Source organism: Pleurodeles waltl, chromosome 2_2, assembly GCF_031143425.1.
Source record: "Pleurodeles waltl isolate 20211129_DDA chromosome 2_2, aPleWal1.hap1.20221129, whole genome shotgun sequence".
In the NCBI taxonomy this organism is placed as follows: domain Eukaryota; kingdom Metazoa; phylum Chordata; class Amphibia; order Caudata; family Salamandridae; genus Pleurodeles; species Pleurodeles waltl.
Genome location: NC_090439.1, coordinates 1,137,295,803 through 1,137,367,891, shown reverse-complemented (window position 1 = coordinate 1,137,367,891; position 72,089 = coordinate 1,137,295,803). Strand labels below are relative to the sequence as shown.

Below are 72,089 nucleotides of genomic sequence, written 5' to 3'. Positions count from 1 at the left end.
GTGCGGGTGGGGATGCAAAATATGGCAGCCAGCCTTGAGGGGGTGCGTTCGTGCATGTTGTCAACTGCTGATCAGGCAGCTGCAATGCAAGCCAGAAATTTTCTCTTGGAGGACATTTCAAAAACACTGAAGGAAATTGGCACAGCTGTCATCCAGTTGACACAACAACTCAAACTGCAAGCCACTCAACGTGTGCACGAATGCAACATAGAACCCCTCAGGGCCGACCTGGCTGCCTACCATCGGGATGTGGCTGCCATTCTGAAAAACCAGCAGGCCCTCCTTGCTGCAGTACTGCCCTTCCTTACTCAACAGGGATCAGCCCCCGGGATGTCTGCCTCCATGTCTTCTAACACTGAGGTGTGTGTTGCCCCTTCACAACCAACAACAACAAGGACACACCAGGCAACACACACATCAGAAGAAGAAGACATGGAACAGATAACATTCACACGCAAGAGTACCCGGAAGCCCTAGTCCCTGCACCATGCCCTACTCTGACCAAGGTCCTACGTTTTGACACATGCCAGTCTCACTACAACTAACCTCAATGACTGTTCGGCAATCCACTGTATGACTTGTCCACCTTGCCAGTGAATGTTTCTCTCCTACCATTTGGCATTTCATGTTCCTCTGCACTGTCTGTGACATCACCCCAGCATGTCAGGAGCATCATCCACACCCCTTCTGTAGGATCACCATGTAATAATGCACCAGAAAGGAGTCAGCAAACATGGTGAATGGACATTTTGCACAACACCACTTATAAATAAATATCACTTGCACACCTATTGTGTCTGTGTCATTTCAAAATTCAACTGTGCAGTAGATAACTCCAAAGTGGCTGTGTGGAAACCATGTCGATTCTCTATACTACTGTCCTGATTACATGTATACTGAATCATCTGTGCAGTGGCCAGGATTGCATCATAGCTTTACTATACTGAGGAAAATAACTGATGAAGGGACTAAGCACACACAATCATGCTGTGTTGGACAGAATGATGCACCATCTATAGCTATTCTACACAACTAATGGTGGCTGAGAAATGTAGGCACCATGCAATACTAAAATTTGAATTTATGCTGTAGAATGAAAGGAATGATAAACAAATTACACTGCATCAATCACCCTTACGGCGTATACTTCCATGAAGGAAAGTCATGCTGAATCAGTACACCCATGATGTAGGTCAGCAATGATAGCAACAAGACAAGAGTGTGAACAAATCATCATCTATAAAGCTCTCCCTGAACTTCACAATGCTGTCCGACCTATCTATTTACCTACAATAACAAGTCTGGAAGCACTCTTTGTGAAGTAGGATACATACCAACCCCAAACCTTGATGATCAATGCACACTACCAATGGTGGCTCTCCAACATGGTGGATACTTACCAAGTTAGCACACGGGTAGCTGGCATGTTAAACCTCATAAGCCTGGGGATAGGGAGCATGGAACACAAATGTCATACTTAACATTGCTGCTACACTGATGTCAAGGCCATGAAAAGGTAGCACCTAACGCATCAGGTAAAGGGTTAACAAATTTTTTATTTAAAAGTAGTAATAAAAGAGGCAACTAAGGGAAAGGTAAACCTACACTAATCTAACCTGACTACTACTAACCCACAACTGTCCCTAACTAACCTAAGCTAAACTTACTCTACACATGTAACGAAACGATCTAAACATCAACCCCCCACCCACCATTAAGAGACAAGACACATGCAGGACAACACTTACTAACCTACACACATACTATACTATCCTAAACAAACATATATTTTTATTTTTATTTTATTTTTTTATAATTTTTTTTTATTTTTTATTTTTATTTATTAAACAGGAATCCCAACATTGCCCCCCACCCACCCACCCACACAAAAATATTAGATAGAAAGTATAAGGACCCCCCACCCTCTTACCTAACACTAACTAAGCTAAATACCTATACTTATCCTATAACTAACCCCCCAAACCCAACTAACAGTATGAAAAGAGGAAAGAGGGGAGAGGGGAGGGGTAAAAGTTCAGGAGGGCAAAAGAACTAAAGATTTGCCCTCTGAAGTGTGCGCCGGATGGAGCGCACCTTCTTTTTCACCTCCGCCATGTCCTCCGTCAGGTTGTCCACCTTTTGAATTAACCTGTCCAGTTTCCTAGACAATGCCTGGAAGGCTGCAGGGTCAGTTGGAGGGTCACTGCTGGTCTGCGTGCCGGTGGAGGTGGAGATTGTCGCTGGAGTGGAGTGGCCACGGGACAGCCCTGCTCCCAACACACGGCTGGGTCCAGGTCTTGATGAAGATGGCTGGTCCGTCGCTGGGTCCCCTTGGGCAGACCTGGTGGTTGTAGGTGGCACCGTTGGTGGAGCCTGTGGTGTGGCATACCACGCCCCGGAGGCCCGATCGGAATTGTATCTGCGGGCCATCCTCCGATACCCACACTGCACCTGCAGGATGTGCCTGTACCTCATTGCCCTGTGCTCAAAATGGTTGCGCTCTGCGGCACTCAGGTTTGCAGCTGTGAAGAGAAAAGGGAAATATTGAGCATTGAATTTACAGTGGGTTGAATCCCACAATGGCTCATTTGTCCATTACTAGAAATATATTGTATGCAGCAATTGTTACAACATAGTTCACGGAAATGCTCAGAGGAAGTACATGTGAATCATGCATCCCTAAGGTCATATCATACCTAGCATATCCATGTCTCTACATGATGGATGACATCACCCTAAACTACTCATCCAAATCATACCTAAGGCATTTGACATTATGGCACCAGCTCTTCCGCATACTGACTTCAGTACATATGTCATTCTATGTGATTACACTCACACTCCTCACTCAATAGCATTTTTAATTAGTTGTGTGCTAAGATTGAACCCCTGGCCCAGAATCATGTGTCCACACTAGGTGTCAGATGTAGGAAATTAGGAAAATCAACTAGCAAATTGCAAAGCAGAACGGTGTCTCTGACACCGTCTGCGAGTCGCTATGGGGTCCATAAAACCCACCTCATGAACATCATGATGTGGGTTCCAAGGGCCGTATTTATACTTTTTGACGCAAAACTGCGCTAACGCAGTTTTGCGTAAAAAAAATTAGCGCCGGCTAACGCCATTCTGAAGCGCCATGCGGGCGCCGTATTTATTGAATGGCGTTAGCCGGCGCAAGCAGACCGGCGCTGCCTGGTGTGCGCGAGAAAAACCACGTACACCAGGCAGCGCCGGCGTAGGGGGAAAATGGCGCATGGGCGTCTTAAAATGGGGCAAGTCAGGTTGCGTCGAAAAAATCATCGTAACCCGACTTGCGCCATTTATTTTCGACGCCCATCCCCCATCAACATGACTCCTATCATTGTAAAGATAGGAGTCAAGCCCCCTTGCCCAATGGCCATGCCCAGGGGACTTCTGTCCCCTGGGCATGGTCATTGGGCATAGTGGCATGTAGGGGGGCACAAATCAGGCCCCCCTATGCCACAAAAAAAAAAAAAAAAAAATACTTACCTGAACTTACCTTAATGTCCATGGGATGGGTCCCTCCGTCCTTGGGTGTCCTCCTGGGGTGGGCAAGGGTGGCAGGGGGGGTCCCTGGGGGCAGGGGAGGGCACTCTGGGCTCATTTTGAGCCCACTTGTCCCTTAACGCCATCCCTGACCCAGGCGTTAAAAAGCGGCGCAAATGCGCCGTTTTTGGCCACGCCCACTCCCGGGCGTCATTTTTGCCCGGGAGTATAAATACCACGTAAAGGCCTGGGAGTCATTTTTTAAGACGGGAACGCCTCCCTTGCATATCATTAACGCAAGGAAGGGGTTCACGCTAAAAAATGACGCACATTCCGGGAACTTTGGCGCTAGACGCGTCTAGCGCCAAAGTATAAATATGGCGTTAGTTTTGCGTCGAATTTGCGTCGAAAAAAACGACGCAAATTCGGCGCAACCAGAGTATAAATATGCCCCCAAGTTGCCCCACCTTAGCAACATGGGCACTCACGGGGATGGTGGCCTGCTGGGACCAGCAGAACTCCATAGACGTGACTGTTTTTAAATTAAGCAAGTTATTTCTCCCCAAGTGTAGGCCGTTTACCGGAAAGAAAAATGAGCAGCAATTTTTTTCAAATCACAACAATTGTACTTGGAAATTTTCACAGTAATTATTGGTCCCTTAGACCACTGGCTTTTTTGCGCAGGATTCTTTTAGTCCACTCACAAAGGCTGAAGCTTTACAATGAGGACCCCTTCCAGTCAGCAAGGTGGTTACCATCCACTTCAAGTGGATGATAACAGCTACTCACTTTGCAACCACGTACTCGGTTGCAAATGGGATTGCCTACCACTGTGATTTGCAAGTAGGTCTGGTAAAACCCTTCATTATATCAATTTTGAAAAGCATTTTACTCATATGTACATGACCACCAAAGACATTTTGGATTAGGAAACAGATGTTTGCAAATCCCACACAGATATTTATGCCATTTGCAACGTGTAGACATTTTTCTCACTCTGGCCCAAGGTACGAACTCAAGTCACAAAAGGTGTTAAGTACGTGTAACATACTGGTTGCTACAGTCCTAGGTACCCTGTTTCACAGTAACATCCCAGTCTTTGTGGGTTGTGTGGGAAGAACAACCAACAATCCCATGTTCAATGCACACCCAGGAGTGTACAGAAAGTGCAACAATTATGTGCCTTCACACACAACACCTATGAAGGGCTAGCAACACGTTGTAGTCAGCCCAACCTTGTCACATCCCAGGTCCACACATGTCAAAATGTTATGACTTAGCCCAACATAACATACTATTAGTGAGGCATGTCTAACAACACACACAGGGGAGGTAGTACACCCATTCACATGATTCAACTGAACACCTAGGGCATTGCACTCAAGTCACACACACTTCGAGTTCACCTTGTGGAAGTACATGCCCATGGAAGATCCAACCTACAGTGTACACAGTCCATCCTCAACTAGGAAGAAGCACTTGTCATCAATGCCATGTGCCTAAGCTATCTGGGAGACTGTCAGTCTGATATGCAGACTCAGTTCATGGCAAGTCCCTGACCAAATCTAACATTGACCAGTCTATTCGAAATGAGTCATACCATTCCCAATTGCCGCCCTAATTGAATGGGCTACAGCCCCTCAATCTGAGAGATGACTACGTATTGCTTGGCAGAAACATAATTCTAATTTGATATCACACTAAAAGAACAAAGCAAATGAACGGCCAGCACATCAAATCATGAATTCTCTTGAACACACAGTAATCCATCATGCGTCATTACCAAACAATGTAAATAGCACTCAGGCGACACTCACTGTAGGTATCGGGGTCGTCAAAATGGGCCACCTCTCCCACGGTGTACGGGGCTGGTCCACCTGTAAAGCATGAAACAAAGATTATACTCAGACTGGGTGAACGGACAAAAGATTTCTGTTACAATGACACTGTGTGAAAATGACATGGTAATGATAGACTTTCACACATGCTCATCCTGCATGGATCACTTTGTATTCAACATTAACATTGGATGAGTCTCCTGCTCCAGTGTCACACCCTACTACACTCATGCAGTGGTCAGGACAGTCAGGTGTCGTCCAAGTTAATCCTCCATTAGTATGCCCCAACAATAATGTTATCCATACATCTCAGCATGTGCATCCCCGATAGACATTCCAAAACTGGTTCCATGAGGACTGCGTGACCACTCACAATAAAACAGGCTATTTGGACAAGGTCAACAGACAGCAACCAGACACACATGTGACATATGTGTGAACAACATGACTGACTTCATGTGACGTGACGGCAACACACATGTATAGCATCATCATGTGTTTCCAATTTTCTGTCTAGCTATGGCGTCTGCATCTGTAGGTATGTTGTTTCTACATGACGTACTCACTGGCCATTATGACCAGTGGAGTACAAATAGAGCCGTTAACGTGTTGCATTTCTGACACAAAGGCAACACTACATTACATGCAGCTACAGGCATCTGGTATGTGTTGCAAAAATGATCCATCGGACTGGTAGCATAGGTCTTCATACACATTCTGCAACAAATACACATTAGGACACATATGTATACCTTTGTAGCGCAGCATTTAAAACATTTTGGGACGCAGAGAGGGGGCGACTTAGCATAATACAAATAGATGTTGAATTTATAAAGCTGTCATTGCGTGTACATGTGTTGCAAGAATGGGGATTAATGTGTATAACCATGGGCCTAGGTTTCCCTGGCATTACACACACTCAGCTACTTATTTTGCAGATTCGCTAACAATCATCACATGTTCACACACCGATTTCTGTCATTCCCATGTAATTGTTTTTTACTCACCAACGTGGCCACCAATCTGGAGTCCCAGGTGGTCCAGCAGGTCCTGTTCCCTGGTGATCAGATCTGCCCAGCGGTGCTTGAGTTGGTGTACATTCCTGAGACTCCCATAGACCCGGACCAGGTGATGGCGCACCTTCTCCCACCGGATTTTCCTGGCCTCCGTGTGATACCCCTGTATCACACGGCCCCCAGCTTCCAGCATTAGTGGGAGGAAATGGCTTACGAGCCATATGAACCCCCCCAATTTGTCTTCCCCCATCCTGGACAGGCGAGGCCTACCTGACATATTGAGAGGGATAAGAATGTACCAACAAAATATAAAATATAAAGGGGGAAATGGGGAAAGGTAGAGGTGTGAAAGAAAAAGGAGAAGTGGAAAAATAGCCCAACTAACCCCCCAAACTATGCTACCCACAACAGACTCCCACAGACAATACAAACTATCACAGGTATAGACAAAATAACACTAAACAGACTGAGACAATGTGATACAACAATAATAGATTGACACTAAGACAAAATACAAGGCACACAGGACACTAGAGCAGTAAAACACAGGACAACACCTTTCACACAACCACACAGTCTAGAGAAATCTGAGACTGCAAAGTGAAAATGAAAGTTACCTCCCAGTACAGATTTTGTAAACAGGATATCCTATTACATCACTTCCTGCATAAAATGGCCGCCGTTTTTATTTTCCCGTTATGCGTCATATTTTCACGCATACACAGTTGTGCGTCCATTTTTTATGACGCATTACAGTGCACATGATGCGGAGTGAAAAAATATGAATATTAATAATTAATACTGTACATGAAATGACCAATATATTGTGCATGTAGCGTCAATTTCACCACGCATACATCATGAGCGTCGTTTTTTTTTCACGTACAGTGGTGCACATGATGCGGAGTGAAAAAATATGATATGAAGATTAATAATTAATACTGTACATGAAATGACCAATATATTGTGCATGTAGCGTCAATTTCACCACGCATACATCATGGGCGTCGTTTATTTTCACGTACAGTGGTGCACATGATGCGGAGTGAAAAAATATGATATGAAGATTAATAATTAATACTGTACATGAAATGACCAATATATTGTGCATGTAGCGTCAATTTCACCACGCATACATCATGGGCGTCGTTTTTTTTTCACGTACAGTGGTGCACATGATGCAGAGTCAAAAATATTGTGGATGTAAATAATAATTTGAAGGTGAAATATCAAGACACTTTTGGATACATTTGTATCTGACTCTGCATTGTGTGCACTCATGTACGTGAACAAATTATGACGGCCATGCTGTATGCGTAGAATATGGAGCAAATTTATCCAAATGTCTTCATGTGTTTAGCTTTGGAAAGGTGATTTGTCATGGTAAAACGGTGCGATGTGAGACACATTTGTGTTTGTATATGACAAATGTCCGTACTTTTATGTATAGACGGCCTTCACACTGTGATTTTTGGGATACGTTAACTAATGTATTGACCATATTTGACAACATATTTGGTGTAATTGCTGATGGCTATTTTGAAATGATGTTTTTGATACCATTATGTATTCCGTCTCCAAAATGTCCCCACCTTTATGATGGGGATGCTTTTATCTGTAGTCCTAACAGGGAGTGGGAGAGTCACTTTCAGTTTTTATGGGGCTGACCATGTCCCATAATGATTTTGTGTTTCATATTTGTGTAGGACTTGTGACATGGAGGCCACACATGTGCCTTATGCATGTGTTTATTTCACAAGTACATGATTCTTGTATGTTTTGGGGGTGGTAGAGGTGGAGTTAGGCCCCCAGCACCCTAGGATTTGACCATCCAGAATAGCTACTGTATCCATGGAGTATTTTTATCATATCCTGGCAAACCTGCAGCAGCGGGCGAATGTAAGGCCATATGGTATGAATGACTGTTGACCATTCATTCATCTCATTAGCCCATTTGACGTTTGCAGTAATGATGATTTGGAGCTAAGTTGCATACCATTTTCATATGACTAAGGGGGTCATTCTGACCGCGGCGGTCGGCGGTCGCCGCCCGCCAAGCGGTTCCCGCCGAAAGACCACGGCGGTCATTCTGGCTTTCCCACTGGGCTGGCGGGCGACAGCCAAAAGTCCGCCCGCCAGCCCAGCGGGAAACACCCTTCCCACGAGGACGCCGGCTCAGAATGGAGCCGGCGGAGTGGGAAGGTGCGACGGGTGCAGTTGCACCCGTCGCGAATTTCAGTGTCTGCAAAGCAGACACTGAAATTCTTTGTGGGGCCCTCTTACGGGGGCCCCTGCAGTGCCCATGCCATTGGCATGGGCACTGCAGGGGCCCCCAGGGGCCCCGCGGCACCCCCTACCGCCATCCTGTTCCTGGCGGGAGACCCGCCAGGAACAGGATGGCGGTAGGGGGTGTCAGAATCCCCATGGCGGCGGAGCGCGCTCCGCCGCCATGGCGGATTCTCAAGGGCAGCGGGAAGTCGGCGGTACACCGCCGACTTCCCGTTTCTGGCCGCGGCTGAACCGCCGCGGTCAGAATGCCCATCGGTGCACCGCCAGCCTGTTGGCGGTGCTACCGCCGACCTCCGCCATGGCGGTAATTACCGCCAGGGTCAGAATGACCCCCTATGTTTGCAAGACTCTCAGCGTTCACGATGTGATAATGCGAAGATTGTTTTGCTTGTCTGTGTCCCTTTCTGCATAAACTGGTTTAGTGTCATGTTACAATCTTCCTGCTAGGTTCAAACTGGGACACAACTGTGATGGTCTACTTTCAAATATTAGGTTGGTTGTATGACATATGTGTACATGTGTGTGGGAATGTGGATCCAGTATGACCTGTCTGTGTGTATGTTGTCACTGTAACTTCAAGGTCTCCTCCTGAGTTAGTGGCACCTGATGTTGTTGCAATTGTGTATTGCTCACATCATACACTTGAGAGAAGCCATTGATGACATGTTCACGTACACATGGATGGTCCCACCCTGTCTCTGAACACGTGTAATGTGACTTTCAAATGATCTCCAATTTTGGGCTGGATGAGAGACTGTTTCAGTTGTTTGGATCCAGCATGTGTAATTGTCACATTTGTACTCTTGTTGGGCTCTGTGTATGGTAATGTAACATGTCACATACTACCCTCTGTGCATACAGTTGCGATGTTTATTTTTGGTGTGATGAATTTTAATGGCATTCTTGATCAATGAGACGACATTCATCTTCAGCTATTTCAAACTAAAGGTGGTCAGAAATGAATAGGCCAAAGCATGATGTGGTGTTTGTGATCTGTGTTTATTTACAAGTGTGGAATACAAGTGATTATAATAACTTAAGTAAAAAAATTGTTCACAAGCTGTTGGCGCCTACGCACTCCTGCTGCGGTGTTAGGTTGTTCCCCCTCCTGTTGCAGGCCAGCATCCTCCTCATCATCATCCTCAGGCATGTCTGGGTCCGGTTCAAGGAGGGGAATGTTCCTTTGTACACAAATATTGTGTAATATGGCACAAGTGAGTATGATTTTGCAGACCATCTCTGGGGAATAGAGTAGGCTTCCGCCAGTGATGTCAAGGCAGCGGAACCTTGACTTTAGGATCCCAAAGGTCCTCTCCACAATGCTGCGTGTCCTCTTGTGGGCGTCATTGTATGCCCGCTCAGCAGCAGTATTTGGGTTCCCATATGGTGTCATTAGCCAAGGCTGGATGCCATACCCCTGATCAGCTGAAAGAGAAACACAGAATGGTATCAATTAGATGTAGGAGGCACTGTTGTACGTATCTTTGATGGCAGTAGTTGTGTTGTGTTGTCTGTGACTATTTTGTGTACTAATGTGACAACCTATGGTTGTTGGTGGAAACTTTGGCATTGTTTTTTTTCCTTGGCTGAGCAAGTGTTTGTTGGCTAACTGTTTGTCAGCAGGATGTATCGGTTTCTCAAGTACAGTGTGCCCTCCCTTGCATTGTGACTTGTGACACAGGTGTCCGTGTGTCCTCACTGGGGGTGTGATGATAGTTCCATGCAGAGTTGAAACATGAAAGTGTATTAGAAACGTTCATATGAACATAGCCAGGCCATCCCATCCCTTAAAAGTTATGCATTGTATTAGTGTACAGGTTATTGTGAGACTTCCAATTTGCAAGGTGACATTTAGGCAACCACAGTCATGAATGTCTTCACACTAAGCTGTGGAGTAAATTCCAATGTGTGAGAGGTTCAATGGTGACTTGTGACACATGGCTAGTGATGTGAGTACCTCAGTGTGTTCCTGTCTAGGTGTTGCTATTGTGGTGTATGTGTTGTTTATCCTAGAGGGTTTCTGTGCAGTGAGTATATAAGTAGATTTTTGTCCTTACCAACAAGTAGTCCATTGCCATACCGTCCATCCTGGAAGTGTTGGTTGATGGTGCAGTGACGGAAGATGAATGCGTCATGTACACTCCCAGGATATTTAGCCACAATGTTGCTGATCAGTCCTTGGTGATCGACTATGGCCTGCACGTTGATGGAATATGTGTGCTTCCTGTTGCGGTAGAGGTGTTCTGTTGCAGCAGGTGGCACAAGGCGTACGTGTGTGCAGTCGATTGCACCAAGGACATGCGGAAAGCCACTGATGGCGTAGAACCCCTGTTTTGTTTCCTGCTGCTTCTGCAGTGTGTTAGGGAAGCAGATGTGGCGGGGTGTCAGTCCAATGATGGCATCCAGTACTTTAGGCAGGAATGCGGAGAAAGATGGTTGTGAGATTCCACCAACCAGGGCACCAGTTGTCTGAAACGAGCCACTTGCCAGCAGGAGAAGTACGGCAAGCAGCTTTGTTTCGGTTGGGATAGTGCGTGGAGTCACTAAAGTGGGGGCCAATTGCTGTTCAATATTTGTCAGCAGCTGCTGAATGGCCTGACAGTTCAACCGGTACCTCTGGATGATGTCTCGTTCCCTGAGGCCATGCAGGGTTGTTCGTGGGCGGAATATCCTCTCCTGCCTTCTGCGCTGTCTTTGGGGTCCCTGCTGTTGTTGTTGTGGCTGCTGTTGTTGCTGCAGGGCTCTGCGTCTACGTGCACGTTGAAGAAAAAGCACCTCCATGTCTCCCTGTTGCTGCTCTGCTGCTCTGCTGCTCTGTTGTTTGTTCTGTGTGTTCTGATTAAGTACAGGTGTGTTTGCCCCATTTTAACGCCTGCCCTGACCCAGGCGTTAAAATTTCACGCTATTCGTGCTTTGTGCCATTTTTTTGCGCCGCCTGCCGCGCGGAAGTGATTTTTGCCCTGCAGCATAAATACCACGCACCGCTATGTGCGTCTGTTTTTGGACGGGAACGCCTACCCTGCATGTCATTAATGCAGGGCGGGGTGCCGCTTCCAAAAACTGGCGCACATAGCGCCATTTTCCTGGTGCGCCGGATCGGGCGTCAGGGTTTAAATATGGGGCAACGTTTGCGCTGAAAGTGCGTCAACATTTTTGACGCACATTCGGCGCAAACGGAGTATAAATATGCCCCTAAATCTTAGTACCAATCAATCACAACCCCAACCCTAAAAAACAGAAACCAATAGGAATCTTAACCCCAATACCAATCAATCACAACCCCAATTCTAAAAACTAGGAAACAACAGGAATCTCAACCCTAGTACCAATCACAACCCCAACCCTAAAAATCAGGAACCAGTAGGAATCTCAACCCTAGTACCAATCACAGCCCCAACCCTAAAAAGCAGGACTCAGTAGGAATCTCAACCCTACTACCCATCACAACCCTAAAACTCAGGAACCAGTAGGAATCTCAACCCTAGTACCAATCACAACCCCAACCCTAAAAAGAAGGACTCAATAGGAATCTCAACCCTACTACCCATCACATCTCCAACCCTAAAAATCAGGAACCAGTAGGATTCTCAACCCTAGTACCAATCACAACCCCAACCCTAAAAAGCAGGACTCAATTGGAATCTAGATCCTACTAACCATCACAACCCCAACCCAAAAAAGCAGGAACCAATAGGAATCTCAACCCTAGTATCAATCACAACCTCAACCCTAAAAACCAGGAACCAATAGGAATCTGAACCCTGGTACCAATCAATCACAACTCCAACCCTAAAAACCAGGAACCAATAGGAATCTCAACCCTACTACCAATCACAACCCCAACCCTAAAAGGCAGGAACCAATAGGAATCTCAACCCTACTACCAATCACAACCCCAACCCTAAAAACCAGGAACAAATAGGAATCTCAACCCTAGTACCAATCAATCACAACCCCAACCCTAAAATCCAGGAACCAATAGGAATCTCAACCCTAGTACCAATCACAACCCCAACCCTAAAAATCAGGAACCAGTAGGAATCTCAACCCTAGTACCAATCACAACCCCAACCCTAGAAAGCAGGACTCAAGAGGAATCTAGACCATACTACCCATCACAACCCCAACTCTAAAAAGCAGACGCCAATAGGAATCTCAACCCTGGTATCAATCACAACCTCAACCCAAAAAACCAGGAACCCATAGGAATCTGAACCCTGGTACCAATCAATCACAACTCCAACCCTAAAAAACAGGAACCAATAGGAATCTCAACCCCAATACCAATCAATCACAACCCCAACCCTAAAAACCAGGAACCAATAGGAATCTCAACCCCAATACCAATCAATCAAAACCCCAACCCTAAAAACCAGGAACAACAGGAATCTCAACCCTAGTACCAATCACAACCCCAACCCTAAAAATCAGGAACCAGTAGGAATCTCAACCCTAGTACCAATCACAACCCCAACCCTAAATAGCAGGACTCAATAGGAATCCCAACCCATCTACCCATCACATCTCCAACCCTAAAAATCAGGAAGCAGTAGGAATCTCAACCCTAGTACCAATCACAACCCCAACCCTAAAAAACAGGACTCAATAGGAATCTCAACCCATCTACCCATCACATCTCCAACCCTAAAAATCAGGAACCAGTAGGAATCTCAACCCTAGTACCAATCACAGCCCCAACCCTAAAAAGCAGGACTCAGTAGGAATCTCAATTCTACTACCCATCACAACCCTAAAACTCAGGAACCAGTAGGAATCTCAACCCTAGTACCAATCACAACCCCAACCCTAAAAAGCAGGACTCAATAGGAATCTCAACACTACTACCCATCACATCTCCAACCCTAAAAATCAGGAACCAGTAGGAATCTCAACCATAGTACCAATCACAACCCCAACCCTAAAAAGCAGGACTCAATAGGAATCTAGATCCTACTAACCATCACAACCCCAACCCTAAAAAGCAGGAACCAATAGGAATCTCAACCCTAGTATCAATCACAACCTCAACCCTAAAAACCTGGAACCAACAAGAATCTGAATCTTAGTACCAATCAATCACAACCCCAACCCTAAAAAACAGAAACCAATAGGAATCTCAACCCCAATACCAATCAATCACAACCCCAACTCTAAAAACCAGGAAACAACAGGAATCTCAACCCGAGTACCAATCACAACCCCAACCCTAAAAATCAGGAACCAGTAGGAATCTCAACCCTAGTACCAATCACAGCCCCAACCCTAAAAAGCAGGACTCAGTAGGAATCTCAACCCTACTACCCATCACAACCCCAACCCTAAAAATCAGGAACCAGTAGGAATCTCAACCCTAGTACCAATCACAACCCCAACCCTAAAAAGCAGGACTCAATAGGAATCTAGACCCTACTACCCATCACAACCCCAACCCTAAAAAGCAGGAGCCAATAGGAATCTCAACCCTGGTATCAATCACAACCTCAACCCTAAAAACCAGGAACCAATAGGAATCTGAACCCTGGTACCAATCAATCACAACTCCAACCCTAAAAACCAGGAACCAATAGGAATCTCAACCCTACTACCAATCACAACCCCAACCCTAAAAGGCAGGAACGAATAGGAATCTCAACCCTACTACCAATCACAACCCCAACCCTAAAAACCAGGAACAAATAGGAATCTCGACCCTAGTACCAATCAATCACAACCCCAAAATCCAGGAACCAATAGGAATCTCGTCCCTAGTACCAATCACAACCCCAACCCTAAAAATCAGGAACCAGTAGGAATCTCAACCCTAGTACCAATCACAACCACAACCCTAGAAAGCAGGACTCAATAGGAATCTAGACCATACTACCCATCACAACCCCAACCCTAAAAAACAGGAGCCAATAGGAATCTCAACCCTGGTATCAATCACAACCTCAACCCTAAAAACCAGGAACCAATAGGAATCTGAACCCTGGTACCAATCAATCACAACTCCAACCCTAAAAACCAGGAACCAATAGGAATCTCAACCCCAATACCAATCAATCACAACCCCAACCCTAAAAACCAGGAAACAACAGGAATCTCAACCCTAGTACCAATCACAACCCCAACCCTAAAAATCAGGAACCAGTAGGAATCTCAACCCTAGTACCAATCACAGCCCCAACCCTAAAAAGCAGGATTCAATCGGAATCTCAACCCTACTACCCATCACAACCCCAACCCTAAAAATCAGGAACCAGTAGAAATCTCAACCCTAGTACCAATCACAACCCCAACCCTAAAAAGCAGGACTCAATAGGAATCTAGACCATACTACCCATCATAACCTCAACCCTAAAAATCAGGAGCCAATAGGAATCTCAACGCTGGCATCAATCGCAACCTCAACCCTAAAAACCAGGAACCAATAGGAATCTGAACCCTGGTACCAATCAATCACAACTCCAACCCTAAAAACCAGGAACCAATAGGAATCTCAACCCCAATACCAATCAATCACAACCCCAACCCTAAAAACCAGGAACCAATAGGAATCTCAACCCCCAATACCAATCAATCACAACCCCAACCCTAAAAACCAGGAAACAACAGGAATCTCAACCCTAGTACCAATCACAACCCCAACACTAAAAATCAGGAACCAGTAGGAATCTCAATCCTAGTACCAATCACAACCCCAACCCTAAAAAACAGGACTCAATACGAATCTCAACCCTACTACCCATCACATTTCCAACCCTAAAAATCAGGAACCATTAGGAATCTCAACCCTAGTACCAATCCCAAACCCAAGCCTAAAAAACAGAAACCAATAGGAATCTCAACCCCAATACCAATCAATCACAACCCCAACTCTAAAAACTAGGAAACAACAGGAATCTCAACTCTAGTACCAATCGCAACCCCAACCCTAAAATTCAGGAACCAGTAGGAATCTCAACCCTAGTACCAATCACAACCCCAACCCTAAAAATCAGGACTCAATAGGAATCTAGACCCTTCTAGCCATCACAACCCCAACCCTAAAAAGCAGGAGCCAATAGGAATCTCAACCGTAGTATCAATCACAACTCCAACCCTAAAAAACAGGAACCAATAGGAATCTCAACCCCAATACCAATCAATCACAAGCCCACCCTAAAAAAAAAGGAACCAATAGGAATCTCAACCCCAATACCAATCAATCACAACCCCAAATTCTAAAAACCAGGAAAGAACAGGAATCTCAACCCTAGTACCAATCACAACCCCAACCCTAAAAATCAGGAACCAGTAGGAATCTCAACCCTAGTACCAATCACAGCCCCAACCCTAAAAAGCAGGACTCAATAGGAATCTCAACCCTACTACCCATCACAACCCCAACCCTAAAAATCAGGAACCAGTAGAAATCTCAACCCTAGTACCAATCACAACCCCAACCCTAAAAAGCAGGACTCAATAGGAATCTAGACCATACTACCTATCACAACCCCAAACCTAAAAAGCAGGAGCCAATAGGAATCTCAACCCTGGTATCAATCGCAACCTCAACCCTAAAAACCAGGAACCAATAGGAATCTGAACCCTGGTACCAATCAATCACAACTCCAACCCTAAAAACCAGGAACCAATAGGAATCTCAACCCCAATACCAATCAATCACAACCCCAACCCTAAAAACCAGGAACCAATAGGAATCTCAACCCCCAATACCAATCAATCACAACCCCAACCCTAAAAACCAGGAAACAACAGGAATCTCAACCCTAGTACCAATCACAACCCCAACCCTAAAAATCAGGAACCAGTAGGAACCTCAACCCTAGTACCAATCACAACCCCAACCCTAAAAAACAGGACTCAATAGGAATCTCAACCCTACTACTCATCACATATCCAACCCTAAAAATCAGGAACCATTAGGAATCTCAACCCTAGTACCAATCACAACCCCAACCCTAAAAAACAGAAACCAATAGGAATCTCAACCCCAATACCAATCAATCACAACCCCAACTCTAAAAACTAGGAAACAACAGGAATCTCAACCCTAGTACCAATCACAACCCCAACCCTAAAATTCAGGAACCAGTAGGAATCTCAACCCTAGTACCAATCACAGCCCCAACCATAAAAAGCAGGACTCAGTAGGAATCTCAAACCTACTACCCATCACATCTCCAACACTAAAAATCAGGAACCAGTAGGAATCTCAACCCTAGTACCAATCACAACCTCAACCCTAAAAAGCAGGACTCAATAGGAATCTAGATCCTACTAACCATCACAACCCCAATCCTAAAAAGCAGGAACCAATAGGAATCTCAACCCTAGTATCAATCACAACCTCAACCCTAAAAACCTGGAACCAACAAGAATCTGAGGGGCATATTTATTCTCCGTTTGCGCCGAATTTGCGTAGTTTTTTCCGACGCAAATTCGACACAAAACTAACTCCATATTTATACTTTGGCGTTAGACACGTCTAGCGCCAAAGTTCATGGAGTTAGCGTCATTTTTTTGCGTGAACACCTTCCTTGCGTTAATGATATGCAAGGTAGGTGTTCCCGTCTTAAAAAATGACTGCGATGCATATGCGTCGTATTTATACTCCCGGGCAAAAATGACGCCCGGGAGTGGGCGGGACTAAAAAACCCACATTTGCGCCGGATTTTATCGCCTGGGTCAGGGCAGGCGTTAAGGGACCTGTGGGCTCAGAATGAGCCCAGAGGTGCCCTCCCAAGCCCCCAGGGACACCCCCTGCCACCCTTGCCCACCCCAGGAGGACACCCAAGGATGGAGGGACCCATCCCAGGGAAGAAAAGGTAAGTTGTGGTAAGTATTATTATTTTATTTTTTTGTGGCATAGGGGGGCCTGATTTGTGCCCCCCTACATGCCACTATGCCCAATGACCATGCCCAGGGGACTAATGTCCCCTGGGCATGACCATTGGGCAAGGGGGCATGACTCCTGTCTTTGTCATGTTAATGGCGTCTGGGCGCCAAAAAAAAATGGCGCAAATCGGGTTAAGACGATATTTTTGCCTCAGCCTGACTTGCCCCATTTTTGGACGCCCAAACGCCATTTTGCCCTACGCCGGCGCTGCCTGGTGTACGTGGTTTTTTTTCACGCACACCAGGCAGCGCCGGTCGGCTAACGCCGGCTAACGCCATTCAATAAATACGGCGCCCGCATGGCGCTTCAGAATGGCGTTAGCCGGCGCTAATTTTTTTGGCGCTAAACTGCGTTAGCGCAGTTATGCGTCAAAAAGTATAAAAATGGCCCTGAATCTTAGTACCAATCAATCACAACCCCAACCCTAAAAAACAGAAACCAATAGGAATCTCAACCCCAATACCAATCAATCACAACCCCAACTCTAAAAACCAGGAAACAACAGGAATCTCAACCCTAGTACCAATCACAACCCCAACCCTAAAAATCAGGAACCAGTAGGAATCTCAACCCTAGTACCAATCACAGCCCCAACCCTAAAAAGCAGGACTCAGTAGGAATATCAACCCTACTACCCATCACAACCCCAACCCTAAAAATCAGGAACCAGTACGAATCTCAACCCTAGTACCAATCACAACCCCAACCCTAAAAATCAGGACTCAATAGGAATCTAGACCCTTCTAGCCATCACAACCCCAACCCTAAAAAGCAGGAGCCAATAGGAATCTCAACCGTAGTATCAATCACAACTCCAACCCTAAAAACCAGGAACCAATAGGAATCTCAACCCCAATACCAATCAATCACAAGCCCACCCTAAAAAAAAAGGAACCAATAGGAATCTCAACCCCAATACCAATCAATCGCAACCCCAACTCTAAAAACCAGGAAAGAACAGGAATCTCAACCCTAGTACCAATCACAACCCCAACCCTAAAAATCAGGAACCAGTAGGAATCTCAACCCTAGTACCAATCACAGCCCCAACCCTAAAAAGCAGGACTCAATAGGAATCTCAACCCTACTACCCATCACAACCCCAACCCTAAAAATCAGGAACCAGTAGAAATCTCAACCCTAGTACCAATCACAACCCCAACCCTAAAAAGCAGGACTCAATAGGAATCTAGACCATACTACCTATCACAACCCCAAACCTAAAAAGCAGGAGCCAATAGGAATCTCAACCCTGGTATCAATCGCAACCTCAACCCTAAAAACCAGGAACCAATAGGAATCTGAACCCTGGTACCAATCAATCACAACTCCAACCCTAAAAACCAGGAACCAATAGGAATCTCAACCCCAATACCAATCAATCACAACCCCAACCCTAAAAACCAGGAACCAATAGGAATCTCAACCCCCAATACCAATCAATCACAACCCCAACCCTAAAAACCAGGAAACAACAGGAATCTCAACCCTAGTACCAATCACAACCCCAACCCTAAAAATCAGGAACCAGTAGGAACCTCAACCCTAGTACCAATCACAACCCCAACCCTAAAAAACAGGACTCAATAGGAATCTCAACCCTACTACTCATCACATATCCAACCCTAAAAATCAGGAACCATTAGGAATCTCAACCCTAGTACCAATCACAACCCCAACCCTAAAAAACAGAAACCAATAGGAATCTCAACCCCAATACCAATCAATCACAACCCCAACTCTAAAAACTAGGAAACAACAGGAATCTCAACCCTAGTACCAATCACAACCCCAACCCTAAAATTCAGGAACCAGTAGGAATCTCAACCCTAGTACCAATCACAGCCCAAACCATAAAAAGCAGGACTCAGTAGGAATCTCAACCCTACTACCCATCACAACCCCAACCCCAAAACTCAGGAACCAGTAGGAATCTCAACCCTAGTACCAATCACAACCCCAACCCTAAAAAGCAGGACTCAATAGGAATCTCAACCCTACTAACCATCACATCTCCAACACTAAAAATCAGGAACCAGTAGGAATCTCAACCCTAGTACCAATCACAACCCCAACCCTAAAAAGCAGGACTCAATAGGAATCTAGATCCTACTAACCATCACAACCCCAACCCTAAAAAGCAGGAACCAATAGGAATCTCAACCCTAGTATCAATCACAACCTCAACCCTAAAAACCTGGAACCAACAAGAATCTGAGGGGCATATTTATTCTCCGTTTGCGCCGAATTTGCGTAGTTTTTTCCGACGCAAATTCGACACAAAACTAACTCCATATTTATACTTTAGCGTTAGACTCGTCTAGCGCCAAAGTTCATGGAGTTAGCGTCATTTTTTTGCGTGAACACCTTCCTTGCGTTAATGATATGCAAGGTAGGCGTTCCCGTCTTAAAAAACGACTGCGATGCATATGCGTCGTATTTATACTCCCGGGCAAAAATGACGCCCGGGAGTGGGCGGGACTAAAAAACCCACATTTGCGCCGGATTTTAGCGCCTGGGTCAGGGCAGGCGTTAAGGGACCTGTGGGCTCAGAATGAGCCCAGAGGTGCCCTCCCAAGCCCCCAGCCCCCTGCCACCCTTGCCCACCCCAGGAGGACACCCAAGGATGGAGGGACCCATCCCAGGGAAGAAAAGGTAAGTTGTGGTAAGTATTATTATTTTTTTTTTTTGTGGCATAGGGGGGCCTGATTTGTGCCCCCCTACATGCCACTATGCCCAATGACCATGCCCAGGGGACTAATGTCCCCTGGGCATGGCCATTGGGCAAGGGGGCATGACTCCTGTCTTTGTCATGTTAATGGCGTCTGGGCGCCAAAAAAAAATGGCGCAAATCGGGTTAAGACGATATTTTTGCCTCAGCCTGACTTGCCCCATTTTTGGACGCCCAAACGCCATTTTGCCCTACGCCGGCGCTGCCTGGTGTACGTGGTTTTTTTTCACGCACACCAGGCAGCGCCGGTCGGCTAACGCCGGCTAACGCCATTCAATAAATACGGCGCCCGCATGGTGCTTCAGAATGGCGTTAGCCGGCGCTAATTTTTTTGGCGCTAAACTGCGTTAGCGCAGTTTTGCGTCAAAAAGTATAAATATGGCCCTGAATCTTAGTACCAATCAATCACAACCCCAACCCTAAAAAACAGAAACCAATAGGAATCTCAACCCCAATACCAATCAATCACAACCCCAACTCTAAAAACCAGGAAACAACAGGAATCTCAACCCTAGTACCAATCACAACCCCAACCCTAAAAATCAGGAACCAGTAGGAATCTCAACCCTAGTACCAATCACAGCCCCAACCCTATAAAGCAGGACTCAGTAGGAATATCAACCCTACTACCCATCACAACCCCAACCCTAAAAATCAGGAACCAGTAGGAATCTCAACCCTAGTACCAATCACAACCCCAACCCTAAAAAGCAGGACTCAATAGGAATGTAGACCCTACTACCCATCACAACCCCAACCCTAAAAAGCAGGAGCCAATAGGAAGCTCAGCCCTGGTATCAATCACAACCTCAACCCTAAAAACCAGGAACCAATAAGAATCTGAACCCTGGTACCAATCAATCACAACCTCAACCCTAAAAACCAGGAACCAATAGGAATCTCAACCCTTATACCAATCACAACCCCAACCCTAAAAGGCAGGAACCAATAGGAATCTCAACCCTACTACCAATCACAACCCCAACTCTAAAAACCAGGAACCAATAGGAATCTCGACCCTAGTACCAATAATAACCCCAACCCTAAAACCAGGAGCCAATAGGAATCTCAACCCTAGTACTAATCACAAACCCAACCCTAATCCCCAAGCCAATTGAAAGATCAACCCCAATAACCTATCACAACACCATATGCAACAACCAATAGAAACTTATATAAGGGCCAAGTTAACTGAAGCCTCAACCCGTGTGGGAAGAGAAGAGGGAGCTGCTGCAGAGAAGAGGGAGCTGCTGCTCCATTCAGAATCTCCTTGGATACAGACAGGCTGAATCCACACTTCCAAGCTTGCAGAGTCTACTTTCCAGGTAAGGGAGAGAATGGAAAAAACATTGAAATACTGTTTGTCATGCACTCAGATATGTGGCTTTTACAAGGCAAAAACAGGTGATGCAGACAGTTATTAAACACAATTTAAATCAGAGAAACAGATTAAGCAGTCTCCTAAACACACTCTGGTTAGCCACTGAGGTGTATGCAGCCTTTTTACTTAAAAAAAGAAGGGGAAGGGGAGCTTTATGCAGTCTTTTGCTACAAACTAGGAGGTATATTTCAAACAGTCACGGTTAAAAAACAGCACTTTAAAAAGGTCAAACTGCCTGAAGCACAGGGTCTCTATGGTAAACAGGCACGTATGTATGAAGCACAGTAGTTTAGGATTTCATAGAAAAGCGATTTTGTGGAATACCATTAATGAGAAACCATTTTACCTCTACTGTGTAATAGCAATTTGAAGTACGAATGGCACTTACCATTTCATAGAAACCAATTTATAGAATGTATTTTTTTAAATTCGCTTTGCATGCTTACTTTTTTAAGGAAAGTGCAATGGTTGCAGGTCTTACTTTTAGAAACATTTCTATTGGAGGAGTTTATTTCAGTGCTTTACTTCAAGGGGCATTATTTCAAGTTGATATCTTTTACATTGTCAAATAATTACTTGCTTTTAATTTGCAGATAACTAAGCACCATTTATTCCTGAACCCTTAAGAAACCCAAACACCATTCATCCCTCAAAATCCCTCACCATGCATGCCTCAACTACACTCACTGGTGACCCCTAAACTCCACCCACATCTGAACCTTAAAAACCCATTTCTACATCTAAACTCCACAGATCCCTGACCCCAAACCCCCTCGCTACCCCTGAACTCCACGCATTTCTGAATCCTAAAAAAAAACCTTCATGCCCCTAAACTCTATCCATCACTAAATCCTAAAAACCTTCACCACCCCTAAACCTCGTACATCTGTAAACCCTAAAAACCCTCAACTACCCTACATTCAACCCATTCATGACCCATATTGCTTCCTGAACTCCATACATCCTGATCCCTGAAAAACCTTTCACCTCCCCTAAACTCTACCCATCCCTGAAAACCCCTTCCTAAGCCTCCAATTCACCCAGTACTGACCCCATACAAGCACCTGATCACCCTTAAACATCCCCATAACCGAAAACCTCGCACTACCCCTAGACTCCCCCGTTTAATGTAATTTTGGATTTTTTGTTAAAACAAACTTTTCTTTAAAATGCTTCATTCAATTTTCGGTATATATGTATTGCCTTAAAATTGCCTTTCCCTAAAACTGGGTTTCCATTATTTGGTTTCCTAATAGGTTGTTTCTCATGTTTAGTTTTTCCATTTATTCACAAACATCAATTTAGCACACTAGCATTTAAAGCATCTTTTTTGTTATATAAGAACATTTTATTGTGAGTTTAAACAGTACAATCACAGCATTTGCTCTTTTTAACTGTACAACAGTCATTTAAAGCATCTTAAGACATAGGATTGGAATAAGCAGAAATTATATAGGCTGAATGTTGAAATTGTTACAATGTTGATATCAGTAGTAGATTTAGCATTAATCTTATAATGAGTTGGAGGATCTTCACTAATGGTCAGTGGCTCCTCTAGTGGCCCAAATGAGTAAACCTGTTCACACAGAGAACTGCAATATATGGAAGATGACCAGCACTACTTGTTAGTCACATATATTCCCAGCTGGTTGTGCGTTGCAGAACTGGATCAATCTATTTCTCAGTTGGTTGGTTGTATCATCAAACTTTAGTTTGATGGTTAAACAACTCACTGCTTGAACTCTAGTACACAAGTAGCTGAACTTATCTAGGTTTAAGGGAAGACTGATCTGAAATTATTTGGAATCAGGATCCTGCAAGTCAGATCAAACAGTGAGCATTTGTAAGCTAAACTTGGTAACCACCTAGAAAAGGCTCAAATGCATGTTATTTACAGGAAGAATGTCAAGATAAAGAGCAATGGAGTAATATGTTTTGCTTAAATTATCTGTATGAAGGACTGGTTCAGCTTTTCCTTATTATTAAGGTGTCCTTTGTAACTTTATTGAAATATAAGACCTAAAAGGAAATACAGTTAAGTTGCAATGAATTGGTTATTCTAGTCTGGTCTGAGAAGTCAGCAGAGCCAATCCTCCTGCCCACACACAAAAAAGGAGATATAGTTCTATGTCGAGGTCGTTTTTTTAAATGTATCAGTCATCATGTCGGCATTTTCCTCAAAGGAATACAAGTCTTGTAAGTTTATAGAGAAATGTTCTAATGGGTAGGAGGCAGTTTATTACGAAGGGCCCTGCTATGTTCATATTCTGCATTACTAATCTTAGACTAATTGTAAGTTGCACCTGGTCTCTAAAAACCATGAATCGTGCCCCAACCAGCTCCTTTTATCTTATCTAAGGACTGACAATTGCATAAGTCCTTTCTAAATTTTAAACAGGGTGATCCCAGAAGTATGAATGCATCAATGTTTTAATAAAATTGTCTTCCTAATAAAGATTATGTTGCAATCTGTATACCAGTGTGGTTTTTCTACAGTATGGATCATTTTATGCCTGTAAAGATGTGGGGACTGGCTTCAGCTTTTTTTCCATTCAGTATACTGTTATGACTTCTCCACAGAATGGATTCTTTGATGACAAATCAGAGTTGATGAGCGAGTGAATCTTTTCTCGCACCCACTACACTGGTATGGTTTCTCCCCAGTATGGATTCTCTGATGTCTATAAAGATTTGAGCTGCGACTGAAGCTTTTCATGCACTCAGTACACTGGTATGGTTTCTCCCCAGTATGGATTCTCTGATGACGAATCAGATGTGCCCTTTCAAAAAACATTTTCTCGCACTCTGAACACTGATAAGGCTGCTTCTTAATATGGATCAACTGATGTGCATTAAGTTCAGAGTTCCGACTAAAGCTTTTCTGGAACTCTGTACATTGGTATGGTTGCTCCCCAGTATGAATCTTCTGATGTGATTTAAGTTGAGAGAATCGGTTGAAGCTTTTATCACACTCAGTACACCTGTGTGATTTCACCCCAGTATGAATTTTCCAATGATTTAATAAACCTGAATTATCAATGAAGCATTTTTCACACTCAGAACATTGGTATGGTTTCTCCTTGGTATGGATTCTTTGATGTCTATAAAGATTTGAGCAGCAACTGAAGCTTTTCATGCACTCAGTACACTGGTATGGTTTTTCCCCAGTATGGATTCTCTGATGCCGAATCAGATGTGACCTTTTGAAAAATGTTCTCTCACACTCAGAACACTGATAAGGCTTTTCCCTAATATGGTTCATCTGATGTGCATTGAGTTCCGAGTTTCGGCTGAAGCTTTTTTGGCACTCCGTACATTGGTATGGTTTCTCCCTGGTATGAATCTTCTGATGTGATCGAAGTTGTGAGAATCGACTGAAGCTTTTGTCACACTCAGTACACTTGTGTGATTTTATCCCAGTATGAATTTTCCTATGATTTAATAAACCTGAATTATCAATGAAGCATTTGTCACACTCAGTACATTGGTATGGTTTCTCCCCGGCCTGTACTCTGAGATGCAGTACCAGAGATGACAGAAAAGAGAAGCTTTTCTGGCATTCTGGACACTGATATGGTTTTTCACCAGTATGGATCCTCTGATGAGAGTATAGATTACCCTTTTGACTGAAGCTTTTTCCACACTCTGTACATTTGTATGGTTTCTCCCCAGTATGAATTCTATGATGCTTTACCAGATATGACTTTTGAGTGAAGCTTTTTCCACAGTCTTTACAATGGTACGGTTTCTCACCAGTATGGATTCTGTGATGTTTTAATAAAGATGACTTGTGGGTGAAGTTTTTTCCACATTCTTTACACTGGTATAGTCTCTTCAGGACCTGGATTCTTTGGTGCTTGAGTATATCTGAGTTTTGAATGAAACTCTCCGTGCACTTCATATGCGCTGTGTCCCCAGTATAAATGTTTTGGTTTAACAAAGCCATCATCAGTGACTGTTTTCCCTCGCACTGGTACAAGTATTCAGAGATAATTCTTTAATGTGTGAACTTGGTCAAGCTGCCACTCTGTGCACTGGCATGGGATTTCCCCATAACAGACCTGATGTTGTTACCGGTGTGATCTTTGTTTCCTCACACTCCTTGTTGTGGCATAATACTTTTTTTAATTGCTGTTGATGGTGTGCTGCAGAGTTTGCGCATCATACTGTACAGCAGGTCTCTTCATGGGCAACCGTTAAGGCTGTGAAAGAGAAGAAAAGCAATTGTAAGTGAGTGGTTGAAAGGGGTCTGGTGTTCACTTAAGCATCAAAAGTATTCATTCTGCAGGTTATTTAAAACAGTGTATTAATATGCATTTCTGCATTGTTCAGGAGTGCTGAGACATGTAAGTTTTCACCTCCTGGTACGGAAAGAGATGAGTACATGTACAACTCTTGATGTACTATGTCATATATGGATGCAGATGGAGGCACTGCTAGATATTTCAAACGATATTCTTTCAGTTCAGTTTGTCGAAGTAGTTTGTTGCCATTTTCATGTATATGAATGGGAGACGATTGATTGTTTTGAGCCAAGAGAGTGCAGGGCTGAGTGTAACCTTTATATGATGGGGCTGTGAGTCCTCACGGCTTGCTTCACCTTTTATTTGTAAAATATGACATTGTTTTCAAGTAAAAAAATACTGTCATCACAGATACAAAAAAGCAGGATTGCGTATAAGTCTCATACTTTCTTGATTGCAAGGGCTTAAATCACAGTCACATTTGAAACTGCATCCAGGATTATTCCAAAGGCTATATCTGATTTTTAAAGGATCAAACTGTGTACAGCTTCAAAACATTTACAGCCCCCACTCCCTCGGAGTGGGCTCACATTAAACAAGATTAGCATGACAAAATATTTAATAACTGCTGTAATTAGGAAATAATAACACAGGAGTCAGAAGATGTGAACGGAACCTTCTTTATTCAGCCATCCACTCTCCTCCCCTGCGCTTCATCAACTGCCATTGTTATCAACATTCTAAATCAAGCTTCATATGGAATGTACCATTTAGCACTAACTAGGAGAGGTGGGGATTATTCCAGGCAGTACAGAATACACTATACACAACATAATTTATAAGATGTATATTTCTAATAATAATAATAACAACTCCAACAAATTATAACACATCTCCCCCCCCTTATTAAATATAAATATATTCCTTAAATATTCAATGTGTAAGTCATACCAGAGGGAATGAGAAAAGGAGAAAACAGGGAACATTTTTTATACATGGGTTGTGCCTAGTTAATTTATAATTATTCCAAAATTGTTCATTGCTCAATTGTACAACATTACGATAAGTTTTGATTTCTTGATAAGGAGGATAGTGTTTGGTCTGATGATGATGAGGTATTCCTCCTTACTTGAACCCAATCAACTACTTCAAAATTCTTATCTTTTTCAGTGTTTGTAGTTATACCATTTCTTGTATTTATTTTGGTGCTTGTGTACCTTTTCTTGGACGTTGACAGAGTCTAAATTCATCATTTTGTCTCCTCCCAGCCAAATAGGAATAATTTTGGTACTGGGTTCTCTGCCTTTAAATGCTACAAAAGGAGATACTCTCATAACTAGGTTAGGTGAGGTGTGGTGTGACCACAAGCATTCACAATGAGATATCTCTACATCTTCACCATTAGCTATAGCCAACAGTGCATGTTCTTTTATCATACGTTTAACCATTTCCACAAGGCCATTAGCTTCGGGACAGTACAGGGCTGTTCTCTCATGTTTGATACTCATGGTATGTAGGAAATCCTTCATTTCTTGGGAAGTGAACTGAGGGGGTCCACTGCTGCTTAGAAAATTAAATAATATTAACTGATTAATAAAGTGCATATAAATAAGGTGGCTAAATGTACAGTGGATATTTTTTTAACTTACTGTAAATATCAAAGAATTTGAAGTTGGAGGCTAAAAATGAAATTAATATCCACAGATTAATTCATGGGTGCACTGCGGGTGCATCAAACAGAATATAGTATGGACGATATGGGGCGTCATATTTACATTTTAAATTTTTTTTTACATTTGCAAATTAAATAAAATGTGTTATAATTTGTGTATGTGTTGGTTCTGTATTTTTTGTGTATTGTTTTGCGGTTCAAATCATCAACAATGTTTATGCCAGGGTCCCAGGCTTCCAGTAATGACTCAGTGGGGGGGTCCCGGGATTCCAATAATGATTCAGTGGGGGTCCCTGGGTTTCAGTAATGATAAAGTGGGAGTCCACAGAAGTCAAAAGGTTGGGCACCACTGCTCTATTGGTAGGCCCATCGCTTTACTCGATTGTAGCCCCCTAATGGCCTGGGCTACCTCTTCTACAGTGGGGTCGCTCCTCATGAGTGTGGAGTCCTCATTAGAGACAGATGGGAGTGGTGTATCGGTAAGCAACTCAAAAGAGTCTTCCCTTGTGTATCTGTGTTTTGCTTTACTTTTGACTGAGCTAAAATACACACACTGAGAGGAGTCGAAAAGATTCTCTGAAATGCACTTCATAATCTAAAGAAGACATTTATTATAGCTTTTCTCAAGGCTCATGAAGGAAGGCTTGAATAGCCAAAAGTGTACTTTTTAAATATGCAACAATGAAGTAAGACCATGTATTAATAATCTTCAAATATATATATGCAAGGATACAAACACTTATATTGATATATGTATATATAGCCATACACAATGCAAAGCAAATAATTAATAAAAATGCATCACTGTTGGGCCTGTCAGGTGCTTCATCTTTCTCCTGCTGGCAAGCCGATGACCCCGTTCAACTGCGAGAAAGAGAGATCGCTACCCTCACGGGAAATATATCAGGCATTGACATTTAAAATCCTGATTGAGGTCTCTGAATCTCCTACTGTCGATCTAGGTCTCTTTTATATCTTAAAAAACCGAGGAAGGAGCTTTCTGGAAAAAACCCTCCTGCTTGCGCAAGAAGTATTTAAAAAAGCTGGATATTTTAGGTCAGAAGAAACAGGATAGAACTGGCCAGTTTCCTAAGGTGTCTCTCCCAAGCCTAAACCGTTCCCTGCTGTACCATCCCTATCATGCTGACTAACTAACTCCAATTATGTCCTAGCTCTTCGGTGAGAAAGAGAACACGCAGAATAGAAAACACATTGCATAACATGTTTGAACGGAAAACTACTCGTACCCTTAACGTGGCAGTGAAACAGAGGAGCCAAGGCTAAGCTGAATACAAAACGGAGTCTGTAACTGGTAATCACTAGTGTGACGGTGGACAGCCAAGCGCAAAGTGGTGCGACACGAAGTCAGTGGTCAGAATACAAATATCACTACAATCTGCTTGTGGGGGATTAGAGTTGTATATCAGAAGCAACTCACAAGAGTCTTCCCTTGTGTATCTGCTTGTGAGGGAATAAAGGCGTGAATAAAAGGTGACAAAAGGTGTATGCAGTGGTCTCTAGGTCCTTCTTCTAAGCAAATGGAAGTCACCCAGAGGTGCGCTCTTTATCGCTTATCTAGCCAAGTTATCAGCTTTCCTGCCTTATCCCCCATTTCATAAATGCGGTGCTACGTTGGACGGTGTCTGGCTGAATCTGACACTATGTCCCTGTGCTCCTGTAGTTTTAGGCCTAGGGTGTGTTTAACCTCCTCATCCTGCGCCGGGGTCTGCTCCAGATCTACTATCTCCTGCTCTAGCGCCTCTATTGTGGCCTTCTTGTCACGCTTATGTCCCACAATTAAGGGGAGCATCTGGCCCCTGACCACTGTTTTATAGGCCTCCCATAATGTCTGTGCTGACTCCACAGAGCCTTTGTTTTCTGTGAAGTAATTTTCCGTGGCCTTTGCAAGGCCTTCTCTGATGACAGGATTTTTGGGATACCAGGGGTTGATTGTAGTGGTCTTCCATTCTAAGGTCTTGCCTGAGTTGCAGATCCCCCACCACACAGGGGAGTGGTCAGAAGTGCCCCTAGCTAAGTGTTGGATGCACAGAAGGCTGAGATTCTGTGGTCAAGTGTGAGAGTGTAGTCTATACGGGAAAGGCTGCTGTGAGCGCCAGAGTGGAAGGTGTAGTGCAGCGCTAATGGATCGCCACACACAGACTAATCCCATTGCCAGGATAATCCGCTAACTGTGATCTAGGAGACGGTGACGGTCTCGGAGGCAAACAGTCTATAGTGATGCAGTGTGCCATATTACCCCCCCCCCCTTCAATAAGGAGCTCCCCCTCTGGCATCTTCAGCAAGAGAGTTCCCAGCTCAGAAAAAAAAGAATAGTGCTCTGCATGGCCGGAGGAACGTAGACGGACACTATGTTGATGATTGTACCTTCCCATTCCCTGCTGTATTTCCGCCAACTCTGACTAATCTGAGCTCAAAGAAGAATTAAGAGTCTATTGGGAGGTGAGACATGAATTACACATTCAAGAAGGTAGAATATGGGGGTAGCGGCCAACTGCTAGCCAAAATGTCTGCTTGTTAAAGAGGCTCTATGGACGACCAAATCCCCCACTCTCCGTACTTCCATCCGCCTTGGCTGCGCCTAATGATCGAGCCCTTGCTGGCAGGCCCAGGGTGAAACAAGATGTCCAGCTCGATCGGCCCTGCGGTAAAAAGACAAGGAGGGGCCTACACTGTGTGGCCTGGGCACCGAGTAAGGCCCGAGCCGCACGGCAAGTGAAGCGGCCACAATAAAGACCCGACGGAAGAACGAGGAGTGGCTGAAAATATTGCATACCGCTTCTCACATGACTTAACCTCCGCCCGGCTTGACGGACACTGAAGCCCGGGCCACCTCTGCAACTGCTATAGGAGATAGTTGGTGAAAATCAAGACGGGAGGGAGACCAGCACCGCCATCAGCCCTTGCATGGGCCTCCGCATCGGTGTGTCGCTGAGTGGGACAGAAGAAGTGGGAATCCCGAGGCAGCGCAAGAGCCCTCATGGCAGGCCATTGCAGCACGCTTCATGGAGTCACACTAAACAAACACCAATAAATATCTGTCCCGAAGGTGAGTTGCAAAATTCCATGCAGAAGGAGAGATAGCACACTCAAGGCTACAAATATAGAGGCTTACTTCACGATACCAATAGCAAAGGGCTCACAGTCTTGCCCTCAATACAGAGCACAAAGCCCAGCCCAGAGGGCTGAGACAACCCTCTAGGCACCTTAAGCATAAGACGCGAGCGAAACAGAAGGTGACACATAAAGGCAGAAGCGGACCCAACTGAGGCCTATCTTGCCTCACTTCTCAGCAATCCTTGAGCCAATAGCGCAGAAGGACCTGGACACTGGTGCACTGGCACTGCAGGGGGTGCTGGACCCTATCTGCAGACTCACTAGGGCACTAGGGGAAAAGTATCCATGAAGTGGAAACCCGACAGGCCGCTTGAAGCGCCATGGAGTGCCCATAGGCAGGCGGCGGAGAGTCCCCCTACCTCCTCCGGAGTTACTAGGTTTCTCTTCCCCTTAATTGGGCAACCTCCCACCATGACTTGGGGCAGAGGATCACAAAACTCCCTCCAAACCAAACTCGACAACACACTCACCAGGGGACCTGAAACCTGTGAAGCACCCTCAAAATCACCACCTCTTGTCGCCAAACCAACCGTAGAAGAGGAAGGCCCAAAGCTCCAAGACGTCATGGCAGCGATAGAAGGTGTGTGCACTGCCCTGGAGGCATGCATCAACACCGTCACCATGGAGGTCTTTCTGGTGACAGCGGACCTTAGGAAAATGAGCGACAGGATGAAGGAAGTGGAGGATTCTAAAGTTGCCTTACAACAGGACAAGACGGCCCGGAAGACCCTGGTCAAAGAGCTCAGCGCCATAAGCCAATATTTAGAGGCTCCTCAGGAGGACCAAGAAGGCCGATCTAGGTACAACAGTATATGCATTGTGGGGGTTCTGGAACGAGCAGAGGTACATGTAGTGGACTTATTTGATGTGGAACTCATACTTAACAACCCTCAACCCCACAGTCTCAAAATTCAGAACGTGCCCATCATGTTCCCAGTGGCAAACCCAAGTCTGTGGCTCCCCCATGCCCGATCATTGCCCATGCCTTTAATTTTAGACGTGGTGCTCCAGATAGCTCTTAGCGCCCCAACAGTGACTTATGACAGTGCAGATATTCCCTTCTTCCCAGATTTTACTTTTAAGGTACAAAAGCTGCGCCGCAGCTCCGCCAAAATGAAAAAAGCCCTGAGAAACAAGGAAATTAAGTATTCCATGATCTTCCCGGCGAAGTTGCGAGTGGAGGCAGAAGGGAAGACCTCGTTCTTCACAACCCTAGAAGAGACCTGGGAATGGCTCGGGCTGGAGAAAAGTGGGATATGCAAGCTCCAAGGTGAAACAAAGAAAATGGGGCCAAAGACCTGTTTCATCCACAGGACACCGAAGAAGAGAGGGTGATGAAGAAGGAGTAGAATCTCTGTGATGGCCGGCCAGTAGCTATAGTACTACTCTGCAAACAGCTTACACCTGCAATGGCCAATATGGAGCCAATTAGTGAAATGCAACAACAAGGGCGCCGGGCAGCAGAAGATTGCGCCTATCTGGAAAGGGCGAGAATCATAAACATTAGAGGACCGGCTACTGGAAGGGCGGGCCCTGTTAGACACAGCGCTCTGATGATCCAGAAGTTCCAGAAACAGTTCTGATCAATCGGGAAATTTGGTAAAATTATTTTCTACTACATAGGGGTGTGGGGGGGTGCAGGTGGCCACCGAGAGGGAAGGCTAGACTCCTTTGATTGAATACGTGGGGGGGGAGGTGACAGGCGCTCTGCAAAGTTGGGGTGTTGAAGTTTTAGGTTCGCAGTGCAGGGTAGCAGGGAGGGGGGACTCACATGTTTCAATGATCGATTTATTCTTGAGTTAAGAAAATGGGGGGGGGGGGAGAAAGGGAGGGTTGGGGAGAGGGAAAACCTTAGTGGGTTTATGTTGGTTTACTCAGCTCAACACATGGCAGCAGGCAATCTACACCACTCTAGCCACGATTAAACAACCAGATACACATGGTGAAGCCTGAACTAGTCCATCACCCATAACAGTCCGACAAGACAGAGAGATTGTTAGATCATTCCACACGAGACATGAACTATTTTAAACATGATGAAGATCTGCTTACTGTCCTGGACCGTGAACGGCCTAGGGGACAAGATTAAGAGGGGAGCAGTTCTCCAATATATAAAACACTGCTCCCCTGATGTTATTCTTTTACAGGAAACACACCTCATGGGTAACGCTTGCAGGGCCTTCGACTGCTGGGGGTATAAAATGGTAGTATATGCCAGGTTTGCCTCAAACTTCAGGGGGACAGGGATTCTCCTTAGCAAGCAACTGTGGGTCACCATCAATCACATAAATTGTTTAATTCTTCTTTTTTTTAAAGGTTTTTTTCAACATATTGGGAACAGGACGTGATTTTGTGTACTACGGGTTTAGCTCCTTCTTTCAATCTAATTTTGTGTTGATAGTCTTTTATTTGGCCATGTTAGTCTGAAAATATGCCTGGAAATTCACCACAAATGCCCATACTAACCATAGCTCTGTCGACAGGGAGTACTTGATCCTTATTATTAGGATCAAGGATTAGCCCTAACTTTTTTTGATGTTGCCATCCTAGTAAATTGTAGCCCCTTTCAACAATATAAATCCTCCCAACAGTGGACCTGTCTATAAAACACACATGATTCTTTACAATGCCCACAAGAGGTTCTTTAGTATATCCCTCAGGAGCTATGTCTGGTTAACTAGTAAAATGTTGTTTTTCTTCAACATTTTATCAGACTCTTCCTTTCTCAACAATGTGAAGGGGGAAACATGAATCGGCATATATATCCATCGAATTACCATTTATATAAACTCTGCATTTAGGATAATTCACTTGAACATTCACTTCTGTGTCAGTTACTTGAAAAATATATTTTTGTGATCTTCATCTGTTTCTGCCTTTTTAACAACTTTTACTTGCTTATTTTCGCCATGTCATAATGTCCCTTCCTATTGCATTTTTTTGCAAGTAACATTACTGGCTTGACACTGTATGTTGTTAGGTAAATGGTTACTACTACCACATCTAAAATATTTCAATTTAATTAATTCTTTGCTCACTCTAGATTTACTTATTGACTTGTTACTTTATACATTTCACTTTCTGGATTCTCTCCTTGAATTCCTGCAACCATTTCAGTTGGTACCTTTATCACTTTGATACAATTCACGGTATGGTCTACAGATTGTGCAAGTCTATTGTTTCTCTAAGTGTAGAATTGTTAGCAAGTACTTTTTCTTGAATATAGGGGTTATTTGTACATCTTACCAACTGGTCTCTTATCAATGAGTCTGTTAAGCTGCAGGAATTGTACAATTCTGTCTAATATTTTAGTGCTGCAATGCAATTTGTAATACTTTTCTTGTTTTCCTTGTATTCTATTAAAACATTTATGTCGCTTTAAGACTACTTTTATTTTGTCTTCAAAATGAACCTCAAGTTTCATAAAAGTTACTTTGTAGACATCATATTCCTCTTGTTCACCTTCCCGTTCAATATCTGTTTCAGGTAATGTTTAATAGATTTTACGACTATGGACTCCCAAATTGTGCAACAGTATGTGCTGTTTGTGCACTGCACTGAACCTCTCGCCAACTACTGATAACAAATGAGATTTGAATAACTTCACCCAATCCTTCAAAATGTATCTCAGGGTCTCCTACTTCATTTAAGAAGGAAGGAGACTGATTCATGCTCCCTGCAGCCATCTTTATATTCAATTGTACCTAAAAGATATTAAGAGAAGAGGATGAATTACAAACGTAACTATTGGCTGTACAATTCAAGTACTAATTATCAATATGCACACTTAACTAATGGCTGTACTATTCAAGTACCATTTAACAATATATAAACCAAATGTACAGTCTCTTAAATGCTATCAGTGTATTAAAACTTGCAAGAATCTTGTTTATGAATATAATGTTCACACATAAAGGTGTGTCACCGATGAATTTCACAACTGGTAACTCACTACAATAATAATGGTGTGTGTTTGTCACTGTAATGGAAAAATTGAAATTCACCAAGGAAATTTTTGCTGTTTCAAGTGTCTATAAAACTCTGAAATGATTAATATGTATGGGAATTATAGAGAAGAAGCTGATAGTCACTGCAATATTAACTAAGATGATGGCTACAAAGTATCTCAGCAGCTTATGTTCATGAGGTGATAAACGAAGTTACCTTTAATTGTATCTCCCACCTGTGGTGCAGATACTCACGAAGAGTCCTCCTTGAAATGCACAAGGCTGGGTGCCCGAGGATAGTTCTCTGCTTTGTGACACAGATTGTCCAGGTCGCGTAAATCAAGTAAAGCATACCGACTGCAATGTGCTGGTCCACAGACTGGGGGCCCATATGTTGGTGATTACTTACGCCTACTGCAGGATCATGCACGGTCGCAAGGAAGGAAATCTCTGCTTGCCTGGCGCATATTAGAAGATGCTGGTCCACCAACGATAGAGGCTCTGTAATCCTCTCCAACCACGCACGTGAAACCCCTTCCAAGGGAGGTGGAGTTGAAACGTCGGGAGTAAACACTCATACAGTGCGAGCTGGCAGTGGGATATCTTTTGAGGTGAGGCTCTGTTTCTTCATCAGCAAAAGTAGTTTTATTGCCCACAGATGAATATGATGCGGTATAGAAAAAGGAAAGAGTATGAAAAGGGGAGATAGCTGGCAGTCCCTCCTTCGCACTAATCTCATTGCCAGTGGTGTAATTATGAAATAAGGGATTCAGAAGATGTAAAAGGACTCTTCTTTATTCAGCCATCCACTCTCCTCAGCTGCGCTTCATCAACTGTCATTATCATCAACATTCTAAATCAGGCTTCATATGGAATGTGTCATTTAGCACTAACTAGGGGAGGTGGGGAACATTCCAAGTGATACAGAATACACTATCCATAATATATCATTTATAAGATTTACGTTTCTAATAGTAACAACTTCACCAAGTGATTAGAGGCTTCAGTATGGGAGACACTCCGGGGAAGGACGAGAGGATCTCTTTCTATGCGGATGATGTCCTCCTCTACGCCACACACCCAGAGGAGACTATTTCGGCACTATTACAAGTGTTTGATGACTATGAGGCCCACTGCGGATACAATATAAATTGGGCTAAGTCACATCTATATCCATTTGGGGAAGAGATGGCTTTGGATGATTTGCCTCGTCACCTGGATATGACACGGGACGGGTTCAGATATTTGGGTATGTATGTTACCCTAGATAGAGAAAGAGATCTAGAATCAAATCTCGATCATGTACTAGCAGTATGTCAGACAGATATGAGCATATGGGCAAACTTACAGTTGACTATGTCAACAATGTTTAAAATGATAGTGGTACCCAAATTTCTCTTTACATTCTGCAGAATAGTTATTATCCTATCCCCAAAGACTATTTCACTAAGATTAATGGAGCAATACGTAGATTAATATATGTGTGTGGGGGTGGGGGGGGGGGGGTCCTAGCCCTCCCAGACATTAGGGCATATTACTGGGCGGATCATTTCATTATCATTAATTAGTGGGGACATATGCCCACGGATCACCCAACCTACCAAGTAGAATGCTTCCAGTTTCAGGTACAACCATACTTGCACTACTTATATGGCAGCCGAGGACTGATGACGTTGCTACCTGCGATGTAGGTAGTAACTGAGCGATGCAGGTAGTAACTGAGGCCTGGCTCAAAACTAGTAAACATCTGGGGTGAGCGGGAAAGATTACGCGGGAGACCCCACTGTGGCTCAGTCGGAGCCTTAGAGAAATTGGGAAACAGAGTGTTTTGGTCGAGGGACCTCATAGGAATAGATAAGATGGGAGATCTTCTGGAGAATGGAGCCTTGATCCCCTTTGCCTCTCTTCACCGAGATGACCACTTATCTTCCGCACAACATTAGAAATATTTGCAACTGAGACATGCGTGGCGAGCAGAGAGGATTGATGCAGCAGACATTCCGGAATATGGCCCACGGGAGGGCACGCTGCTCGGAGAAGAAATACTCGAAAAAGTGATATCATGCACATATAAAACTATAACCAACAATGTCCCAGACAACCTCCAGAAGCTAAGAGAGACATGGGGAAAGGAACTGGGAGACATAGATGATACTGAATGGGAAGTGGCCCTTATGCACCCTAGAGAAGTCGCCATAAAAAGCATAGCATGATTGGGTCAGGCTTCACAAATTTGGGAGAGTTCCATCACCGGAATGTCTGAGATGCAAAACACGGCCAGGAACATTCCTACATGCCCTATGGGAGTGTCCCATGGTCCAACAATACTGGGAGAAAATATTAACGGAACGAGGTTGTAAATTTAACATATGCCTACCTGCGGACTCCAAATATGTACTGCTGAGCATTCCCATGGATATTGAAATCCCAAGAATGCAATTACTCTTCTGTAATCTGGGTCTGGTGGTGGACAAGAGGGATATTGCGCGCAGATGAGGGGGTGCTGAGCCACCAATGATAGAGAATTGGTGGAGGGTCATGGAACTTTATCTGACGGCCGAAAAGGTCTTGAATAGGGCCTGAGGTTGCCTGAAGAAATTGGGTAAGATCTGGGGCCCCTGGTCTGCATATTATGGCCTGGAATGAACGAATGTGGTACCCCTCTGGCACTCTTAAATATAAATAGAAACATGTCTCCTAGTGTACCGTTCATCTTTTGAGACCCTGGCGTCTGCCATGTAGCCATTTTTCTTGTAACTGTTTCCAACTCGATGTCACCGTTTACCATCTGCTGAAAATCAATACAATTATGTAAAAAAAAAAACAACTAACAGATTATAACAATAACCTATTAAATCAGTTCCCAGGGCAACGACCTATACATATTCACTGTGTATTTATACACCCAATTAACATGTATTCTGCTGTGTATCTAAGCAGTTGGCACACATAGTTTACATATACAAACACTTCAAATATAAAAACAGAAGTCTTTAATTTATGAGCATTTGTGTTTGTAAAGTATGGATATCGCAAGGGGCCTGGAATCATCATTATTTTGAAGTATTGTAAAAATTAATCTGCCAAATGAATCACAATTTTCCTCCAACCTGTAGCCAGGCAGAGCCTTGGTGGCTTTCAAGTTAAGGTGATATCTTACTTACCTATTAGGAATGCTAAATCAATAAATCTCAAAGCCACCTTCTCCCCCCATTTAGGTTTCCAGACTAACCCAAGCTTCTGCTTGTAGAAGGGGAGTCCTATAGTATGGGTGTGAAGCCTGTGTGCATCTCATGGCAATGTGGGCTTTCTAAAGAGTAGTTTGGATTTATCTTGTTCATTTTCTGCTGGGTGAGGTCAGACCTCTTTAACATGCTAAATTGTATATATGAATTGTGAATCCTTATGCGGACAGACAAGGGTATATATGGCCATTCGGCGTCACTGAACACAAGCTCTATGCCTGTTCCTCATGTGCCCCTAAGCGGCGCAAGAGGTATGCCTGGATGTTTCAGTATTGCTTTATGGAGCAAGAAGACCTGGATTCTGACATTCCCAATGGTGTGTAGTGCTTGTAATAATGCATGTGTGTTGCTCCTCCAGGATAGTGTCTTCTTCTCCCATACATTAAGAAATGGTGCGGTGCAGCACACTTCCCTCTTCTAATAGATGGAAGCCCAGAAAAACCTAGTCACTGTACAGATCACCTGTTTGTGTGATACCTACCATCTCCCATTGTGTTGTGGACTTCACAAGATGGATACCAGCTTATGAACGGAGCCTCTTAAGAGAAATCGCAGGTGCATATGGTTTAACTGCACAAGTTGCCTTCAGACTTTGCTGCAAACAACACAGCATGGTGCTCACTAGGATAGAGAGCCTTTGGCAGGTAAGTCACAATAAAAAGTCTGAAAGTGATCATCAGTTATTGGGCAGGAGTATACCCATACCCATCCAACTGACTCGCTGGTAGCCAGTAAGCTACCCATTGGAGCTGGGATTCCAGAAAATAGGGGATACCTAGGCACTAGTCTTCTGTTAGAGCCCCACATCAGATAACTCAGCAAAGAGTTCACGAAAATGTTGTTTAAGGAGCAAGGAGGGAAGAATCTGAAATTCTGAAGAAGCCCTTGCAGCAGATTCCTTTTGGATAGATAGAACTTACGGCCTATAGTAGACAAAGAGATCTCACTGTAAGCACCACACATCCCAACTTTTTCGCCAAAAAAATAATCTCTCTCCAGATTATATGTCCTGATCCCCAATTATCAGAACATACCCCTTCCCAATGCATCTGATGCCCCCCTAGAGTAACTCTACACTGCGGCAGTGGGAGGGATTTGGGGACATGCAGGATGTGCTTCAATTAATGCCCAGGCTTGATACTTCCTTAAAGAAGCTGAAGGTATTTGAAATAGTTGAGAGATCACCTTCACTTCCCTAACAAAGTAGCATACCATCTGCATATAACAAGATGGCATGATTAGCATCTCCCAGGAGAGTTGCCCATTCCTCCTCAAAAACAGCTAGTTGTTCAGTGAGTAGCGAGACGAACAGGAGCAAAAGTGAGCTCCCCTGCCATGTTCTTCTCCAGACTTCATGCAATGCAGATATGAATCACCCAGATTTAACTCTGGCCGTTGGCCTGGCCTGGAAGATCTTGATCCATTGGATCATTTGCCAATGAATAATTTTCCCAGTACTTACGACATTTAGCACCACTTGCACATCAAAAGCTTTCTTCAAGGCCACACAGTTCATGTGTGGCCAAAGATTAGGAGCCTTTTCCATAATACAATAGAGGCATCTAATATTCAGAAATGTGTTAAGCGGGATGAAGACATTTTGGTCCTCATGTATTAAAGTGGGCAAAAAGGGTAGTAGTCTGTGTGCTAAGCTTTTACTGAGGATTTTGTATTCAGGATTTAAAATCTGTAATGGGTGACAGGAAGTTAAATTAATGGGATCTGTATCTAGTTTAGGAACATTAGTATTGCTTTGTTTATTGTGCTAGATAGCTACCCATAATCCAATGCAGTTTCCAATTTTCTGATGAGTTTGGGGACCAAAAGATAAACATCCATCAGTCTTGCTTCGCCTAAGGTGGTTGCCACCCTTGGTGCACCTGGAGGGTGTGGCTTGGTCAGTAAGAATGGAGGGGTGTGAACTACAGATTTTCCAAAAATCACGCTAGGGTATCTTATTAAAATACATTATATGAGAAGCAAGTTATGAGAAGGGCTTAAGGTGAAGTGAAAAGAGTGAGCAATGGGCATTGTTAGGGGTAATTAAAACACAATATTCTTCATACTAATCATTTTAAGTTCTTCAAAACAGAATTGAGTGTGTGTGTGCATGTTTTTGTCAGTGTGGGCATGTAAAATTCCCAGGTGAAAACCAACAGACGCCTCACTATACCCGACTGAAAGCACCTGTACCCAACTAGTTACTATTTAATACATTTTACAGAGGGTGTAACACCCCACCAAAGCTATGCCCATGTAGTTTGCTGTACTACGCCATGCACCCCTAAGGGTGGTTGGCCTGCCATGCATAACTTTGTGTGACTACCCTTTTTATGGTAATGAGGTTTAAGTTCTGTACTACTGTGCATCTAGTCACCAAGACTGGAGTCTCCAACACAGGTGTGTGTTCGGTAGAGCTTAATCCGAGTGCTTACTAGTGCTACACTGTGACCAGTCTTGGACCCTGAACTGGTAGTGGTTTCATGGCACATCCAGGTGAAAGATTGACAACCACACACCCCATATCCGAGATCTGATTCATTTTGAGCTTCATAGCACCAACTTGCACCTTATTACCAATTTGGAGTGCTGGATTACGTGAGCATAAATGCTATCAAATCAAGGGGTGCGGTAGAGTTCTAGTGGTATTACAGGGAGGCTGGGTATAGAGAGGTTCTGGCCAGAGAGGATGACACTGCACATAAAGGGCACCCACTAACACACAGGGTAAAGTGAGAGTAGGAGGTGGCATGATCAAAGGCTTTAGGATAGGTGTCCTGCTTATGTGTTGATGAAGGCAGCACTCCAGGAAGGGTTAGCACCTGTGAAGAGTAAGGTGGTACTAGAACACTGCTTACCGTGATACACATTCAGAGGTGCAGCTCCTGCCTCCAATGTGAACAAATGAAGTCAAACCACTTCTAATTTACTATAAGCATGAGTCTTGCCTGAGGAAACAAGTAAGACTTTTTAATCAGCAAATTGAAATTAAATCTATTCACTTGGTCCTCTTCCATGCTCTGCATTACAAATGTTTGGTGCTAATACGGCAGAGGAATTATCAATTAGTATATTAAAAGAGGAGTTGTTGGTTAGTTACATTTACTTTGAACTGAAACATAGTTTTTATCCCTTAACATTGAAAATTGTATGGTGTACTTTGACATTAAATTTAGTAAAGGACATAAAAGAAAAAACACGCATGTAGCACTAGTTTCCTTAAGAGTCCAAGGAGTGTGACTAGTGAGGACGTTTAAGGACATTCCTTAGTGCTGTGTTTAGTTAGCTGTGTTGAACTACACTAAGTATCCGAAATTAGTATTTTTTGCACCTAGTAGGAATTATATAATCAATCAGATTGCTGCTGTAAGTTTCAAGTCATGGTTTTGGAGCAGATTTTGATTCAGTCGCTGTTGTGCCATCTCAGTTCCCTTCAAACAGGACCTGTTGTAATTTGAGTGGGCGGAAGAATGAGGTCAGGGGAATGTTGTGCAGTAAAGCCGACCTCCAAGACCATTATCACATATTAATCCTCATAATCAGTCAGGAAATTCTAAAAGGTACCATGTGTTCACTGTATTATCCAGAACAGTAGAAGGGTGGACGGGGCGCTCGCGGAGACCAATATGTCCCCAACTAGGATGTGACTTGTATTGGGCATGGTGTTTCATGTATTAGAAACTCTTCCACTTAAAACAAACTTAAAAACACTATGTGAAACACTTTAATATTCATTTTTCTCATCCATATGTGTTGCTATTTTTAATCAGTGTGATTAATATTAAATTAACATGGCTAGTTAATACAAAGCTAAGAACCGTGGCCCACAGACTTGTTATTCAGGATCAGGGTTCACTATACATATAGAACTTTAATTATATCTATACATAATTCAACTTGAGGCAACGCCATTAAACCTCAGCGTTCGGCGGTAGGTCAACTGCTCAAATCGAAGGTTTAAATTGTACAACTGGACCCTGCTGGAAGACCCACAGGACATACTTCATTCTGTGCTGCTGGTGTTTTTTCCCATATGAATCTTTGCTGGCCCTCTTTAACTTCCTGTGTTGAGTCCTTCTCTTATTTCTCCCATCCAGGACCGCTCCAATGTGGTAGCTCGCTTAGCATCATCGCAAATTCCTGTCGGGTCTACTCACAGTCATTAAATGTGTGCACAATACCATACTATTGTCGCAAACAAAGAAAAATAATGAGTGGGACATTGATTATGACCAGTGTTTACTTATTCTGCTGAAAAATGGACCACCTGTGCAATCACTCTGATCTCTCAGTTTAGGCACAGCTTCCAATGCTTTCCAAACATTTCAATGCGGCTAAAACTACAATGCTCCAGTCAGATAGCTCGTTACAATACCCTCACTTTTTATTTCAATTCCACAAAAAGGGCAAAGTAATTCGATTGATCGTGCTTGTGAGGGACGCATACTCCAAGCGGGTCATCTCAAGAGGCCATGCCCCAACGTGGAGGTAAAAGTACTAATCTTATAACTCGGTTTATTGCAAATAAAGCTCACGTCTTCCGGCCACAATACCAATGTGTTTGTGGTGCAGCCCACCCGACCCCTGTGATCACTTCACACAGGTTTGATGTCGCTCCTCTACTCACCTCTGCCCTGCTACCATGGCTTCCCCAACCAATAGCCTACCTTTCACAATACCATCCCCACATCAATCATCTCCACCCACCAAACTTCAGTCTTCACCTCTCCCAGTGTACAAATCTATACAAAGAGGTTGCACCCTTGGCCTGCCTGCACCGCTCCTCCCAAACACATCAAGGTAGATGTAGTTCAAGGCAGACTGAAAACTCATTTACGCCATATCTGTTGACAAATTCAAGTGCAACCAGTTCTGAACATTTTCCAACATACAAATGTTTTATACTTTTGTTACTTGTCAGAAGGCATCAGTGTTATGGGGTTGCACGACTTCCAGCTTTAAATTTCCTAGGGTCAAATACTTAAAGTTCGTACTACTGGCTCAGACAACCTGCACCGGTAATTTAGCGGGAAGGAGCTAGAATGACATTTAAACAGAAGGACTGCATGCCTACACCAGTCATCACAACTGCATCCTGCCAGATGTTCTTCAAAGCAGTGTGCGAGCTCAATTATTTTGCAGTAGTCACTAAAAAATTGAAGACCAGATTATGCTGGACTTCTACCGACATGGGTATGTATGTGTACATATGAAGAGAGCAGTCTAGACAGGGCGGCAAGTTTTGTCATCTTAAGTTCTTGTGGTCAAAGACTCAAAGTGCAGGTGCTTATCACTGGCTTAGACAATCATCACAATCCTCCTGTCACACACTGCATTTTTCCTGTGTGCTCCCCCTTCATTGTAATGCATATTTACTTTATAATTGACAATATACAAATATCATCATATTGTTTTGATAGCAAAACAAATTGTTCATATCAGTGGTTTGATTTATGCAGATTTTAAGTTTAAATTAGGATGCAACAAAACTCATATGTTAATTTGTGCATTTGACATCGCATATCATAAGGTCTGCCTTATTAATGTGAAAAGTTTATTTACAATGAAAATATAGGAATCTCAGCAAAGGGGACATCCTCAGATCGCAGGGAGTGAAGAGCTCACGATATGCAGACAAATCAGCACTTTTCTGTATTCTTACAATGCAGAATACCGAAATAGAAGCAAAGCTTGATCCGGGATAGGAAGCCGCACCGGAGAAGACTGGAGAACATCTTGTAAGAATGAGCGTCTGATGCCATCGCAGAAGCTCATGTAGGGGCTTTTGGTGCTGAACTGGTTCAGCTCTTCTTGGGATTTGTAAACACGCAGCCGAATCTGCTGATGAATTTGCAAAACCATATTATGGCTTCCGCCTCATGGGCTTCAGTTTTGAATACCCCCGGAGGACATCCACAAGAACCCAAGGTTTGTTACTAATGCAGAACAATCTCTTCTAATTTGGTTACCTCCCTCGCCCTATGAGCTCCCCATTAATCGTAGGACGAGGGTAGCCTTAGATGGCAGTAGGAGAATAGTAATTATTGTAGTTTGAGGAATCACAGCATACCACTTTGAAATATTTTATCCATGGGTGAATTTTGCTCTTGTACATCCAGGCGATCCAGAAACACCACACTTCACTACACACAGAGCAGTTGCTATTCCAGAAGGTTATGACCCTTGTACCACCACAGACATCACTAAATGTTTCCAAGATTATCAAACGCAGTTGGAGGGGGAACTTGTCAATATAATGGTACGCATCAGAATGGGCCCATCATGCCTTCCACAAGCAATTTGGCCAATATTAATTGATTATACTCCGCATCAAAATGTAGATTTAGCTGCTGTCTAGAATGAAGACATTTACTAAATTAATTAATGGTCAGCTAGAGGAGATTTAGACAATACATACTGTAGACAATAGTGACTGGTATGTTGGGTTCACGCTGTTGCCCGCAGGCACCTACTCCAATGTGACATTTAGCCCACGGACTACTAATGCAATAATGGCAAAGTGCCCACCAAGCGCAACAAAATTCACTCGCAGAACAAACTAATTTGAGAGGGTCTGTGCATACGACGCTGCAAAAAAACCAAAAACAGGACACTGACTGTGTGTGTGTTCCTATTGGCATGATGTCACCTATAGGGAATCATACTACCTCAGCAACATGTGCTAGCTAGCGTATATACTACAGAGGGCGGTGCACCCTCTTCAACGGTACTAACAACAAATACAAGAACCTGGAGCCACTGCAGTGGTTCATTTGGGTCTGAAGTTCATTGGTAATTTTGCCGCAGTCCCTTCAATGGTTCTTCATATCCTCTGGGGGTGGAACGGCATTAGTGGCTTTGTGCTGGTGCTTTTATCAGACGCCTATGACACCGCCCTGGCTGAGGACGAATGGTCTCAAGTCACTGTAAATGCTCAACCTCACACACAAGAGGTCAAAATGGAAGCATTATCCTCCTTACTGTCTGAGGATCTCGGGGGTGTGGAGGACAGGCATACGAGTGGGCTTTGAAATAAGCTCTTCCATTAGATGGAAAACCAATGAGGGTGGAAGGAAGACTCTGTACCAGATGTGATTAGTCCTAAGGAAAGAACAACAGGGTTCAGGCTTAATATGTATTGAAGTCAGACGCAAAGTGTGATATAAAAGCCATCCATTGTTACTGTCACTCGGCCATAGGCACTTCACGCTCAGTGTAAAGAAGCCTTTAGAACTCTGCTGGATTACAAAAATGTGAATGAATACAGTGCACAATGCTGAAATAACTGGACTAAAGACAAAAATATAAAACAAAAAGGTTTGTACAAGATTGACCTAAGGGTATAAAATAGCCCTGGGCTCTATGCAGCAAAAAACAGGGAAATCTTACAAATCCTGTCTTGCTGTACAGATGATACGATGACTTAAAAGAGAACATCTGGATGGAGTGGACCAAATAATGACGTTGATAGTTCAGCACAGGTGTAGAATAAACTTTGGCAAATTAAAAGCGGACATGTTAGAGATGAAAAGTCGTCAGGTGACTTTTTTTTTTAAACAACTTTATGTTTCTTTTAATGCATGGAACTAGCTGTATACATTTACAATAGAACATATCTTGACATTACAGCAGGCATGTGTTACCATGATATGATAAATCTTTCAGGCGGGAGGGAGACTATACAAAGTTTGTTGGAGTGATCCAAGCTTGAACCCAGAGGGGATTGCATCTCTAGGGATCATGTTGATGACTCACTGCTGTCTTTCTGAGGTGAGGACACACAATTTGGACCTTTCATGTAGCTCGGACATAACTACCCGGTCCCCACCTAAGATGTGGGCCCTCTTCATGTGTGTAATAAACAAAAGCCACAACCTATCAAATGTATTCACCATCATGGCCTATAGAGGATAGTTTCGCCATTGCAAAAATTGCCCAGATCTTGCTCCACTACATAAAAAGTGGCAGGGAGGTTGATTGTTTCCTAGTTCTATGCAGTGGCTCTGCCATTCAGTTGCCCCTTAATTTTGTATACTTGGTTTGAAACCCCAAAACTCCTGTCAACCAAGTTAGTTCAGTTTGAAAACAATGCGGTGAAATGTTTGGTTTTATGATAACTCATGGAAGTCCCCAGTAAAAAGAGGAAGTTTATGCTCTACCGCACTGTGGCTCCAAACATCTGCAGGGATGGAGTGCCTCTGGATGTGGGAATAGAATCCGTGAATTCTCCACTTCTTCTATGGAGTGGAGGGGCTAAAAAGGTAGGTTTCTATTGACTCACCCATAGGAATCTTTCTCAAGACTCTGGATAAGAACGACCAGTCAACTATGTCAAAGCCCTTCTCCGCATCAAGAGAGAGAAGAGCTGTCTGTAGCTAATCTCTTTCAACCACCTCAATGATGTGGGAAGCTAGTCTTGTGTTGTCCCCAGCTTGTCTTCCTTGGAGGAAGCTTGATTTTTGGGTGCAGATTGTCTTGGTCTACAGTATGTGAAGTCGTCTAACCAAGATAGAGGAGAATAGTTTTACATTCCACCTGAGGAGTGCGATCGGGCAATAAGGCCCCGTCTGTGGGGTCCTTTGACTGGTTTGAGAGGTAGAGTAAGGCGTGTGGGTAGTAGCATGGAATCTGAGACTACTCAACGCTAAAAAGGAACTGAATGCGATTCTCATTGAATCCACCAATACAGCTGTATAGGCCTTATAAAAGGAAGCCAGAAAGCCATCTGGCCATAGTGCCATATGGCTAGGCATATTTTTAATTGCCTCATGGATCTCCTCTAGAGATACTTCCCCTTTCAGTTCCACAAATTCACCTTGCAAGAGAGTGGACGTATGCTCAGAAAGGTAGCCATCTTTATTTTTGGCAGTTTATTGGTGATATAGAGTAATATGTTGTGAAAGTCCATAGAATTCCCTCTAACGTAATTTGTTTGTTGCCCCCTGTCGACTATTTTGTTGATATGATTTAAGGTTTTGAATTATTTTGTTATACACCAATAACGTTTCAACTTTATCACCCTTCTCATGATAATAGTGTTAAATACAGAGTAATTTCTCGGCTGCCACTTCCATTGCTAGTTCTTGCAAGTCCCCTCATAATCTATGCACCTCCCTCACGTAAAGACGTAAAGTTCAGTGTTCGTCAGAGTATGGTGAGCTGGTCTTTTTAACTTGTTGACAGTTGTGGCAATGGAGTTCTTTCTTCTGTATTGCTTCAGCCTTTGGTTAGTGCCATTGATTGTCATCTCTTCTTGTTGGGGCATCTTCTTGCTCTGTCCGGTGGTCGTAGGCCACGTACACCCAGGAGGTCTTGTGCTAAATGTAGATCCCAGATGACAAGGCGCTTGCCTTTCAGCGAGAAGTGTAGGCAAAATCTGTAAGCGTTCTTTTCCCCATTGGACGTGAGCCGGGATCGCTTTAAATTCCATTTGTCGTGACAGAGTAAATCTAAATGTGTTATGATATTATGAAGATTTGTATAGCACACTCGTCCCTCCAAGTGCTATCCAGGTACTGGAGTAGAAGACTAGGCCAATCAGGCTTCTATGTGAATAGCCAGGTCTTAAGTTTCTTGCGGAACTCGAGCAGGGATGGGGAGGTCCTGATGTGGTGTGGAAGTTTTTGCCAGTATTTGGCTGTGATGTAGGAGAAGGAGCACCCTCCTGATCAGATTTTCTCCTGCAGATGTGAGATATTTGAGCGAGGTGGAGTGTGGCTCAGTGCAATTGCCTGGTGGGTAGGTGGAAGTTGAGGCGCTGGTTGAGGTAGGCAGATATGATGCTGTGAAGTGCTTTGTATGTGTGGGTGAGCAGTTTGAATTGGCATAGCTTCTGGTTTGGTAGCCAGTGTAGTTATCTGAGGTGGGGCATGACGTGTGCGCTGGGAGGAATGTTAAGGATGAGTCTGGCGTTGGCATTCTGGCTGGTCTGGAGTCTTTGTATGAGTTTATTTGTAATGCCAGCGTAGAGTGTGTTGCCGTAGTCTAGTCTGCTGGTGATGAGGGCCTGGGTTACTATGCAGCTGGGGTCAGTGGGAAGCAATTGGAATATTTTGTGAACCATATGTAGGATGAGGAAGCAAGAGGAGGTGACGGTGATCACTTGTTTGGCCATCGTGAGTCTGTAGCACAAGATAAAGCCGACTTTTTTGATGTGGTCAGTTGGTGGGGGTTGTCGTACGTCTGCAGGCCACAAGGAGGGGTCCCATGGAGAGCTCTTTTTCCCAAAAATCAGGACTTCTGTTTTATCGGTGTTGAGTTTTAAGCAGTTCTGTTTTCTCCAGTTTGCTACATTTGACATGCAGGTAGTAAAGTTGGTCTTAGTGGTGTGGTTGTTGTCTGAGGAAAGAGTATCAGCTAAGTGTCATCTGCATAGCAGACAGTGTTGATTCTGTGAGATCTTATGACGTGGGAAAGTGGAACCATGTAGACTTTGAAGAGGGTAGGGTTCAGCGATGATCCTTGAGTTACTCTTAAGATTAGGTTCCGAAGTGTACTGCAGAAGCCTGACTTGCTGGTTTTTGTCGGAGAGAAAACAGACCAGATATCTCAGGGCGGATCCATGCATTCCGGAGTTATTGAGTTGTGTGATGTAGGAGACTATGTCAAATGAAGCGGAGAGGTCGGGTAGTACGAGCGCTGCAGTTTCCACATGGTCCATGATGGTCTGGCTGTCATCAGCTGCTGCGGCATCCAGACTGCGTGATGTCTAGTAGGTGGAGTTATTCAAGATGGGTGGAGAGTTGTTTGTTGATAACTTTCCCCATGACTTTGTATAGGAAGGGAAGGAGTGAGGTGGGTCTGTAATTGCTTAGCTGTTTTGGGTCTGCTGTGGGTTTATTCAGGAGAGCTGTTTTTCTGCATGTTTCCAGTTGTCTGGGAAGATTCCACACTGGATGTAGGTGTTGATGATGGTGGTGAGGTGGAAGCTGATCAGAGTTCCTCCTATGTTGTAGATATGATGGGGGCAAGGGTTGGTGGGACTCCTAGAGTAAACTGTTCTCATGATTTTGTCAGTGTCTTCTGGGGAGGGGTTTCCAGTTTGTGATCTGATGGTCCAATTTGGTGGTAGTGGGCAGCTGGTTGGTGAGTTTTTGTGCTTTTCGTTAGGAGTCGAAGTTACAGTACCTCATGAGGATTTTCTTGTGAAAGAAATTGAAGCAAAAGTTGCAGAGGTCTTGCGAAGGGGGATGGAGTTGTTTGGAGCTGTGGGGGTTGGAGAATTATTTGGCAATGTTGAAGAGCTCTTTGCATTTGTTGGAGCTCTTTTCCAGTCTGAAAGATAGGGCTGTTTTTATTGCCTCACTTTGTTGGGTGTCGTAGTTTCTGAGTGCAGACTTGTGTTTATTGCAGTGGTGTCCCGGCTGGTTCTCCATTTCATCTCCAGCTGTTTGCAATGGCGTTTGAAGTATCTAATGTCTTTGGTGCACCAGCTGGCTTGTGTGTTGGTTCTTGAGTTCTTCAAGGGGGCTAGGGTGTATGCGCCTGTAGTGATCCAGCTGTTGAAGACTTTGATGCCGGCATTCAGGTCGCCAATGAGGTTTGGTTGATGGGCACTGAGGGAGTTGGTCCTGTCTGTGTCCTTTATCTTGTTCCAACTACACCAGAGGTTGTTAGTGGTCTTGTCTGTGGGGTGCGTTGATGAAATGGACGATGGAGTGATCAGTCAAAGTGAGTGCAGTGAGGTGGTTGAACTTGACCTTGTTGCTGGCTCTGAACATAGGGTTGAGGGGGTGTCTTGTATTGTGGGCAGGGCTTTGGACAATCTGGGTGAGTCCCAGGATCGAGGCTTTTAAGTAGGGCAGCGGAGTTGGGATCTTTCGGTCGTCAAGATGGAAGCTGATATCGCCAAGTAAGATGAAGTCATTCAAGCTGATGTTGAAGGGAGAGATGAAGTCTATGAGGAGATTGCTGAAGGTGGCGCGAGGTTCAGGGGGGAAGGAGAGGTCAGTAAGCTAAGGTACCTTTGCTGGTGGTGTGGTTGCTGGTCTAAAGTCAGAAGTGCATATGTTCCATGAAGGTTGTGCTCTCATTAGTGGAGGTGGTGCTGGTGATGAAGTCCTTGTGGATGATGGCAAGTCCTCCTCCTGGCTTGTCTGGTCTGTCCTGGTGGGAGATCTTGTAGCCCGGTGGAATGGCTGTGGAGATAGTGGGTGCCGATATGGGGTTTAGCCAGGTCTCTGTCAGGAAGAGGATGTCCGGGAAGTGCGTTTCAATGGTGTCCCAGATCTCAGTGGAGTGTTTGCTGAGCGATCTGGTGTTGAGGAGCATGCATGCCAGACGGAACGAGAAATTGTCAATGCTCGCCTGTTAGGGTACTGCCTGAAAAGAAACGAGTCCTACTCAGACAGCATCCAAGTTAAACAAGCATTTATTATTAAGTAATGTGCTTGAATGCAGAGGTGCAATAAAAAGCCATTTCTCAGGGGACTCTCAAAAAAACCTTCTGAGCATTACATATTTAAACGTTTTTGTCTCAATAAGATTACACAGAACCTGTTGCAACCAATATTTTTCTGTCTCAGGTTGTCAAGGACTCATTGTCTTAAGATGAAGAATGATTAATAATGTCTACTTGCAAATTTTCCTATATAGTATTAAGATACACAAAGTTAAGTACACTAAAGTTAGTTTCCGAATGTCTATCTTTGGCCTGCAGTCATCCTGTATGATTTATATGTTCTTGCACAACTTTATCAACTGATACTAATCTGATCTGCAGTGTTGGCAATCTTTAGTATACGTGAGTACTTGGCACATGAATAGTACATTTAAGCAATACAAGCTGTGTCAATGTACTGGACAAGAACTGACCTTCGTTGGTGCAGGTGAAATGGCTGTGAGTGCATGAGACAGGTCCTACCATGGAGCGAGGCGAGGTGCAGGAGAAGCTGTTGTAGCTGCATCTGGTGTTGAGTGTATGAAGGAGAGAGACTGTGTAGTGGCGGCGGTCAGCTGGACCAGGGATCGTGGCACTGGGTGTGGTCCAGGTGCGGACGAGCGCAAATGGATTTGCCTTTGGCGTGGTTGCACAGCAGCTGCCATTAAGTAGGTTCTGGAAGGGGACAGGGGAGGGGCAGATGGTAGGGCTAGGGATGTGCGGGGCGCAGAAGGAGGAAGAAGGCACATGAGGGAGATGCAGGCAGGTAAGGAGAAGAGGGAGTGTCGGAAAGCACAGGAGGAACCGGAAATGCACCAGCACAAAGGAAGAGCAGGCCCAAGGAAAATGGGCAAAAAGGCACAAAGAGAGAGTACTGAGTGAAAACCGGGCACAAAGAGAGAGCGTAGAGAGTGTAAAACAGGTGCAAAGAAAGACTGGCAAGTGCAGAATGGACACAAGGACGAAAGCAAAAGAGTGAGAATGAAAAGGACAAAAAGAAGGGAACAGGACTGAAAGACGAGAGGAAGGAGCATACAGCAAGAACGGAGGAGCACAAGAATGGAGGGGCCTCGAGACAGAAAGGCAGAGTCCGACAGGGCTTTAGATGGTCGTAGGACCCCAGGTAATTGGAAGCTAGCGGAAGCCAATAAGTAGGTCCTAGGAGGGCGGAGCTAGGGAAAGGCGGGGCACAGGAGGCAGGAAAACAAGGAGGTGGGAAAGTGCAGGGGTAACCAGAGGAAAACGAGCGCAAAGGAGACACAAGGAAAACTGGCAAAAAGAGGCATAGAGAGAGTGGAACAAGTGCAAAGGAACAAAAAAGTGGGTCATGATAGAAAACAGGCACAAAGAGAGTGGAGAATGAAGAATGGGCACAAAGATAAAGGTGTGAGAGTGTGAAAAGGACAAAGAAAAGGGCATGGGAGTGAAGGGCGAGATGAAGGAGCAGACAGTAAGAGAGAAGAAGGAGAGCAAGAACGAGCCGTGGCCTTGAAGCAATGAAGCCGGGTACAACAGGGCCTTAGGCTGGTCGGAAGACCAATCCAGGTAAGTGGGAGCTGGGTCCTAAACCTTAGTGATTGCGTCACTCTTGAAAAGGATTGGTACTTGTTTTGGGGTTTTGCTGGGGATCTTCCCTTTCTTCTGAAAGTAGGGGACACATGTCAGCACATCAGGTGTCAGGTTCTTGCATTGTTGGTAGGCTGACATTACTCTGTGGTAAGATCCAAGTGAATAGGATGGTCAACTGGTGGTTGGGGTAAGTGGGGGGAAACTGAGCCTGGACATGAGCCTTCAAATTAGGATTTGCAATATATGTTTTAAAGGCACGTAGGAAGGAAGACACTTTTGGCACCTTTACTCTGTTTCCAGCCATTTTAAGGTGGCAAGGAGGCTATGCAGGTGAGTATGGATCAAAGCAAACGGCGCAAAAGCCACTGAAAAGCAGCCCACCGGTTTGCAGCTTAAATAAGGTCTCACTATGATTCAGTCACTTTTCTTCCATGAAGTTGGGGGAGGCGTAAAATTCCACCTGCTCCAGGCCTGGCTCTAGAAGGTAGCATGTGATGTTCTGGCATGTGAGCAGGTGAGTCTATGGGTTGAAACACTTTTGCACTGCCTGACAAAGCTTGTAAGAACAGTAAGACAATTGGCTGCCGATTCCCAGTGGTGGGAGAACATTGTAGGCCTCAATGAGCATGGTGGAACTGACAAAATTCCCACTGACACCGGTGTCCTTGCAGCTCATAGCCTGTGAGCGCTGGAGTGTTGTTCTGCTTCGCATTGCCCCATGGAAGGGAATTATTTTTATGGTCTTGCTAGTGGCCTCTCAGGGTAGTGGGGTTGGGTTAGTGGCCTTCTCCTGAGACCAGCACCTCCCACTGGCCCCTTTATTTTCGCTGGAGGCTCAACACGGGCCAAGGGCCCAATGGCGTTCATTTTTAGAATTATCCTATATTTAGGACTCAGGAATATCCACAATATCAGCAAACAATCAGTCAAACTCCACAAGTACTACACATACAGGAGTATAAAAGTGTGTTCTAAACAGACTGCTCTACACAGCATTAGTACTCCAATATACTCTGCTCTTGCAGTGCAGGGATTTTATTTTGAAGATGGCTACTTCAAATCGCTGCAAGCTCGCACTAAAACGGTAGGTAACTATGCTGTGTAACTAACAGATTAATAGCCTCTTACTTGCCATTCTGAAAGCTATCCATCAGTTCCCACATTAACTGTCTGATTTAGCATTCTGTACAAGGCTACAAAGTGAATTTGACAAATTGGTCTATGAACGGGTCCAGTGAATAAAAAGATAAAAGACTAAAAAGAATTTGGGGAAGGTGACACGATTCCTTTTGCCCATGTACTACATACCATGGCCCAGAAAAGTGAAGCAATTCACACTAAAGGGAACTGTGCGATTGACTTAGCTACAAAAACAGCTCTGCAAACCTTTTAAGTCACTGCTGTAACTCAATCTCAAACTAAGATCGATGGATCCATCATGATGGCAAAAAAGCCAACATTAACATGCACTGGCAAAGCCAATAGACCTCACATGAATGCTAGAGTGAATGACTATGCTAAGGTAAGGCTTTGTCTCATTAGTATCACTTTAACACCTAAATACAGCAATCAACAACTGAAAGGGACTGTTAACCTTTGCAAAGAGGCAAACATGCAGCAGCGTTTTCAGTAACTTCTGATCTGCTAACATTTTTTAGGAAAAATATGCATATGGAGATGATGGATTTGTGGAAATTGCAACAAATCCATTTTTAATGTGTAAAATGCTGGAGTAGGAGAATCACATAATTGCAATAGGTATGGCAATAGCTTAATTCATCAGAGAATATTGATTGTATTGAGATCCCTAATAGTGCAGCAAGGGCGCGTCTGCTCTCCATGTTCGACCCAAAATATTCCACCTTTCTAAATATAAACCTCAATTGTTCATTTATTTATTTATCCACAGAAAATACCCAGAATTCAGCCTATATTCAAAGCCTTTGTTAACATTTTTACGACTTTAGCAATAGTGAAAAGGCCATCTGATTATTGCTGTCGCTCTCTGGAGCGATTTCCGACCAGCCCTGAAGTACGTTTACCACACCCCCCAAGGCTCTAAACAGCAACCTGGTACCGGGCAGGTTTGCATCACAAAACAGGAGGTGGGACGGGCAAGCAAGACCACGGATGGTGGGGAGGAGGGAGAGAAGAAGCAACAGCATGGACAGTGGGACAAGCAGTGGTGCGGCAGAATGCAGCAAGCAACACCAGGGACAGCAGGAGTTGGGTGGGTGAGAGATGAGGCTAGCAAGGATCCAGGGGTGGAGAGGCGGGCTACAAACACATACACCCGTATTGAGTGCGACCAGGAAAATAATACATAAAAATAAGTAATGCGTCCCCCACGTGCACAGCCAATGATATGACACTGGCCCCAGACAGAAAGCTGCACGAAAGGAACAAACACTAAGGGCCGTATTTATACTCTGGTTGCGCCGAATTTGCGTCGTTTTTTTCGACGCAAATTCGACGCTAAACTAACGCCAACTAACGCCATATTTATACTATGGCGTTAGACGCTTCGGGCGCCAAAGTGCCCGGAGTGTGCGTCATTTTTTTGCGTGAACCCCTTCCTTGCGTTAATGATATGCAAGGGAGGCGTTCCCGTCTTAAAAAATGACTCCCAGGCCTTTACGTGGTATTTATACTCCCGGGCAAAAATGACGCCCGGGAGTGGGCGTGGCCAAAAACGGCGCATTTGCGCCGCTTTTTAACGCCTGGGTCAGGCATGGCGTTAGGGGACAAGTGGGCTCAAAATGAGCCCAGAGCGCCCTCCCCTGCCCCCAGGGACCCCCCCTGCCACCCTTGGCCACCCCAGGAGGACACCCAAGGATGGAGGGACCCATCCCATGGACATTAAGGTAAGTTCAGGTAAGTTTTTTTTTTTTTTTTTTTTGTGGCATAGGGGGGCCTGATTTGTGCCCCCCTACATGCCACTATGCCCAATGACCATGCCCAGGGGACAGAAGTCCCCTGGGCATGGCCATTGGGCAAGGGGGCATGACTCCTATCTTTACAATGATAGGAGTCATGTTGATGGGGGATGGGCGTCGAAAAAAAATGGCGCAAGTCGGGTTACGACGATTTTTTCGACGTAACCTGACTTGCCCCATTTTAAGACGCCCATACGCCATTTTCCCCCTACGCCGGCGTTGTCTGGTGTACGTGGCTTTTTTCCACGCAAACCAGGCAGCGCCGGTCTGCTTGCGCCGGCTAACGCCATTCCATAAATACGGCGCCCGCATGGCGCTTCAGAATGGCGTTAGACGGCGCAAAATTTTTTGACGCTAAACTGCGTTAGCGCAGTTTAGCGTCAAAAAGTATAAATATGGGCCTAAGGGCCGTATTTATACTCTGGTTGCGCCGAATTTGCGTCGTTTTTTTCGACGCAAATTCGACGCTAAACTAACGCCAACTAACGCCATATTTATACTATGGCGTTAGACGCTTCGGGCGCCAAAGTGCCCGGAGTGTGCGTCATTTTTTAGCGTGAACCCCTTCCTTGCGTTAATGATATGCAAGGGAGGCGTTCCCGTCTTAAAAAATGACTCCCAGGCCTTTACGTGGTATTTATACTCCCGGGCAAAAATGACGCCCGGGAGTGGGCGTGGCCAAAAACGGCGCATTTGCGCCGCTTTTTAACGCCTGGGTCAGGCATGGCGTTAGGGGACAAGTGGGCTCAAAATGAGCCCAGAGTGCCCTCCCCTGCCCCCAGGGACCCCCCCTGCCACCCTTGGCCACCCCAGGAGGACACCCAAGGATGGAGGGACCCATCCCATGGACATTAAGGTAAGTTCAGGTAAGTTTTTATTTTTTTATTTTTTGTGGCATAGGGGGGCCTGATTTGTGCCCCCCTACATGCCACTATGCCCAATGACCATGCCCAGGGGACAGAAGTCCCCTGGGCATGGCCATTGGGCAAGGGGGCATGACTCCTATCTTTACAATGATAGGAGTCATGTTGATGGGGGATGGGCGTCGAAAAAAAATGGCGCAAGTCGGGTTACGACGATTTTTTCGACGTAACCTGACTTGCCCCATTTTAAGACGCCCATACGCCATTTTCCCCCTACGCCGGCGTTGTCTGGTGTACGTGGCTTTTTTCCACGCAAACCAGGCAGCGCCGGTCTGCTTGCGCCGGCTAACGCCATTCCATAAATACGGCGCCCGCATGGCGCTTCAGAATGGCGTTAGACGGCGCAAAATTTTTTGACGCTAAACTGCGTTAGCGCAGTTTAGCGTCAAAAAGTATAAATATGGGCCTAAGGGCCGTATTTATACTCTGGTTGCGCCGAATTTGCGTCGTTTTTTTCGACGCAAATTCGACGCTAAACTAACGCCAACTAACGCCATATTTATACTATGGCGTTAGACGCTTCGGGCGCCAAAGTGCCCGGAGTGTGCGTCATTTTTTTAGCGTGAACCCCTTCCTTGCGTTAATGATATGCAAGGGAGGCGTTCCCGTCTTAAAAAATTACTCCCAGGCCTTTACGTGGTATTTATACTCCCGGGCAAAAATGACGCCCGGGAGTGGGCGTGGCCAAAAACGGCGCATTTGCGCCGCTTTTTAACGCCTGGGTCAGGCATGGCGTTAGGGGACAAGTGGGCTCAAAATGAGCCCAGAGTGCCCTCCCCTGCCCCCAGGGACCCCCCCTGCCACCCTTGGCCACCCCAGGAGGACACCCAAGGATGGAGGGACCCATCCCATGGACATTAAGGTAAGTTCAGGTAAGTTTTTATTTTTTTATTTTTTGTGGCATAGGGGGGCCTGATTTGTGCCCCCCTACATGCCACTATGCCCAATGACCATGCCCAGGGGACAGAAGTCCCCTGGACATGGCCATTGGGCAAGGGGGCATGACTCCTATCTTTACAATGATAGGAGTCATGTTGATGGGGGATGGGCGTCGAAAAAAAATGGCGCAAGTCGGGTTACGACGATTTTTTCGACGTAACCTGACTTGCCCCATTTTAAGACGCCCATACGCCATTTTCCCCCTACGCCGGCGCTGTCTGGTGTACGTGGCTTTTTTCCACGCAAACCAGGCAGCGCCGGTCTGCTTGCGCCGGCTAACGCCATTCCATAAATACGGCGCCCGCATGGCGCTTCAGAATGGCGTTAGACGGCGCAAAATTTTTTGACGCTAAACTGCGTTAGCGCAGTTTAGCGTCAAAAAGTATAAATATGGGCCTAAACGAGCAAGTGGACGCAGGAGGCACTGACCAATGACAGACAAGCAAGGGAATGAGAGTGACATCAAAGCCAACCAATGGGAAGTGGAAGGGCTCCAGGCCTCTTTTTTTCCTTCAAGAAATCTTGCAAGCGTCAGCACATGCAAGGTCTCAGGCAAGGCCTAACAAGGGGCTGCAGTCGGACGCTGAGGGCTGTGACCCGGCGCAGCGTGTGCAGCGGAGGGTTTGGGACAGAGGCTCACGCCGGGAGCGAGGATCTCTGAGAGGGAGCTGCCGGCACAGGACTTGAGAGCAGTGATGGGCCTGGATGAATGTGTAGGTGGGGGGGACATCACAGTACACGGTGGGACTGGACACAGAGGAAGAGCATCGCTAGTTGCAGCAATCTGTACTAGTCGGGTCGGCAACACGTAACGCAGGAGATGCAAACTCAAAACAATTCATTGGCGGGAACGAGATGAAGACCAGGGACCGTGTTAACAATTCTCTTGTTGCGCTATTATGTAAGTAATACAAATTCGTGTGTAGCAAGCAGGAGTGACGATCGATGGATTCAGAGTTATCACACACGATAAAAGGCACAGGTTAACACAACGTCCTCGGAGCCCCGCTAAAGCTCTAAGCCAGGGTCTACAAAGCAGCACACGGGGAGTCAGAGGCCGATACTGACCCGAACCGGCGGCCGAGAAATGGGTCTGTGTCCAGTGCCTCCGAAGCGGCCGGCGAGGAACCGTCATGGACGTAGAAACAGGACTCTTCGTTACTTTAACGAACGTGACTATCCCATTCCAATATGGCGGCTGGATCGGCGGAAACTGATTTCTCTTCCGCGGCGGCCATCTTGGCGCGGTGCAGGTCACTCGGCGAGGACGGGCCGACGCACCAAGCTCAACCACAATGCGCCTCTTTCCGTAACCGTTAGGGGCTCTGCGTGAATCTTATAGTCACCGGCACTGTTTGGCAGACGTTAATGCAAGCTTCGTACGTCACAGCCGCTTCTTGGGATACTTCATGAAGTTTGGTACGGATACGATTTAGGCATACATGCCTACAGTCGTTTTCCTTCACATCCTTCACCACAACCCTCAACTATAAATATTGTAGAAAGTGTTATATGAACAAAAAAAAACTATCTTGGTCGAAGAAATGACTAGCTCACGTAATAGCAATCATAAATTAGCTCATGCTGTATTACTACCCTTTAAATCACACTCCAATTTAGTTGACCTCCTCCTGCGTTCACCTGTATTGATTCAAATGATCCCAGGATACCCCAAGAGTGGGTATTATACCAAAACCTGAGTTATGAACAAAGGAGTGCTTTCAAACTAAACCTAGGCATAGCTGCCAAGCTTTCCACTTAATTATGTGTGACATTTTTGTATGTACAGTGTGGTAAAGTGTGACTTTTGAGTGATACTAAAAACAAACATGCATTGGCTTTGGTGATGTGTTTTAGCCATGTTGTACACCAGAGTGCCTGCTCTTCAGCATGGCTAAAAGATAGTGGCGTAGACTGGAGTGGAGAAGTTGTGTAGATTAGCATGGTGGATTGAATAGGGGTACATTGAGTTGGAGTGTGGGGTAGACTTGAGTGGGGTAGATAGGAGTAGGGTAAATTGTGGTAGATTGTGGTAGAGTGCAGTGGGATATATTAGCGTAGACTGGAGTGGAGTCGGCTGGATTGGGGTAGATTAGAGTGGAATCGGGTAGAATGGAGTGAAATCAGGTACATTAAAGTGGAGCAGGGTATATTGGAGTGGTGTAGATTGGGAAGTATGGTAGATTAGAGTGGTGTGATGTAGATTGGGATGGGGAGGTATAGATTGCTGTGGGGTGGATTACATTGAGGTAAATTGGAGTGGAATAGAGTAGGGTAGATTGGAGTGGGGTAGATTGAACTGGAATAAATTGTGGTGGAGACGATTGGGATGGAGTTGGGTAGATTGGCGTGGAGTGGGGCAGATAAGGGTAGAGTTGAGTGGGATATATTGGGGCAGATAGGAGTGGGGTGGGGAAGAGTGGAGTGAATGGATTGGGTTAGACTGGAGGGGAGTAAGGTAGATTAGGGTTGAGTGGGGTAGAGTGGATAGGGGTGATTGGAGTGGGATAGATTGGGTGAATTATTGTAGGGTAGGTTAGAGTGACTGGGTAGATTGGAGTGAAATATGTAGGAATGGGGTAGTTCGGCGAGGGGGAGATAGGGGTAGACTGGAGTCGCATGGGGTAGATTGGAGCAGAGAGGACATAGTGCTGTGGCGTACATTGCGGTGGGGTAGATTGGAGCAGAGTTGGACAGGGTGCTGTGGGGTTGATTTAGGTGGGGTAGATTAGGTTAGAGTGGGGTAGATTGAGTTAGGGTGGGGTAGATTGGAGTGGGATAGATTGGAGGTGGGCGGATCTGATGGGGAAGACTGGAGACAGGTAGTTTGGGGTGGAGTGGGGTAGAGTAGATTGGAGTGGGGTGGATTTGGATTGGGTGGTTTAGATTGCACTAGAGTGGGGTAGATTTGAGTGAAGTGGAGTGGGGAAGAGTGGGGTAGAGTGGAACGGAGAGTGGTAGATTGGGATGGCGTGGGATAGATTGGGTGGATTGAGTGGTTAGATGGGAAAGGAGTAGGTTGGGTTGAATGTGGTGGAGTGGAGTTGGATAGATTGGAGTGGAGTAAGATAGATTGGGGAAGAGTGGAGTGGGGTAAATTGGAGTACAGGGGTGGATTAGGGTGGAGTGGTTTGGGGTAGATTGGGTGAATTAGATTGGAATGAGTGGGGTAGGTTGAAGAGGGTTGATCAGAGTGGGGTAGATTTTTGTGGGGTGTGGTAAATTGCAGCAGGGTGGGGTGAAATAAGGTGGATTGGGGTAAAGAGGAATGGAGTAGATTGAGTGGAGTAGATAGGGGTAGAGTGGAGTGGGGACGACTGGGGAGGGGTAGACTGAGGTGGGGTAGACGAGTGGGGTGGAATGGGGTAGAGTGGGTTAGACTGGAGTGAAGTGAAGAAGGTCAAATTGGGTATAGTGGAGTGGTTTGTGACAGAGTGGAGTGGGGAAGACTGGATGGATTGGAGTGAGTGGGGTAAATTATGGTGGAGTGGGGTAGATTGGAGTGGTGTGGGTTAGATTTGAGTGGAGTAGAGAGGAGTGGGGTAGATTGGAGTGGGTTGGATTGGGGTACACTGTAGTGGGGTGAATTGGGGTACATTGGAGTGGTGTGGTTTACACGGGTAGAGTGGATCAGAGTGGGGTAGATTGGAGTGAAGTGCGGTAGACTGGGGTGGGGCGTGGTAGATTGGAGTGAGGTGGAGTTGATTAGGTTAGATTGAGTGGAGTAAATTGTAAAGGGGTAGAGTGGGGTAGACTGGATCACAGTGAAGTGGATTTGGGTAGACTGGAGTGGGATGGGGTTGATTGGGTTACAGTTGGGTAGATTGGGGTGGGATGGAGTGGGATAGTTAAATTAGGGTGGGGTCGATTGGAGTGGAATGGGGTAGACAGGGTGGAGTGGAGTAGGGTAGATTGGAGTGGAGTGGGGCAGACTAGCAAAGTGAGTGGGGTTGGGTAGACTGGGATACATTGGAGTACAGCGGAGTGGGAAAGATTGGAGTGGATTGGGTAGAGTGAAGTGGGGTAAGCATTGTGGAGTGGAGGGGCATAGAGCGGAGCAGCATGTTGTGTCATGGAGTGAGTGGTATAGACTGGAGTGGTGTGGAGCTGAGTGGCATGGAGTGTCGTAGAGTGTCTTAGAGTGGAAGGGCACAGAGTGGAGTGGCAAGTTTTAGAGTGGAATGTCGTAGAATGGAGTTGCATACAGTGGAGTGGCATTGTGTGGAATATGCATGGTGTGATAGCGCACTGCTATTGCAGATAACACATTTTCAATTGAAATGACCATTACATTTGCCAGAAATACAGTCTTACAGCACACAAACGATAATGTGTGCAAATGCAATCACCTACTGTATTGATGTGTTTTGATTGTACTCAAATATTTGTTTCCATCACACTTCAGAATTACAGAACAAATGTGCTTAATTTGTACTAATTCTGATATATTCTGAAACATCAGCATAGTTCATTTTTTTTATTGTGCTAGAAATAAAACACCTTCCACCCTCTCCTCTTACTTTGGTACTCAGTAGCATTGTCACATAAATTCTCTCACGCTGATGTCAGTGAAAGAAAAGTAAACACTAAGCTTTGGAAAACAGCACTTGCCATTTCAATCAATCAATCAATCAATCAGGATTTATGAAGAGTGGCAAATCAGCTGTGAAAGGTCTCGAGGCGCTGGAGTTGCTAGCTGCTTCGTAGTGCTTTGTTAATTCGAACAGCCATGTCTTGAGTCCTTTTCTGAATACCCGGAGCGATGCAACGTTCCTGAGGTGCAAGAGAAGGTCGTTCCAGGCTTTGGCCGCCAGGTCTCTGTCTTTGAATGCACAGAAAATGTCAAGATGAGAACAAGATTTAAAGGCCTGATTACAGAAAGCGAGTGTGTGATAGAATACAGTAAACAAGATTTGGGCAATGGGAGGGATGAACTCAAGCTGGACAGCCTAAAGCAAATAAAGCAAGCAAAAAGATACCCCGAAAATGTGAGTTACAAACCACAAATCCACTGATAAGTATCAGCAGAATGCATTCCTAGGTAAGCTTTCTGAAAATACCCAAGATGTCTTTAGCAAGCTAGTCAGCTGATCTGTCTGGTAGGCTTCAATCTAGAAAACAATTAAGCCTATTTAATAAGGATATGTAAACATGTCAGCTCATTTTGATCATGGTAATAACTTCCTGAAGGTAAAGGGAGCTTGATAGGGGTATTGGGGTTAACTTTGAATTTGTAATGGCTAACAAGGTGAGAGGAAATTAACTGACTTAGATAGCCAATGAGCATGGCCGCCTTGGCATCACAGAGTATAGGCATGCTACGAATGGCCACCTGGTTAAGAGTTAACACTCTTATTCTCATAAATGCCAACATTTGCAAATGAGAAAGAGGGGGGTTTTCAAAAATAAATCGGGGGAATAATTTTCTCCATTGGCATGCATTGAAAGGGGGTAATTTCAGGTAGGAGAAAGCTATCATGAAGGCATTTGTGGCTTAAAAGTCGGGTGTCGCCCACCTGAATCAGTTGTGATGGCATGTCCGCATATTTGCCAATATTCTGGAAGATGAAAGAGGGAGATAGTGAAAAACAATTAGGGCAATGTATTTTCCCCATTGACTAATATTGAAACAGAGGCAATTTTAGGCGGGAGACAGCAAAAATAAAATACATTTTTGGCTTTAAAAACCAGGAGTCTCCTGCCTGAAATGGTCTGTTAGCATGTATGCCCTCTGAGCACTAATATGAGCTGGACAAGCTCCCACACAGTAGGTTTTTAGCTCATGTGTTGAAACTTTGCAATGTCATAATCCATTACATGTCTGTGAGTTCCTCTTAGGATATGGGATGTGGCAACTGATGCCTTTATTCATGCCCTTGTTATGTGTGGATGTGGACTTACTGAGCTCCTGAAATCGCTCGCACTTTGGATTTCTCAAGTGCAAGAGCAACTGAACAAGATTTCAAAGACAATTATGGGTGATACATGAAGAAGTGATTTTTCTGTAACAGAGAAGGTGTACTCAAGAGCGAGGAGGTCCAGTTCAGCCGGGTGCCGGGAGAGAAGAAAGACATAGATTATTGAGCCGTGTGCCACCATGTCCCGCCCTGCAAGGCTGCAGAGGCCAGGCTTGGCCCAGAAAGGCAGAACAAAGGACTTCCTCAGAGAGAGGGTGTTACACCCTCTCCCTTTGGAAATAGGTGTCAGGGCTGGGGAAGAGTAGCCTCCCCCAGCCTCTGGAAATGCTTTGATGGGCACAGATGGTGCCCATCTCTGCATAAGCCAGTCTGCACCGGTTCAGGGATCCCTCAGCCCTGATCTGGCGCGAAACTGGACAAAGGAAAGGGGAGTATCCACTCCCCTGACCTGCACCTCCCCTGGGAGGTGCCCAGAGCTCCTCCAGTGTGCTCCAGACCTCTGCCATCTTGGAAACAGAGGTGCTGCTGGCACACTGGACTGCTCTGAGTGGCCAGTGCCAGCAGGTGATGTCAGAGACTCCTTCTGATAGGCTCCTTCAGGTGTTGCTAGCCTATCCTCTCTCCTAAGTAGCCAAACGTCCTTTTCTGGCTATTTAGGGTCTCTGCTTTGGGGAATTCCTTAGATAACGAATGCAAGAGCTCATCAGAGTTCCTCTGCATCTCTCTCTGCCAAGGAATCGACTGCTGACCGTGCTGGAAGCCTGCAAAACTGCAACAAAGTAGCAAAGACGACTACTGCGACCTTGTAACGCTGATCCTGCCGCCTTCTCGACTGTTTTCCTGGTGGTGCATGCTGTGGGGAAAGTCTGCCTCCGAAGAAATCTCCCGTGGGTCGACGGAATCTTCGCCCTGCAACCACAGGCACCAAAGAACTGTATCCCCGGTCCTCTGGGTCTCCTCTCAGCACGACGAGCGAGGTCCCTTGAACTCAGCAACTCTGTCCAAGTGACTCCCACAGTCCAGTGACTATTCAGTCCAAGTTTGGTGGAGGTAAGTCCTTGCCTCCCCACGCTAGACTGCATTGCTGGGAACCGCGTGTTTTGCAGCTACTCCGGCTCCTGTGCACTCTCCGAGGATTTCCTTTGTGCACAGCCAAGCCTGGGTCCGTGGCACTCTAACCTGCATTGCACGACCTCCTGAGTTGTCCTCCGGCTTCGTGGGACCCTCTTGTGCAACTTCAGGTGAGCTCCGGTTCACTCCACTTCGTAGTGCCTGTTCCGGCACTTCTGCGGGTGCTGCTTGCTTCTGAGTGGGCTCTTTGTCTTGCTGGACGCCCCCTCTGTCTCCTCACGCAATTTGCGACATCCTGGTCCCTCCTGGGCCACAGCAGCATCCAAAAATCCTAACCGCAACCCTTGCAGCTAGCAAGGCTTGTTTGCGGTCTTTCTGCACGGAAACACCTCTGCACGACTCTTCACGACGTGGGATATCCATCCTCCAAAGGGGAAGTTTCTAGCCCTCTTCGTTCTTGCAGAATCCACAGCTTCTACCATCCGGTGGCAGCTTCTTTGCACCCACAGCTGGCATTTCCTGGGCATCTGCCCATTCCCGACTTGATCGTGACTCTTGGACTTGGTCCCCTTGTTCCACAGGTACTCTCGTCAGGAAATCCATTGTTGTTGCATTGTTGGTGTTGGTCTTCCTTGCAGAATTCCCCTATCACGACTTCTGTGCTCTTTGGGGAACTTAGGTGCACTTTGCACCCACTTTTCAGGGTCTTGGGGTGGGCTATTTTTCTAACCCTCACTGTTTTCTTACAGTCCCAGCGACCCTCTACGAGATCACATAGGTTTGGGGTCCATTCGTGGTTCGCATTCCACTTCTAGAGTATATGGTTTGTGTTGCCCCTATCCCTATGTGCCCCCATTGCATTCTATTGTGACTATACATTGTTTGCACTGTTTTCTATTGCTATTACTGCATATTTTGGTATTGTGTACATATATCTTGTGTATATTTGCTATCCTCATACTGTGGGGAATTCACTGAGATACTTTTGGCATATTGTCATAAAAATGAAGTACCTTTATTTTTAGTATATCTGTGTATTGTGTTTTCTTATGATATTGTGCATATGACACTAGTGGTACTGTAGGAGCTTCACTCGTCTCCTAGTTCAGCCTAAGCTGCTCTGCTAAGCTACCTTTTCTATCAGCCTAAGCTGCTAGACACCCCTCTACACTAATAAGGGATACCTGGGCCTGGTGCAAGGTGTAAGTACCCCTTGGTACTCACTACAAGCCAGTCCAGCCTCCTACACACAGCATATATCACTTCCTGACTCAGCATTCCCTTCAGCCCAATAGGCGAACGCAGAGCATCAGATGGCCCTGGAATGCAGGACCACTTTATTGGTAAGCCACAAATGTTGCACTTCCGTGGGCTCAGCTTGCACCTTCCATCTCCCAAGAGCTTCAGGATACGGCCAGGCTTGCAGGCCAAGCTGCGGATGCAACCGCTCTACACTGCCAGCAGCCTCAATTGACAGCACTCTAGTCTCACTGGTCTCCATCAGACCAATTGGTGCCTGTTCTCCCCCTTCTTCCTCCACCTGTGCTCCCTTGTCAATGTTATTCGGGTGGTTCTCTGACAGGTTTCATTCCATGCGGCCGATGCCATGTCCAGCTCCTCAGGTTCCGCGGCCCAGCAGGCCTGCCACACTGCGTCTTGCATTTCTACAACATTTGCGGGTCATCAACGTTGAGATCACATTGTTGTACTGTATTTTTTCTTCCCTTGATTGTATAACAGCATTTTCATTTCTGTACGAGTCAGGATGGTGCAGGACTTATATAGGGCCATCCTGTCAAGCCACGCCCCAAGGTGTCCCACTGTTATGCACAATACCTTCAGCAAATCCTAGCTTTTTACCCAACTGCACTTTACTGCTGGTTTTTTTGAGCCAATAGTCACAATGTTAACAGCAAAATGTCAGGTCCGAGACTATAATGTGATATCTAACAAAAGGTCAGTAGCTTTTTCTAGTTTTTTTTGTGCGTGAATATAATCCCATTTTCAAGGGTCACTGAGAGCATCGCTAGCAGACTCCAAAGTTATGATCAATTATTAAGCAGAGGATATGTAACTGTACTTAAAGACTGCTATGAAAGACCTCAGAAAATTACAATCCTGCCTCATGACAATTCATCAATGTCATGACAATCTACAAATGCTAAACTCACAGAAAAACAGATTCGTCTTTATCTTTCCAAAGCATAAAAAAAATGTGACCAAACGGAGTGACTTCTCGTGCATCTTGACACCAGCGACAAGCTAGCCTGCATCTAGGACAGGATTCTATCTCTTTCCTCACATATAAATATACTCATCAATGCCGCAAACTCTCCTCTATAACTTAATGAAGATCAAAAACTTTCTATCCTAAAGCAAACTGAAGTCTGTCTTTTCTGCTGCTGCTAGTTCGCTGCTGGACTCCAGCAATGGCTTGCTGACAGGCATACCCTAATTACCTCTTCACAGATCACAGTGTTTCACTTAACTGCCCAACTGGTCTCTTCAAAGAAAAGTATTTGACAGAAAAATAACTACCCTAAAAGACGTACATCGCTGTAGGAAAGTACCATCTTGCCTGGCATGTTACCCCCATTTTTCACTGTATATATGTTGTTTTAGTTGTATGTGTCACTGGGACCCTGGTAACCCAGGGCCCCAGTGCTCATAAGTGTGCCTGAAGGTGTTACCTGTGTAGTGACTAACTGTCTCACTGAGGCTCTGCTAATCAGAACCTCAGTGGTTATGCTCTCTCATTTCTTTCCAAATTGTCACTGACAGGCTAGTGACCATTTTTACCAATTTACATTGGCTTACTGGAACACCCTTATAATTCCCTAGTATATGGTACTGAGGTACCCAGGGTATTGGGGTTCCAGGAGATCCCTATGGGCTGCAGCATTTCTTTTGCCACCCATAGGGAGCTCTGACAATTCTTACACAGGCCTGCCACTGCAGCCTGAGTGAAATAACGTCCACGTTATTTCACAGCCATTTTACACTGCACTTAAGTAACTTATAAGTCACCTATATGTCTAACCTTTACCTGGTAAAGGTTAGGTGCAAAGTTACTTAGTGTGAGGGCACCCTGGCACTAGCCAAGGTGCCCCAACATTGTTCAGAGCCAATTCACTGAACTTTGTGAGTGCGGGGACACCATTATACGCGTGCACTACATATAGGTCACTACCTATATGTAGCTTCACCATGGTAACTCCGAATATGGCCATGCAACATGTCTATGATCATGGAATTGCCCCCTCTATGCCATCCTGGCATTGTTGGTACAATTCCATGATCCCAGTGGTCTGTAGCACAGACCCTGGTACTGCCAGACTGCCCTTCCTGGGGTTTCTCTGCAGCTGCGGCTGCTGCCAACCCCTCAGACAGGCAGCTGCCCTCCTGGGGTCCAGCCAGGCCTGGCCCAGGATGGCAGAACAAAGAACTTCCTCTGAGAGAGGGTGTGACACCCTCTCCCTTTGGAAAATGGTGTGAAGGCAGGGGAGGAGTAGCCTCCCCCAGCCTCTGGAAATGCTTTGTTGGGCACAGATGTGCCCAATTCTGCATAAGCCAGTCTACACCGGTTCAGGGACCCCTTAGCCCCTGCTCTGGCGCGAAACTGGACAAAGGAAAGGGGAGTGACCACTCCCCTGACCTGCACCTCCCCTGGGAGGTGTCCAGAGCTCCTCCAGTGTGCTCCAGACCTCTGCCATCTTGGAAACAGAGGTGCTGCTGGCACACTGGACTGCTCTGAGTGGCCAGTGCCACCAGGTGACGTCAGAGACTCCTTGTGATAGGCTCCTTCAGGTGTTAGTAGCCTTTCCTCTCTCCTAGGTAGCCAAACCCTCTTTTCTGGCTATTTAGGGTCTCTGTCTCTGGGGAAACTTTAGATAACGAATGCATGAGCTCAGCCGAGTTCCTCTGCATCTCCCTCTTCACCTTCTGATAAGGAATCGACCGCTGACCGCGCTGGAAGCCTGCAAACCTGCAACATAGTAGCAAAGACGACTACTGCAACTCTGTAACGCTGATCCTGCCGCCTTCTCGACTGTTTTCCTGCTTGTGCATGCTGTGGGGGTAGTCTGCCTCCTCTCTGCACCAGAAGCTCCGAAGAAATCTCCCGTGGGTCGACGGAATCTTCCCCCTACAACCGCAGGCACCAAAAAGCTGCATTACCGGTCCCTTGGGTCTCCTCTCAGCCCGACGAGCGAGGTCCCTCGAATCCAGCGACACCGTCCAAGTGACCCCCACAGTCCAGTGACTCTTCAGCCCAAGTTTGGTGGAGGTAAGTCCTTGCCTCACCTCGCTGGGCTGCATTGCTGGGAACCGCGACTTTGCAAGCTACTCCGGCCCCTGTGCACTTCCGGCGGAAATCCTTTGTGCACAGCCAAGCCTGGGTCCACGGCACTCTAACCTGCATTGCACGACTTTCTAAGTTGGTCTCCGGCGACGTGGGACTCCTTTGTGCAACTGCGGCGAGCACCGTTTCACGCATCCTCGTAGTGCCTGTTTCTGGCACTTCTCCGGGTGCTACCTGCTTCAGTGAGGGCTCTTTGTCATGCTCGACGTCCCCTCTCTCTGCAGGTCCAATTTGCTACCTCCTGGTCCCTCCTGGGCCCCAGCAGCGTCCAAAAACGCCAAACGCACGATTTGCGTGTAGCAAGGCTTGTTGGCGTCCATCCGGCGGGAAAACACTTCTGCACGACTCTCCAAGGCGTGGGGGATCCATCCTCCAAAGGGGAAGTCTCTAGTCCTTGTCGTTCCTGCAGTATTCACAGTTCTTCAGCCTAGTAAGAGCTTCTTTGCACCAACAGCTGGCATTTCTTGGGCATCTGCCCATCTCCGAGCTGCTTGTGACTTTTGGACTTGGTCCCCTTGTTCCACAGGTACCCTCAGTCAGGAATCCATCGTTGTTGCATTGCTGATTTGTGTTTTCCTTGCATTTTCCCTCTAACACGACTATTTTGTCCTTAGGGGAACTTTAGTGCACTTTGCACTCACTTTTCAGGGTCTTGGGGAGGGGTATTTTTCTAACTCCCACTATTTTCTAATAGTCCCAGCGACCCTCTACAAGGTCACATAGGTTTGGGGTCCATTCGTGGTTCGCATTCCACTTCTGGAGTATATGGTTTGTGTTGCCCCTATCCCTATGTTTCCCCATTGCATCCTATTGTAACTATACATTGTTTGCACTGTTTTCTAAGACTATACTGCATATTTTTGCTATTGTGTATATATATCTTGTGTATATTTCCTATCCTCTCACTGAGGGTACACTCTAAGATACTTTGGCATATTGTCATAAAAATAAAGTACCTTTATTTTTAGTATAACTGTGTATTGTGTTTTCTTATGATATTGTGCATATGACACTAAGTGGTACTGTAGTAGCTTCACACGTCTCCTAGTTCAGCCTGAGCTGCTCTGCTAAGCTACCATTATCTATCAGCCTAAGCTGCTAGACACCCTATACACTAATAAGGGATAACTGGGCCTGGTGCAAGGTGCAAGTACCCCTTGGTACTCAATACAAGCCAGTCCAGCCTCCTACATTGGTTGTGCAGTGGTGGGATAAGTGCTTGAGACTACTTACCACTCTTGTCATTGTACTTTTCATAAGAGAAAAATATACAAAACAAGGTCAGTGTATATACACATAGCCAAAAAGTTTTGCATTTCCTCTTTTCACTCTTTTCTAAGTGCTGAAAAGTACTTCTAAACTTTCAAAAAGTTCTTAAAAGTTTAAAAAGTTTTTTTCTGTCTTTCCAAAAAGTTCTGAAAACTTTTTTCTCTTTTTCTATCACTTTAACTCTCTCTAAAAAATGTCTGGCACAGGAAAAATTGTTGAACTGTCCAAACTTGCATATGATCACCTTAGCTGGAAAGGAGCAAGGAGTCTCTGCATAGAGAGAGGTTTGAGTGTAGGGAAGAATCCTTCTTTAGAACTGTTAATTAATATGCTTAGAGTACAGGATAAGGCCATAAGTGCCCAATCTGTAGAAAAAGTAGCTAATGGTTCTCAATCTGATCCAGGGACTCCCCCAGGAAAAGGTTCAGGAAAGAAACTTCTCAGCCTGCCCATTACTAGACAGTCTAGCATAGTTGGTACAGAGGTTGAATCACACCATACTAATGGTGTGCTCTCACATTATACTGGTAGCCAAGCTGTTAGGGTGCCCTCTGTAAGGGACAGGTCTCCTTCTGTTCATTCCCATCATACCTCTGTATCTAGAAATGTCCCTCCCACCCACCCTGATGACAGATTGTTAGAAAGGGAGCTCAATAGATTGAGAGTGGAACAAACCAGACTGAAGCTCAAGAAGCAACAGCTGGATTTGGATAGACAGTCTTTAGAAGTAGAGAGGGAAAGACAGAAGTTGGGTTTAGAAACCCATGGTGGCAGCAGCAGTATTCCCCATAGTCATCCTGCAAAAGAGCATGATTCCAGGAATCTGCACAAGATAGTTCCCCCTTATAAGGAGGGGGATGACATTAACAAGTGGTTTGCTGCACTTGAGAGGGCCTGTGCTGTACAGGATGTCCCTCAAAAGCAGTGGGCTGCTATCCTATGGCTATCATTTACTGGAAAAGGTAGGGATAGGCTCCTTACTGTAAAAGAAAATGATGCTAATAATTTCCAAGTTCTTAAGAATGCACTCCTGGATGGTTATGGCTTAACCACTGAACAGTACATGATAAAGTTCAGAGATACCAAAAAGGAGTCTTCACAATACTGGGTTGATTTCATTGACCAGGCAGTGAAGGCCTTGGAGGGGTGGTTACATGGCAGTAAAGTTACTGATTATGACAGCCTGTATAACTTGATCCTGAGAGAGCATATTCTTAATAATTGTGTGTCTGATTTGTTGCACCAGTACTTGGTGGACTCAGATCTGACCTCTCCCCAAGAATTGGGAAAGAAGGCAGACAAATGGGTCAGAACAAGAGTGAACAGAAAAGTTCATACAGGGGGTGACAAAGATGGCAACAAAAAGAAGGATGGTAAGTCTTCTGACAAGGGTGGGGACAAATCTAAAAATGAGCCTTCATCAGGCCCACAAAAACACTCTGGTGGGGGTGGTGGGTCCAAATCCTCCTTTAATCAGAACAAGGAAAAGAAACCATGGTGCTATTTATGTAAAATAAAAGGCCATTGGACAACAGATCCCAGTTGTCCAAAGAAAGGCACCACAGCTCCTACCACTACAACCCCCACTGCTACACCTAGTGTCCCTACTAATAGCAGTGGTGGTGGGAGAAAACCTACTAATAGCCAATCCAAGGGAGTAGCTGGGCTCACTTTTGGTAATTTAGTTGGGGTTGGTCTGATTAGGGAGACCACAGAGGCTACTTTAGTCTCTGAAGGGGCTATTGATTTAGCCACTTTGGTTGCTTGCCCCCATAACTTGGAGAAGTACAAGCAACTAACCCTAATAAATGGTGTTGAGGTCCAGGCCTACAGGGACACAGGTGCCAGTGTCACAATGGTGATTAAGAAACTGGTGCACCCTGAACAACACATACTTGGACACCAGTACCAAGTAACCGATGCTCACAACATAACACAAAGCCACCCCATGGCTGTTGTAAATCTCAACTGGGGGGGGGTATCTGGTCCAAAGAAAGTTGTGGTAGCTTCAGATTTACCTGTAGACTGTCTATTAGGGAATGATTTGGAGACATCAGCTTGGTCAGATGTGGAGTTGGAGGCCCATGCAGCAATGCTGGGCATCCCAGGGCATATTTTTGCTTTGACAAGGGCTCAGGCCAAAAAGCAAAAAGGACAGGGAAGCTTGGATCCTGGAACAATGGACCAAGTGCTCCCTAAAGCTAGGGCTAGTAGAAGCAAACCACTTCCTACTATCCCTCCCTCTACAGTGGATTCTACTTCTGAGGAAGAAGAATTCCCTCCCTGTGCAGAACCTACACCAGAGGAGCTGGAAGCAGACACTGCTGAGCTTTTGGGTGAAGGGGGGCCTGCCAGAGAGGAGCTGAGTGTGGCACAGCAAACCTGTCCCACATTAGAGGGTCTCAGACAGCAAGCTGTCAAACAGGCTAATGGGGATGTCAGTGACTCACACAGAGTTTACTGGGAGGACAACCTCTTGTACACTGAGCATAGGGATCCTAAACCTGGAGCTGCCAGGAGATTAGTGATTCCTCAGGAGTACAGAAAGTTCCTCCTAACACTGGCACATGACATTCCCCTAGCTGGGCACCTGGGTCAAATGAAAACTTGGGACAGATTGGTACCATTGTTTCATTGGCCTAGGATGTCTGAGGACACAAAAGAATTTTGTAAGTCCTGTGAAACCTGTCAAGCCAGTGGCAAGACAGGTGGCACTCCAAAGGCACCCCTTATCCCACTGCCTGTGGTTGGGGTTCCCTTTGAAAGGGTAGGGGTTGACATAGTTGGCCCCCTTGACCCTCCTACTGCTTCAGGCAATAGGTTTATCTTGGTGGTAGTG

The 72,089-nt window shown here is 45.2% G+C and overlaps 1 protein-coding gene across 1 annotated transcript; it reads right to left on the bottom strand.

Moving 5' to 3' along the window:
* Positions 1-22,981: 22,981 nt before the first annotated feature.
* Positions 22,982-57,766, bottom strand: LOC138282963 (zinc finger protein 271-like). The gene is made up of 2 exons (XM_069221036.1): positions 57,701-57,766; positions 22,982-25,845 (listed from the first exon to the last, which is right to left on the bottom strand). The coding sequence occupies exon 2, from the start codon at positions 25,590-25,592 to the stop codon at positions 24,207-24,209; it is 1,386 nt and encodes a 461-aa protein (XP_069077137.1). The 5' UTR covers positions 25,593-25,845; positions 57,701-57,766; the 3' UTR covers positions 22,982-24,206.
* Positions 57,767-72,089: the final 14,323 nt, after the last annotated feature.

Bases quoted from the DNA above. Each gene is read 5' to 3' on its own strand.
- LOC138282963 (XM_069221036.1), bottom strand. From the start codon at position 25,592: ATGATGGCTTTGTTAAACCAAAACATTTATACTGGGGACACAGCGCAT.